The sequence below is a fragment of the Heteronotia binoei genome, chromosome 8, assembly GCF_032191835.1.
Source record: "Heteronotia binoei isolate CCM8104 ecotype False Entrance Well chromosome 8, APGP_CSIRO_Hbin_v1, whole genome shotgun sequence".
Lineage (NCBI taxonomy): Eukaryota > Metazoa > Chordata > Lepidosauria > Squamata > Gekkonidae > Heteronotia > Heteronotia binoei.
This window is the reverse complement of record NC_083230.1, coordinates 121,297,643-121,369,196: the sequence shown is the minus strand read 5'-3', so window position 1 is coordinate 121,369,196 and position 71,554 is coordinate 121,297,643.

The window sequence follows — 71,554 nt, the reverse complement described above, 5'->3', positions numbered from 1 at the left end:
ACTCTTTGGAGTGGAGGGCGGGATATAAATCCAATATCTTCATCTACCTCACAGGGTGTCTGTTGTTGGGGGGGGGGGAGGTAAAGGAGATTGTGAGCCGCTCTGAGACTCTTTGGAGTGGAGGGCGGGATATAAATCCAATATCTTCATCTACCTCACAGGGTGTCTGTTGTTGGGGGGGGGAGTAAAGGAGATTGTGAGCCGCTCTGAGACTCTTCAGAGTGGAGGGCGGGATATAAATCCAATATCTTCATCTACCTCACAGGTTGTCTGTTGGGGGGGGGGGAGGTAAAGGAGATTGTGAGCCGCTCTGAGACTCTTTGGAGTGGAGGGCGGGATATAAATCCAATATCTTCATCTACCTCACAGGGTGTCTGTTGTTGGGGGGGGAGGTAAAGGAGATTGTGAGCCGCTCTGAGACTCTTCAAAGTGGAGGGAGGGATATAAATCCAATATCTTCATCTACCTCACAGGGTGTCTGTTGTTGGGGGGGGAGGTAAAGGAGATTGTGAGCTGCTCTGAGGCTCTTCGGAGTGGAGGGCGGGATATAAATCCAATATCTTCATCTACCTCACAGGGTGTCTGTTGTGGGGGGGAGGTAAAGGAGATTGTGATCCACTCTGAGACTCTTCAAAGTGGAGGGCGGATATAAATCCAATATCTTCTTCTTCTTCATTATAGCCTGCAGTCACCAACCTCCATGGAGTGGCTGGAGATGTCCTGAAATTACAGCTGGTCTCTAGCTGACAGAGATCTGTTCTCCTGGAGAAAATGGCTACTCTGGAGGGTGGGCTCAATGACATTGTACCCTGCTGAGGTCCTTCATGAACCCCTCTCTCCTTAGCTGTACCCCCTAAATCTCCAGGTGTTTCTAGGGTTGCCAAGTCCGATTCAAGAAATATCTGGGGACTTTGGGATTGGGCCAGGAGCAAGGCTGTGACAAGCACTATAGAACTCCAAGGGAGTTCTGGCCATCACATTTCAAGGGACCACATGCCTTTTTAAACGCCTTCCCTCCTTTGGAAATCATGAAGGATAAGGGCACCTTCTTTGGGGGCTCATAGAATTGAACCAATCATAGATTGATCCAATCTTTTTGAAACGTGGAGGGCTTTTTGAGGAGAGGTGCCAAATGAAAGTTTGGTGCCTCTATCTCAAAAGACAGTCCCACCAGGGCCCCAGACACCTGCAGATCAATTCTCCATTATACCCTATAGGAATTGGTTTCCATGGAGAATAATGGAGTGCCCAGCAGACATTCCCCCCCCCCGCGCTTTTTGATGACCTGAAGTGAGGGAAGGGCCTCCAAACTGGGGGAAAGGCCACCGTATTTAGGACTGCTTTCCATTCCATCCTATTGTCTGATGAAGTGTGCTTCTAGCACATGAAAGAAGAAGAAGACATTGGATTTATATCCTGCCCTCCACTCCGAAGAGTCTCAGAGCGGCTCACAGTCTCCTTTACCTCCCTCCCCCACAACAGACATCCTGTGAGGTGGGTGGGGCTGGAGAGGGCTCTCCCAGCAGCTGCCCTTTCAAGGACAACCTCTGCCAGAGCTATGGCTGACGCAAGGCCATTCCAGCAGGTGCAAGTGGAGGAGTGGGGGAATCAAACCCGGTTCTCCCAGGTAAGAGTCCGCACACTTAACCACTACACCAAACCAAGCTTTGTTGTTCAGTCGCACAGTCGAGCCCGACTCTTTGCAACCCCATGGACCAAGTCACGCCAGGCCCTCCTGTCTTCCACTGTCCTCCGAAGTCTGCTCAAATTCATGTTAATTCCATCAGGAACGCTGTCCAGCCATCTCATCTTTTGCCGTCCCCTTTTTCTTTTGCCTTCTGTCTTTCCCAGCATCAGGATCTTCTCCAGGGAGTTCTCCCTTCTCATTGGGTGGCCAAAGTATTTGAGCTTTAGCTTCAGCATCTGACCTTCCAGGGAACAGTCTGGGTTGATCTCCCTTAGGACTGACTGATTGGATCTTCTTGCAGTCCAAGGGACTCTTAAGAAAGCTTACATTGTGAATAAAAGTTTGTTGGTCTTGAAGGTGGAACTTGACTCCCGCTTTCTTCCGCAGATCGCTCTTCACCCCAAGCCACCAAGCAAACAGTCCTTGCCTCGCCAGCTCAGGTAGAGAGAGAGATAACCCGGCCTGCAGGTTGCCATGGTTTAGAAAGTCCCGTTGGAAGAGACTCGTGCCGTTGCTCCGCTTCTCCGCCTCTCACCCAGTTGAACAGGCCTCTCTCGTACAAGGTCAGCAGCAATGGAAAGTTTTCTCCGAGCCACGAAAAATCATATTCTTTCCCCGTGACAAAGGCCCTGTTCCAAGGCCATCCCGAACGTCGCAGAAATCCGTTCTCTGCCAAGCCCTTCAGGGACACGAAAAACAACATGACTTTTCTTTCCCTTCTCCCCAAGGAACCGGGCCAGCTGCCCTGTCGGTGGTGGCTCTTAAGGAGTGAATGGAGAACCGGGCTCTCTGTGAAACATTCAGAAGTTCTATTGGGGTTCTCCCAAAGACGCCCACCCAGCTGAGATGGCTCCCCCCATGCCCAAGAGCACATGGCTTTCTTCCTTTTCTTCCTTTCCTTTCAATGGCTTTCTTCCTTTATTTTTTCCCCCTGAGATGGGTCTCCAAAATGCCAGAGAGTTTCCAGGGTAACATCTTCCAACTTCAGGTCCCAGTTAGATCATTCTTGAATTCTGACAGCCCCCCAGAGGAATTTGGCTATTTGTTTTCGAGATAAAAGCCACCAGCCTTCTTGCATTCTTCTCTAGTTTCTCCCTCCCGATCTGTCATCGCAAAAGTATGCTGGGGTATGCATGAGAAGCGGGAAGCTGCCCTTCGAAGCCGGGAGGAGGTGACCCCGTAGGGATGCCAACCTCCAGGAGAACTGCAAATGCTGTTTTTTTGTTGTTCTCGTGGCTCTCAAACATCTGGCATTCATGTCTTGTGACTCTCAAACATCTGCCGTTTATTCTTTGTGGCTCTCACATTGAGCAAGTTTGGCCACCCGTAGTCTTGAGCTTCCGCGGACGACGAGGAGCTGTCTTGTGAGCGTCTTCTGCTTGGGCAGCAGGGTTGTCAAGCCCCAGGTGGGGGCTGGAGACCTGCTATTACAACGGATCTTCAAGCGGCAGAGATTGGCTCACCCAGAGAAAATTAAAAAAAACTGCAAGAATAATCACCGGTAAAAATTGACATCTTCACACATACCGTGTGTGCATGCATTCTATTCAGTGCGGCGTGATAAAATAATGTAGTAATGTATGGCTGTGAGAGCTGGACCATAAGGAAGGCCGAGCACAGAAGAATAGATGCTTTTGAGTTGTGGTGCTGGAGAAGACTTTTGAGAGTCCTTTGGATTGCAAGAAGATCCAATCAGTCAGTCCTGAGGGAAATCAACCCAGACTATTCCCTGGAAGGTCAGATGCTGAAGCTGAAGCTCCAGTCCTTTGGCCACCCAATGAGAAGGGAGCACTCACTGGAGTAGAATCTTGAGAGTCCCTTGGACTGTAAGAAGATCCAATCAGTCAGTCCTAAGAGAAATCAACCCCGACTGTTCCCTGGAAGGTCAGATGCTGAAGCTGAAGCTCAAATACTTTGGCCACCAAATGAGAAGGGAGCACTCCCTGGAGTAGAATCTTGAGAGTCCCTTGGACTGCAAGAAGATCTAATCAGTCAGTCCTAAGGGAAATCAACCCAGACTGTTCCCTGGAAGGTCAGATGCTGAAGCTGAAGCTCAAATACTTTGGCCACCAAATGAGAAGGGAGCACTCCCTGGAGTAGAATCTTGAGAGTCCCTTGGACTGCAAGGAGATCCAATCAGTCAGTCCTAAGGGAAATCAACCCTGACTGTTCCCTGGAAGGTCAGATGCTGAAGCTGAAGCTCAAATACTTTGGCCACCAAAGGAGAAGGGAGCACTCACTGGAGAAGACTCTTGAGAGTCCCTTGGACTGCAAGGAGATCCAATCAGTCAGTCTTAAGGGAAATCAACCCCGACTGTTCCCTGGAAGGTCAGATGCTGAAGCTCAAATACTTTGGCCACCAAATGAGAAGGAAGCACTCCCTGGAGAAGACCCTGATGCTGGGAAAAACAGAAGGCAAAAGAAGACAGGGGACAGCAAAAGATGAGATGGCTGGACAGTGTTACTGATGTAACAAACACGAATTTGAGCAGACTTCGGAGGATGGTGGAAGACAGGAGGGCCTGGCGTGACTTGGTCCATGTGGTTGCAAAGAGACGGACTCGACTGTGCAACTGAACAACAACAAAAATAAAATATCCAACAAAAATATAATATTCAGCTCTTCCAACACAGGATGCTATTTTCTCCCCCAGACAATCACTACTCAAAGTTCTCTCAGGCAACTGCCTCTATTTGTTGTTGTTGTTGTTCAGTCACACAGTCGAGTCTGACTCTTTGTGACCCCATGGACAAAGTCATGCCAGGCCCTCCTGTCTTCCACCATCTTCCAAAGTCTGCTTAAATTCATGTTCATTACATCAGTACCACTGTCCAGCCATCTCATCTTTTGCCATCCCCTTCTTCTTTTGCCTTCTGTCTTTCCCAGCATCAGGGTCTTCTCCAGGGAGTGCTCCTTTCTCATTTGGTGACCAAAGTATTTTAGCTTCAGCTTCAGGATCTGACCTTCCGGGGAACAGCCAGGGTTGATATCCCTTAGGACTGGCTGATTTGATCTTCTTGCAGTCCAAGAGTGTAATTGACTAACTGCATCCTTATACTGTTCAAGCATTGGCTCCAGAATAATATTGTACGTGCGTGATCAGATGAAGGTCACTTCGAAACACGCAAAGATTTAACCCAGGAAACGTGTCACCATCTCCACGTTACAACTTAAAAACGCTATTATTCAGTACCTGCGTGAATCTTTGTTCTGCATGGATTCCATTTGTGCCTTTGTTACAAGCTGACGTTGCAGCAATCGCAACGCGAGAATATATCCAGTTTGATTTATTGGACTCTGTTAACAGCACTTCGTGCAGATAGTTTTAGTTTAGTTTAGTTTAGTTTATTTATAATTTATATCCCGCCCTTCCCACCAAGTGGCTCAGGGCGGCTCACAACATAAAATCCAACATAAAAATATTAAGTTTAAGCATTTAACACAGTTAAAACATTAAAACATTAGCGACAGCAGAAATCTTATAGGACTACACTTAGTTTCCTGTGCTGGTTAGTTATAAGCCAGCCGGAAGAGGGTTGTCTTATAGGCCCTGCGGAACTGAGCAAGGTCCCGCAGGGCCCTCACCTCTTCCCGCAGCTGATTCCACCAGGAAGGGGCCATAACAGAGAAGGCCCTGTCCCTAGTAGATTTGTTGCGGCCTTTGCAATTGGCTTGGTTGAGGATGTATTAAGTTCCCTTTCGTATGTCTGCCAAATCTTACTGGAGGACTTAACATTAGGAGTGTGAATAGGAGCTAACATAATTTAGTAAATGTGATATAATAAGTGAGTTTTGATGGTGGGTTCGTAATCGATATTGTAGAGCTGCCAAGCCCCCGGTCCGGATGGGGAATCCCCTGCCCAGGAGGCTCCCAACCCGCCAGCCCACATTGGGCCGGTGGGGGGAACGTCCCCCTGCATCGCTGGCACAATGACATCACCCAGAAGTGACATCATCAAAATGGCAGCGCCCATGCAGGGTTGCTCTAGGCGTTTCCAGGAAGACTCTATGGTTTTCCCGGACGCTCTAGCCGTTTGGGAGGTAAAACTCTACGGTACAATAGATGCCATAGAGTTTTAACCTCCCAAATGGCTAGAGTGTCCAGGAAAACCAGAGAGTTATCCCTGAAACGACTAGAGCGGCCCCGCACGGGCATCGCCATTTTGATGACGTCACTTCTGGGTGACATCTTTTCATCGCACGCACACACTTGGCAACCTATGATATTGTGACTGGTATTGTATACACGGCAGCTTCTCCCCGAATCTCCAGGTGGAGCCTGGGGATCCTCTGGAAACTCCTGAAGATTTGGGGATGGAGCCTGGGGAGGACAGGGACCTCTGTGGGATACAATGCCACAGCATCCACCCTCTTAAAACATCCATTTACTCCAGAACTGATCTGTATGCTCTGGAGATGAGCCAGGGCTTCTTTTGTAGCAGGAACTCCTTTGCATATTAGGCCACACCCCCCCCCCCCCCCCCGATGTAGCCAACCCTCCATGAGCTTAAAAGCTCTGCATAAACAGTTTATATTTTGACAGCGGCAAGAATACTTTTCGCTAAAAGCTGGAGACAAAAATACATCCCGCAAAGGGATGGTGTAGTTCAGAAGATACTTCAAGTAGCAGAATTGGACATTCTATCTAATTTACTTAAAGGGGTGCCAAAGATCGATGCTGTAAAAAAATGGGAAAATTTTTTATAATTGGTTGGAAAATAAGTGATTTCTGTTCTATATTATTATTTTATGTTTATGATATAATTATTTAATTTAAATAGGAAAAGGTTTTAAATTTGGTTTTGTTACCACAATCCATCTCTCTTAGTATAAAAAATAAGTCTGTATTTAGATGTATAGGATGTTATTAATCCTTTATGGTTTGTCTCTTTCTTTTTTCGTTATTGTGTATGATTAAAAATATGACTGAAAGAGCAATAAAATGAAAAACTTAAAAAAAAAAAAAAAAAGCTCTGCATACAGGGCCTACTGGAAGCTACAGGATGATTGGCTACATCAGGGGTGCATGGCATAGAAGCATAAGAGAAGCCATCTTGGATCAGGCCAATGGCCCATCCAGGCCAACACTCTGTGTCACATAAGAGAAGCCATGTTTGATCAGGCCAATGCCCCATCCAGACAAACTCTCTGTGTCACATAAGAACATAAGTGAGGCCATGTTGGATTAGGCCAGTGGTCCCTCCAGGCCAACACTCTGTGTCACATAAAAGAAGCTATGTTGGATTAGGCCAGTGGCCCATCCAGTCCAACACTCTGTGCCACAAAAGAACATAAGAGAATCCATGTTGGATTAGGCCAATGGTCCCTCCAGGCCAACACTCTGTGACACATAAGAGAAGCCATGTTTGATCAGGCCAATGGCCCATCCAGTCAAACACTCTGTGTCACATAAGAACATAAGAGAAGCTATGTTGGATTAGGCCAGTGGCCCATCCAGTCTGACACTCTGTGTCACATAAGAACATAAGAGAAGCCATGTTGGATTAGGCCAATGGTCCCTCCAGGCCAACACTCTGTGTCACATAAAAGAAGCCATCTTGGATTAGGCCAATGGCCCATCCAGTCCAACACTCTGTGTCACATAAGAACATAAGAGAAGCCATGTTGGATTAGGCCAATGGCCCATCCAGTCCGACACTCTGTGTCACATAAGAACATAAGAGAAGCCATGTTGGATTAGGCCAATGGCCCACCCTGCCCAACACTCTGTGTCACACAGTGGCCAAAAAAAAAAAAACCCAGGTGCCATCAGGAGGTCCACCAGCAGGGCCAGGACACTAGAAGCCCTCCCACTGTGCCCCCCAAGCACCAAGAATACAGAGTATCACTGCCCCAAGAGCATTTCTAAAGTAGAATAGAAGTGTGCGCTATGTACATACTCATAAGAATAGTACACAATACAGCAACAGGTTCACCACCCAACAGGTAAAGAGAAATAGTCTAAAAAAACGAAGTCCCAAGCTCTCCGAACTTATCATACAGTCCAGTGTCTCTCTCAGGTATGCAGGAGAAAATGCCACTTTGCAAATCAACAAAAAAGGAAAAGAAATCCATTCTAAGAGCATGGTCTGATGAGGAGCAAACTTTTGCCAGCATGGATGGAATGTTGAGAGTGGCTGAGGGTCAGTTAAGGACAAAGGCAGGGCGGAGCTGTGGAGTGATCCGTTTGCTCAAATCTCTGGGACCTGAGAGATTCCTAGAGGGGAAAGCTTTGGTGGGTGGTCCAGATTGTTCCTCCTTCCACAAAGACGCCTTGCTGTTTGCATCTCTTTATGTTCTGACACACAAGCTGAGCAGCATGGAGTAGGCAGAGGCCCAGAGTCTACACTAGTCTACAAAGCAACATCATTTCTTGCCTAATAATCATTGTACCAGCAGAGAGAAAGACGGAGACAGAGAGAGAGAGAGACAGACAGCTGCAAACACTGTGTTGGAAAATTCCTGGAGATCTGGGGGTGCTGGGGTTGCCAATCCCCAGCTGGGGGAAGGGGATCCCCTGGATTGGAGGCCCTCCCCCCACTTCAGGGTCATCAGAAAGTGGGGGCGGGGGAGGGGGAGGGAAATGTCTGCTGGGCACTCCATTATTCCCTATGGGGCCTGATTCCCATAGGGTATAATGGAGAATTGATCCATGGGAATCTGGGGCTCTGGGGGGTGCTGTTTTTTGAGAAAGAGGCACCAAAATTTCAGCATAGCATCCAAAGCCTCTCCCCAAAATACCCTCCAGGTTTCAAAATGATTGGACCAATTCTAGGAGCCCCCAAAGAAGCTGCCCCTATCCTTCATTATTTCCAATGGAGGGAAGGCATTGAAAAGGTGTGTGGTCCCTTTGAATGTGATGGCCAAGACATCCTTTGGAGTTCAATGATGCTCTGAGACTCTTCGGAGTGGAGGGCGGGATATAAATCCAATATCTACATCTACCTTACAGGGTGTCTGTTGTGGGATGGGGGGAAGGTAAAGAAGATTGTGACCACTCAGAGACTCTGAGATTCAGAGTATAGGGCGGGATATAAATCCAATACCTTCTTCTTCTTCTCCCCCACAACTACAGACACTCTGTGAAGTAGATGGGACTGAGAGAGCTCTTACAGCAGCTGCCCTTTCAAGGACAGAGTCTCAGAGCGGCTTACAATCTCCTTTCCCTTCCTCCCCCACAACAAACACCCTGTGAGGTAGGTGGGGCTGAGAGAGCTCTGACAGAAACTGCCCTTTCAAGGACAGAGTCTTAGAACAGCTTACAATCTCCTTTCCCTTCCTCCTCTACAACAGGCACCCTGTGAGATAGATGGGACTGAGAGAGCTCTTACAGCAGCTGCCCTTTCTCGGACAACTCCTGCGAGAGCTGTGGCTGACCCAAGGCCATTCCAGCAGGTGCAAGTGGAGGAGTGGGGAATCAAACCCGGTTCTCCCAGATAAGAATCCGCTAGGCTTCCCAACCTCCAGGTCCCAGCGGGGGATCCCCCGGTTTTACAGGCTTCCCCCCGCCCCCAGCCAGCTGGCCGGCAGGGGGAAGCCACGCCCCCACAGCCACCAGTACCTTTAGATCTCCCGCAGGTTAAGAAACCTGCAAACAGGTCCCGTTTTAAAATGCCTCTTTGTGTGTGTGTGCCCCTTTAAAGTTGAGCAGGAAGTGTTTCAGGGGCAAGGGTCAGAAGCAGAGCCTGCATTTGTTTTGCTTTCGTTTCACAACAAGTAGGAGTATGTGCCTGTGAGAGAGAGTGAGCAGTGTAGCCTCTGTAATTGTCAGATGTCGTTGTGGAGGAACCAGACCCAGTGAGAGAAAGAGAGAGAGAGAGAGAGAGAGAGCACTTTTCAGAAGTCTTTGTAGGAGTCGCAGTAATAATGTGTGTCTGTCTCTGTGCTTGTTTTACATTGTTTTCAGAGTCTTTGTATAGGAGCCTGTTTAGGGACAGAGGAAGACTCCACCTCTCTCTCTCTATTGTTTGCCTGTGTAAGGCTGAAGAACGGCAGTTCCTGTGAGTAAAGCCCCAGCGAGATCACAAAAATGTGAGCTTGCACACACTGTGCATTTGGGCTGCTTTTGGTGTGATTGCACTTTCATTTACTAGAATTGCAGCTATTGGGGGGATGAGGAATGACGAGAATTCAGGTGAACTGCGCCGCTGTATTTTTATGCATTTATTTTGGAAATGGGAAAGTCTGGCTCCACCCCAAAGTCTCCTGGCTCCACCCACAAAGTCCCCAGATATTTTCTGAATTAGACTACCCTACCCTAGAGTACCCTAGACTATCCTGAATTCGACTACCCTAGAGTCCGCCCACTTAACCACTACACCAAACTGGCCCTCTGAGCCCCAGAGCCGTACGAGCTCCAGAGAGCACTCCGATCAAGTTCACAAAATCTTCTCAGGAGCCCTTGGCCTGGCAAAGCAAGGTGTGATGCGGAAGGAACTGCCAGAGCCTTTTCGGAAAGAGCCAGAGCTTCCTTTGCCCAGTTCCCTAGATCGCACGGGAGAGATGCAAAGAAAGCGCCTTTAAGACCAACAAGTGCTAATGTTTGAAGCACGTTTTAAGCTTTTTTAAAAATATATATATATTTGTGTTTGTGTTCTTTATAACATTTATCTCTCTGCTACCTAACCTTAAATAGGTACACACATGGCCCAGCCCAACAAGGTCTCATTTATGTCAGATCCGGCCCTCATAACAAATGAGTTCGACACCCCTGGCTTAGAAGATCCTAGTAACACAGGAACAGGGCTGGTCTCAGCTGCAGGTTATCTGAAACAGCTGCCCAGGGCCCCTCCGACCACCCACAGTTCTGCCCCCCCAGAGAGGGGGAGAGAAGGAACCGGTTGCTGCGCTTTCCTCCACCCCGGGGCTCCAGCAGCAGCTGGCTGGGAACAAACACACCTGTCTCTTCGTGGCCTTGGCTGAGTTGGCACCTGCCCTTCCCCGGGGGCCCAGGCGGCGGCCGTCCACCACGCAGGTGTGCATCTCCCCTAAACGCTATATCATCCTCTTGATGGAACATGGGTTTCAATTTGTTCTCAGCTCTGGTGCAGACGACTTGGAACGCCTTTTGCCGTTCTGTTGCGAAATCTTTTTGCTTGTCTTCGTCGTCAGGCCGTCTCAGGTTCCCATCCTCCGGGGGCTTGTTCAAAAAGCAACCCCGGTGGTGCTAGGCGCGCAGTTAGAACTCGCGTCCTTGAACACAAGTCTTGTGTGAAGAACTTGTGTGGACCATTTCCGAGAATTAAAACACAACTCTAATTATTTAAGATTTTTTTTTGTTCTAGAGCAGGGGTGGCCAACGGTAGCTCTCCAGATGTTTTTTTGCCTGCAACCCCCATCAGCCCCAGCCATTAGCCATGCTGGCTGGGGCTGATGGGAGTTGTAGACAAAAAACATCTGGAGAGCTACCATTGGTCACCCCTGTTCTAGAGAAATTTCTGTTATGGCTTCAGGGGAAAATAGATATTAATAAATGGCTTTTAAGACAAGAAATGCGCTGGATCTTTAAATTTAACTCCATGACGCCGAATGGACTTAATAACGATTGCGACCTTTCTTGTTTTCTTTAGCATAGTTACTGTCACGGTATGTCACTGGGGATGTATTGTCTGCAACTTTTAAGGATCATAATAATGGTTAACGCCTGTGTATGCACATATAATTATACGATGCATCGTTGCGTAGTGCCGTTCCTTGTCTGCAGAATATTTGAGCTGTTTGCCATATGTGAATGATTTAAATTGCTTTGAAGGTATGTTATTCGTTTTAATACTGTTCCTCTCCGTTTTGTTATTAAGCATTACTGGGGGTTGTTGATATTGTATTTATGCAGCTTGAAGAAGCCTCGTGCGAAACAGGGCGATATGTGCACCCCTGTTGCGGCCTTGTGCCTTCCTGCCATTCTTCTCTACGCCGGCTACTGCTGAAAGAAATTGGAGCGTTGGACTCTATTCTCACGGCCTTTGCCACACCTCGGATCTACCACTTCAAGGAATAAGAACATTTGATGCAAATGGAAGGACTGTGTATTCGGGTGTGATATGCTTTGCACTTTTGTATAAGTCTTCCATGTTATAAATTTGTGAATTTTCACACTTGAGGCTGGTTTATCGTGGATGCCTTCGGGCTCTTTACCTGCTTCCTTTCCACGTAAGGAAAGAGCCAGCATGGTGTAGTGGTTAAGTGTGCGGACTCTTATCTGGGAGAACCAGGTTTGATTCCCCACTCCTCCACTTGCAGCTGCTGGAATGGCCTTGGGTCACCCATAGCTCTCTTATCTGGGAGAACCGGGTTTGATTCCCCACTCCTCCACTCGCAGCTGCTGGAATGGCCTTGGGTCAGCCAGAGCTCTGGCAGAGGTTGTCCTTGAAAGGGCAGCTGCTGTGAGAGCCCTCTCCAGCCCCACCCACTTCACAGGGTGTCTGTTGTGGGGGAGGAAGGTAAAGGAGATTGTGAGCCACTCTGAGACTCTTCAGAGTGGAGGGCAGGATATAAATCCAATGTCTTCATCTACCTCACAGGGTGTCTGTTGTGCAGGGGGAGGGGGAAGGTAAAGGAGATTGTGAGCCGCTCTGAGACTCTTTGGAGTGGAGGGCGGGATATAAATCCAATATCTTCATCTACCTCACAGGGTGTCTGTTGTGGGGGGGGGGAAGGTAAAGGAGATTGTGAGCCGCTCTGAGACTCTTCAGAGTGGAGGGCGGGATATAAATCCAATATCTTCATCTACCTCACAGGGTGTCTGTTGTGGGGGGGGGAGGGGGAAGGTAAAGGAGATTGTGAGCCGCTCTGAGACTCTTTGGAGTGGAGGGCGGGATATAAATCCAATATCTTCTTCTTCTTCTTCTCTTTTGGTTGCTAGATCCTCCAAGGGCTGTCTGGAGTCCTCCTGGAATTATAACTAACCTCCAGACAAGTGGTTAACAAATTGCTATTGATGACCAGGGTTACGCATATATTTTGATAAATGTAGGTTGCATCTACACTCTTTGTGTAAAAGTGTTATTGCTATTCCGGTGATTTTTGGCTTTAATTCAGGGGTGTCAGAGTCATTTGTTATGAGGGCCAGATCTGACATAAAGGAGACCTTGTCGGGCTGGGCCATGTTGGGTTGGGCCGAGCCATATCGAGCCAGGCCATGTGTGTACCTATTTAAGATTAGGTAGCAGAGATATAAATTTTATAAAGAGCACAGACAAACACAAATATATATATTTTTTAAAAACGTAAAACATGCTTAAAACGTTAGCACTCATTGGTCTTAAAGGTGCGTTCTTTGAATCTCTCCTATGGGATCCAGGGAACTGCGCAAAGGAAGCTCTGGCTCTTTCCTTCCTTCCGCAGGGGACCAGGAGCAGGAGGAGCCTCAGCCAATAGAAGGAAGAGAGGCTTGGCTCAGTAGCTCTGTTGTGCGATTGAGAGAGCCTGGCAAAGCAAGCTCACCCTCCTCCGCTCTCTTCCTCCCCAAGGGAGGAGCCTCAGCCAATGGAGAAAATAGAGGTTTTGCTCTGTAGCTCCTGTGCGATTGAGCAAGCCTTGAAAAGCAAGCTGTTATGCAGAAGGAAGCAAGATATAGGGAGAAGGAAGCAGATGACAGCCAGTTGCTCGGGGGCCTGATAGGAAACCTCCAGGGGCCTGATTGGACCCCCAAACTGCATGACCCCGGGGTCACTTACATTGGAACCTGTTGACATTTACCCCTGGAAAAGACGGCTGTTTTGGAGGGGGGACCGTATGGAATTTTACTCCACTGAGGCCTCTCCCTTCTGCAAGCCTTGCTCTCCCTGAGTTCTAGCTCCAAAATCTTCCCAATTTGGAAATCATAACTCTATTATATACTGGCTTTTGGGAGATTGTAAAACACAAACCTTGGTTTGTCTAAGACAGTAGTGCCTGAAGGACCTTAAAAAGGTAAAGGTAAAGGTAGTCCCCGGTGCAAGCACCGAGTCCTTACCAACTCATGGGGTGACATCACATCACGATGTTTTCATGGCAGACTTAGGCCAGTTGTTCTTTGGAGAGCCAGTTTGGTGTAGTAGTTAAGTGTGCGGACTCTTATCTGGGAGAACCAGGTTTGATTCCCCTCTCCTCCACTTGCAGCTGCTGGAATGGCCTTGGGTCAGCCATAGCTTTCGCAGAGCTGTCCTTGAAAGGGCAGCTTCTGTCAGAGCTCTCTCAGCCCCACCCACCTCGCAGGATGTCAGTTGTGAGGGGAGAAAGTAAAGGACAGAGTTGTCCTTGAAAGGGCAGCTTCCAGGAGAGCTCTCTCAGCCCCGCCTACCTCACAGGGTGTCTGTTGTGGGTGGGGGGAAGGTAAAGAAGATTGTGAGTTGCTCTGAGACTCTTAGATTCAGAGTGTAGGGTGGGGTATAAATCCAATATCTTCTTCGTCATCATCTTGCGCCATGGAGACCAGACATTCATCCTAGAGACTGGTGTCCCTAGTATGCCCCTGTGTTGATTCTCAGCTCTGTTGTGAGCCGTGAAGATCCATCTGTTTACGTTGCGGCGGGCACACCAATAATAAAATGAGCGATGCTATACACAACACAAAACCCCAGTTTTCTGGAATGCGTGAGCTTAACTGCTCTGTATTGCCTTTTGCACAAACCGGCGGGATTGGCTGAATTAAGAGCAGCACGGTGTACACGTAAAACACAGCTGTATTGTTGCTTCTTCTTCGCCGGGCTGCTCTCCGTTTACTGTCTGACCTCATATGCCGGGCTATGTACTTTAGGAGAGCGGGTCAGGGTTCAAGCGCGGCTGGGGCTGATTCCTGCAGGGATAGAATCCCCTGCCGTTAGGAGGACGATGGTGAGATCCAGCTGATGCCTTCAATGGAATCCGGGTGGAAAGTGGTTTCTGGACTGCACTGTACCAAGTGAAAAGTTGGAACAGGGTTGGCCAACGTTGCTTAATGCAAGAGCCACACAGAATAAACATCAGATGTTTGAGACCAGGAAGGAAGGAAGGAAGGAAGGAAGGAAGAAAGAAAGAAAGAAAGAAAGAAAGAAAGAAAGAAAGAAAGAAAGAAAGAAAGAAAGAAAGAAAGAAAGAAAGAAAGAAAGAAAGAAAGAAAGAAAGAAAGAAAGAAAGAGGGAAGGAAGGAAGGAGTGGAAAGAAAGCAACTTTAACTTTTAAATGGCTTATTCAAGCTGTCAGCTGGCTTGGCGTGAAGAAGTGATTCAAAAAGAGAAATGCCTTCTCCAAGATGGCCAGTGGGGCTATGGAGGCTTCAAGAGCCACATAATGTGTGTGGAAGAGCCACTGTTGTGATGTCTGGTCAATGTGTGTGTGTGTTTCCCCCCCAGTTGATCCATGGCTCATGAGACAGAATGGCTAGAGTTGTAGGTAGCAACTACCATGATCTTCAAGAGAACCTCCATGTTCAGAGGCAGTCACCCTCTGAATCCCAGTGCCAGGAGGTGACATCAGGGGAAGGCCTTGGCTGCTACGCCCTTTTGTTGGACCTCCAAAGGAACTGGTTGACCAGTATGTGAGGAGGCTGGACCAGATGGGCCACTAATCTCATCCAGCAGGGCTCTTCTCATGTTCTTATGAGGGCCTTGGCCTCTATGCCCTGTTGTTGGCCCTACGGAGGAACTGTTAGAGACAGGAGGCTGGACTAGATGGACCACTGATCTGATCCAGCAGGACTCTTCTTGTGTTCTTAGGATGCTGGACTAGATGGACAACTGGTCTGATTCAGCAGGGCTCTTCTGATGTTCTTAGGATGCTGGGCAAGATGGACCTCTGGTCTGATCCAGCAGGGCTCTTCTTATGTTCTTAGGATACTGGATTAGATGGACCACTGGTCTGATCCAGCAGGGCTCTTCTGATGTTCTTAGGATGCTGGATTAGATGGACCACTGGTCTGATCCAGCAGGGCTCTTCTGATCTTCTTAGGGTGCTGGACTAGATGGACTCCTTTTTTGATTTAGCAGGGCTCTTCTTATGTTCTTATGAAGATGTTTACCTCTCTGTCCTATTTTTGGCCCTCCAGAGGTAATGGTTGGCCAGTATGTAAGACGCTGGGCTACATAGAGCACTGCTGTGATCCAGCAGGGCCCTTCTTATGTTCTTATGTTCGCCTGGAGGTGTCCTAAGTAAGAACAGGTGCTAACACAATTGGGTTCAGCCTTTGGTCATAGGGTTTTTGACCTCTTGAGTCCCGAAATTCCTGGAGATATGAGGGAGAGCGTCTGGGAAGAGCTGGGTTTTCGGAGGGGAGGGGGGTCTCTTAGGTCAAGGAGCAAAAGCAAAATAAAATCCAGATGGGAGAATTCCTGAGGAAAGTCCAGCTCAAGGGAACAGTCTCACTGCAGGGATGCATTCTGTCGGCGTCCCTTTTTAAAGGCAACAATCGAGGGAAATTGCTGGAAAAAGGGAACGGGATTGGACCGGCTCCAGCGTTTGTGCCGGCCGAGGTCACCCCAGGGTGGGAAAAGCACCTGCCGACAATGCTTTCTGCTCTAGTCTCTGCTGTGAGGCGGAAATTCTCATTATGTCTCCATATCCTGTATACAGACAACTTAAGGACTGTTTTGAAGGGGCAGCTAGCAAAAAAATAAGAACAACCCCTGAAATGGGCCATCCAGCAATTCACCTGCTTAGCCGGCTCCCCTGATATTCATCATATTTTTACACAGCTCTTGAATTCAGCAGGACGTCACTCCTGAACCTTTCTGAGGGTTCCCCCTCCTCCTCCCCACCTACCTTGTCCACTGAATAGGAGGTGCAGCTGCATAACAATCCCTGGATTAGGAGAGCGGGCAGCCAGCCAGCCACCAGGGGCTTTGCCACGCCCCCAGCTGCCCTCATTAACCCCTGGAGAAGGCCACACCACCCTTTCTCCACTTCTTATGTGATTTTGGGCGGCGGGTGGCTTGCTGGCCTTTTGACTGTGGGGAAGGGGCAGCCAAGGAGAGCCCCAGCTGAGCGAGGCCTGCTTGGGCTGGCTGAATCTCTAGCCAGACCAAGCAGGCCTCGCTCGCCCAGGGCTCTCCTTTCTGGTGTTAGGTTGCTTTTGACTGGCGGAGGGAGTGGCATATGCTGATGAATTATGCTAATGAGCTCCACCACCTGTTTTTCTACAAAACGACCCCTCTTTTTATACATCCCAAGGATCTCAAAATGAACTCTTTCCTGCTTACAGTTACCAAGACAGCAAAGTTTAGTGGTGCCTTTAAGGCCCATTCAGTCCAACACTCCATGTCACACAGTGGCCAGAACCCAGGTGCCATCAGGAGTCCACCAGCAGGACCAAAAGAACATAAGAGAAGCCATGCTGGATCAGGCCAATGGCCCATTCAGTCCAACACTCCATGTCACACAGTGGCCAGAACCCAGGTGCCATCAGGAGGTCCACCAGCAGGGCCATAAGAACATAAGAGAAGCCACGTTGGATCAAGCCAATGGCCCATTCAGTCCAACACTCCATGTCACACAGCGGCCAGAACCCAGGTGCCATCAGGAGGTCCACCAGCAGGGCCATAAGAACATAAGAGAAGCCACGTTGGATCAAGCCAATGGCCCATTCAGTCCAACACTCCATGTCACACAGCGGCCAGAACCCAGGTGCCATCAGGAGGTCCACCAGCAGGGCCATAAGAACATAAGAGAAGCCACGTTGGATCAAGCCAATGGCCCATTCAGTCCAACACTCCATGTCACACAGCGGCCAGAACCCAGGTGCCATCAGGAGGTCCACCAGCAGGGCCATAAGAACATAAGAGAAGCCATGCTCGATCAGGCCAATGGTCCATCCAGTCCAACACTCTGCGTCACACAGTGGCCAAAAAACCCAAGTGCCATCAAGAGGACCACCAGTGGTCTAAAAGCCCTCCCATTGTGCCCCCCCAAGCACCAAGAATACAGAACATCACCGCCCCAGTTAGAGCTGGCCATCCTACTTAGAAAAAGCAGGTTACAGACTGGCTAATAATCGCCCAGAGGTCCTTACCTCCAAACTGGACTTCTTCTAAAGGTCCTGGGGATTGTGAGGAGAAATGCCTGGAGGTGGTTGTTGTTGTTGTTTTCTTTTTTTTGGGGGGGTGGAGCCTCAGGAAGATAGAGAGAGGCTGGTGAGGGATAGGGCTGTTGGAGTGAGTGACTCAGTACGCCTGGACATTAGGGGGCGCTACAACCTTTTTGGCACCAGGGACCAGTTTAATGGAAGACAATTTTTCCACAGACCTGTGAGGGGGGTGGGGTCGGCACAAGGGTTTTTGCCGCCCCAGGCTGTCCCCTGTGCCCCATCTCTGTCCCCCATGGGGGTCTTTAAATGAGGGAAGACTGGGGTTCCTTCTCTCTGCTAGGCAGCCAGGCAGCAGAAGCGGCCAATCTGCCTCCCTTTCCCATTTAAAGACCCCTGCCGATCAGAATAGGTGGGGTCTATAAATGAGGGGTAGGCGAAGGTCGCAGAGGCACTGCCCCTTCTGCCTGCCTGGGGCCCAGGCAGGTGAAAGGGGCAGCGGGGCTGCTCTGCCTCGCTCCAGGTAGCGCTGCTTCTTTCGTCCACCCGGGACCCAGCCAGCAGAGTCCATTCTGTCAGGTGAGCCTCTAACAGACCCACGATGTCCCCTTCATGTTTCCTAGAAGGGCGACATTCCCAGGTGAAAAGCAGAACACCCTTGAGTCAGTTTGGTGTAGCGGTGAAGCGTGCGGACTCTTGTCTGGGAGAACCGGGTTTGATTCCCCGCTCCTCCTATCTGGGAGAACCGGGTTTGATTCCCCACTCCTCCACTTGCAGCTGCCAGAATGGCCTTGGGTCAGCCAGAGCTCTCTTATCGGGGAGAACCGGGCTTGATTCCCCACTCCTCCACTTGCAGCTGCCAGAATGGCCTTGGGTCAGCCAGAGCTCTCTTATCTGGGAGAACCGGGTTGGATTCCCCACTCCTCCACTTGCAGCTGCCAGAATGGCCTTGGGTCAGCCAGAGCTCTCTTATCTGGGAGAACCGGGCTTGATTCCCCACTCCTCCACTTGCAGCTGCTGGAATGGCTTTGGGTCAGCCAGAGCTCTCTTATCTGGGAGAACCGGGTTTGATTCCCCACTCCTCCACTTGCAGCTGCTGGAATGGCCTTGGGTCAGCCAGAGCTCTCTTATCTGGGAGAACCGGGTTTGATTCCCCCCTCCTCCACTTGCAGCTTCTGGAATGGCCTTGGGTCAGCCAGAGCTCTCTTATCTGGCATAACCGGGTTTGATTCCCCACTCCTCCACTTGCACCTGCTGGAATGGCCTTGGGTCAGCCAGAGCTCTCTTATCTGGGAGAACCGGCTTTGATTCCCCGCTCCTCCGCTTGCACCTGCTGGAATGGCCTTGGGTCAGCCGTAGCTCTGGCAGGAGTTGTCCGTGAAAGGGCAGCTGCTGTAAGAGCTCTCTCAGCCCCACCCACCTTACAGGGCGTCTGTTGTGGGGGAGAAAGGGAAAGGAGATTGTAAGCTGTTCTGAGACTCTGTCCTTGAAAGGGCAGCTTCTGTCAGAGCTCTCTCAGCCCCACCTACCTCACAGGGTGTCTGTTGTAGGGGAGGAAGGGAAAGGAGATTGTAAGCTGTTCTAAGACTCTGTCCTTGAAAGGGCAGCTTCTGTCAGAGCTCTCTCAGCCCCACCTACCTCACAGGGTGTCTGTTGTGTGGGAGGAAGGGAAAGGCGATCGTAAGCCGCTCTGAGTCTGATTCAGAGAGAAGGGCAGGATCTAAATCTGCAGTCTTTTTCTTCTTCATCTTCTTTGTCTTTTTCTTCTTCTTCTTTACGCTCCCGTAATCCCACCAAGGGACTCTCATGCGCTCCTCTGCTATTACAAACTAAGGCGATCCGTTTGCTCTGGGTAGAGTTACCAATTTGGAACCCAAGTATTCCTGCCGTGGCTCAATCACCACACTGAGATGGATTTGATCTCCAGCTCCCTGGTCTGAATTCCTCTTCTGTTATAGGCACGGACAGGGGCCATTTCATAGAAAAAGAGGTACCGGAGCTCATTACCACAACTCATTTGCATATGCCACATGCCCCTAACATCTCCGGAAGGTGGACTAAATCGTGACAGCTCACATCTACCTTGAAATGCTTCTTGAATTAGAACTGCCATCAGGGGTGGGATTCTAGCAGGAGCTCCTTTGCATATTAGGCCACGCACCCCTGAGGTAGCCAGTCCTCCAAGAGCTTACAAGGCTCTTTTTTGTAAGCTCCTGGAGGCTACATCAAGGGGGGGTGGCCTAATATGCACAGGAGCTCCTGCTAGAATCCCACCCCTGATTGTCAGAACCAAACCTTACTCCCGTCATACTTTTTAAATTACTTTCTCCTTTGTTGCCACAGTGGCATGAGGGAGATTTCCATCAGTTGGCTTTATATCTTTTGGTTCTTTTTCCACTTTTTTGTCAGGGGAAATATTAGAAAGTTTGTCAGATCTTAAGAGTTCAGCAAAATTCTCCCAGGGTTTTGAACCATAGAGCCCAGAAGCAAGTGTTGTTGTTTTTTGTTTTTGTTTTTTTGGGGGGGAGGGGATAAGGAAAAAAAAAGTGCAATAACATTTAGAGGTTCCAGAGCTCTGCTCATAAGAACACAAGAGAAGCCATGTTGGATCAGGCCAATGGTCCATCCAGTCCAACACTCTGTGTCACATAAGAACAGAAGAGAAGCCATGTTGGATCAGGACAATGGTCCAGCCAGTCCAACACTCTGTGTCACATAAGAACATAAGAGAAGCCACGTTGGATCAGGCCAATGGCCCATCCAGTCCAACACTCTGTGTTACATAAGAACACAAGAGAAGCCATGTTGGATCAGGCCAATGGTCCATCCAGTCCAACACTCTGTGTCACATAAGAACATAAGAGAAGCCACGTTGGATCAGGCCAATGGCCCATCCAGTCCAACACTCTGTGTCGCATAAGAACATAAGAGAAGCCACGTTGGATCAGGCCAATGGCCCATCCAGTCCAACACTCTGTGTCACATAAGAACACAAGAGAAGCCATGTTGGATCAGGCCAATGGTCCATCCAGTCCAACACTCTGTGTCACATAAGAACACAAGAGAAGCCATGTTGGATCAGGCCAATGGTCCATCCAGTCCAACACTCTGTGTCACATAAGAACATAAGAGAAGCCATGTTGGGTCAGGCCAATGGCCCATCCAGTCCAACACTTTGTGTCATATAAGAACATAAGAGAAACCACATTGGATCCCTTGGGGGAGCCAGCTGCCTCAAGGCAACAGTTTCACCATCTCGCACCCATGTCTCTGTCACGCAAGCCAGGTCTACCGCCTGTTCCATCAGATAATAGCCACTGATGGACCTCTGGTCCATATGCTTATCCAATCCCCTTGAAGCTGTCTGTGACTGTAGCCGCCGCCACCACCTGTGGCAGTGAATTCCACTCCTGTGAGCTCCTGCCAAAAATGAGGCCAGGGCATGGGGTGGGGCAGGGCAGGGGGGAGGAGGTATCCGATTGAAAAGCTGGTGAGCTTAGCTTTGAGGAATTCTGTTCCTCTGTCATGTCCTGTCAGGCCCCGACTTTTGAAGCAGGAGGGGTCGGTAATCTGACTAGAACAGTGTTCTCTTTATGGTTGGTTTACTAACACAGTGGAAGGAAAGCAGGTGCATGACTTTGGAATGGGAGGGAACCAAAAGCAACGTAAGGACAGCATTTCCACAGGGACAGAAACGGGGAAAGAGGGATACATCAATAGAGAAGGCCTAGTCTGCATAGCCAGACTAGACTTCTCAGGTCATGGAAGCTAAGCAGGGTTGGCCGTTGGAGGGGAGACCAAGAAAGGCTCTGCAGAGGAAGGCAATGGACAGCCACCTCTGCTTCTTACTTGTCTCGAAAGCCCCTTGCTGAAGTTACCATAAGTTGGAAGCTGAGTAGGGTCAGTACTTGGATGGGAGACCACCAAGGAAGGCTCTGCAGAGGAAGGCACTGGCCAACCACCTCTGCTTCTCCCTTGCCTTGAAAGCTCCTTGCTGCGGTCACCATAAGGCTTGGATGGGAGACCACCAAGAAAGGCTCTGCGGAGGAAGGCAATGGCCAACCACCTCTGTTTCTCACTTGCCTTGAAAGACCCTTCCTAGGATCACCATACAGCTTGGATGGGAGACCACCAAGGAAGGCTCTGCAGAGGAAGGCAATGGCCAACCACCTCAGCTTCTCACTTGCCTGAAAAGCCCGTTGCTGGGGTCACCATACAATTTGGATGAGAGACCACCATGGAAGTCTATGCAGAGGAAGGCAATGGCCAACCACCTCTGCTTCTCCCTGACCCTTCCTGGTGTCACCATACAGCTTGGATGAGAGACCACCAAGGAAGGCTCTGCAGAGGAAGGCAATGGCCAGCCACCTCTGCTTGTCACTTGCCTTGAAAGACCCTTCCTGGGGTCACCATAAGGCTTGGATGAGAGACCACCAAGGAAGGCTCTGCAGAGGAAGGCAATGGCAAACTGCCTTTGCTACTCACTTGCCTTGAAAGCAAGTTAAGTGTGTGGTCTCTTATCTGGGAGAACTGGCTTTGATTCCCCACTCCTCCGCTTGCAGCTGCTGGAATGGCTTTGGGTCAGCCATAGCTCTCACAGAGTTGTCCTCGAAAGGGCAGTTCCTGTGAGAGCTCTCTCAGCCCCACCTACCTCACAGGGTGTCTGTTGTGGGGGAGGAAAATAAAGGAGATTGTAGGTTGCTCTGAGACTCTGAGATTCAGAATGAAGGGTGGGGTATAATTCCAATATCACCATAATCATCATCATCTTCTTCTTCTCCATCACAATCAGGAAGGTGTCCCATCCTCTTAAGCATTTTAGTTGCCCTTTTCTGCACTTTCCCCCCTTGCTATATCTTTTTTGAGGGGAGGGCTGGGTTATCTGCAGGACCTTTTTTGTACCAGGAACTCCTTTGCATATTAGGCCACACCCCCTGATGGAGCCAATCCTCCTGGAGCTCACAGACCTTATAAATGGAAACTTAATTGTGTGTAAAGCCTATAGAATCTTGCCATGGTCTGATAAGTTCAACAAGAAGCTAGTCAAAGCTTTATTGAAACGGGGGAAGACAAAGTACTACTTCGTTGCTGCGTTTGTGTGCTTTGGAATATTACATTGAAGATTCATCTTATGAAGTAACCCACATCTTCACTGGAGTTCCTCGGAAGCAAGACAGAGGATTCTTTGGAAATAGGACTTTTTTTTTTATTGATTCAGACTGTTTGTTGTGAGTATCTACTTAGGTCCTTCTGTTACACTTATGATTGGTGCTTTTGTATCAGGGTATGATGGTTAAAAGTTTATTTTATGTGAGAGTGTTTCTTAGTAAGTATTTAATTTTCTCAGTGCTGTTCCTTGTGTGATTACTGAGGCTGGCTTACACGGAACCCTTTGAGTTTTCTCTTGCTACCCACCTGGGGACTGGCAACCATAAGAACATAAGAGAAGCCATGTTGGATCAGGCCAATGGCCCATCCAGTCCAACACTCTGTGTCACATAAGAACAGAAGAGAAGCCATGCTGGATCAGGCCAATGGCCCATCCAGTCCAACACTCTGTGTGACATAAGAACATAAGGGAAGCCCTGTTGGATCAGGCCAATGGCCCATCCAGTCCAATACTCTGTGTTTCATAAGAACAGAAGAGAAGCCATGTTGGATCAGGCCAATGGCCCATCCAGTCCAACACTCTGTGTCACATAAGAACAGAAGAGAAGCCATGTTGGATCAGGCCAATGGCCCATCCAGTCCAACACTCTGTGTCACATAAGAACAGAAGAGAAGCCATGTTGGATCAGGCCAATGGCCCATCCAGTCCAATACTCTGTGTCACATAAGAGAAGCCATGCTGGATCAGGCCAGTGGCCCATCCAGTCCAACACTCTGTGTCACACAGTGGCCAATATATGTGTGTGTATACACACACACATGCATACATACATACATACACACACACACATATGTATATACTGTGGCTAATAGCCACTGATGGACCTCTGCTCCATATTTTTATCCAATCCCCTCTTAAAGCTGGCTATGCTTGTGGCTGCCACCACCACCTGTAGCAGGGAATTCCACATGTTAATCACCCTTTGGGTGAAGAAGGACTTCCTTTTATGCATTCTAACCCGACTGCTCAGCAATTTCATTGAATGCCCACGAGTTCTTGTATTGTGAGACCTATACAAAAACCCTATACAAAAAAACCTGGTTTATTTGCCAGGTAGACATCTGTCTGTCTTCTTCTGCTCCTTCTCCCCACCACCACCTCCACCTAAACCCAATTCAGTCATCTCGGCCTCACACACGGTCCACGCCTTCCATCCTTCGATGCGCTGCAAGGTAGCTAGCTGGAAAGCGTCTGGCCTCGTGATCATCTTCCGCTCTTAATCCCATGTTTGAATTCCAAACATTATTACTTTGGGCTCCGCTGCTCAAAGAGGGGAGGGCAGGACATTCAATAACACGGGTGGCTGGAAAGGCCGGACAGAGAGTCAAGTCAGCCGGGCCTGGATCGTGGCCAGTTGCGGGATTCAAACCGTCAAAAGGTTCCTTCTTTTTTTCCCTCCCTTTGACCTTTCTGGTGCAGCCCCAGATTCAAAAATGCAGAGAGCTCTTGGTGGGACGTTCCGAACTCTGTTATCTTTGCTGGCTCGCTCTTTCCTACTTTTCGCTTCAGAAGGTGTATCCAGAGGAGACGATCCTCAGGAACAGGATTTTAAACAAATTGCATTGGTATGCCCAGAAAGGTCAGTCTTTTTGTCAAATAAATTGCCCTGAATAATACCCAAAAAGGTAAAAAAAAAAAAAAAAAAAAGATGGTGTGGCCTCATTTTGAGTACTATGCACAATTCTGGTTGCCACGCCCCCCCCCCAAAGATATTAAAGCATTGGGGAAAGTCCAGAAAAGGGCAACAAGAATGATTAAAGGGTTGCAACACTTTCCCTAGGAAGAAAGGTTAAAACGCTTGGGGCTCTTTAGCGTGGAGAAACGTCAACTGCAGGGTGACAGGATAGAGGTTGACAAGATTCTGCATGGGATAGAGAAGGTAGAGAAAGAAGGACTTTTCTCCCTTTCTCACAATACGAGAACTCTTGGGCACTCAATGAAATTGCTGAGCAGTCAGGTTAGAGCAAATAAAAGGAAGTACTTTTTCACCAAAGGGTGATTAATGCATGGAATTCACTGCCACAGGAGGTGGTGGCAGCTACAAGCATAGACAACTTCAAGAGGGGATTGGATAAACATCTGGAGCAGAGGTCTGTCAGTGGCTATAAGCCACAGGGTATTGATGGAACTCTCTGTCTGGGGCAGTGGTGCTTCGTATACATGGTGCTTGAAAGGGGCAACAGTGGAAGGGCTTTTAGTGTGCTGGCCACACTGGTGGACCTCTTGATGGCTTAGGAAAAGGCATTTGTCTCTTTATATCTTTTCACTAAGCCAAGTCAGCTGGCAGCTTGGAGAATGAATTCAAAGTTAGAGTTGCTTTCTTTCTACCTCTCCCTCCATCCCCAATCTCTATTCCTTCCTTCCTTCTCTTGCAGCTCTCAAACATCTGATATTTATTCTATGTGACTCTTATATTAAACAAGTTATGTCACCCCTGATATACAGCTTGCCACATCCATTTGTCTGCTTTCCTTCCTTCCCTCCCTCCTTCCCTCCCACCCTCCCTCCTTCCTTCCTTTCCTCCCTCCCTCCCTCCCTCCTTCCTCCCATCCACTCTCCCTCCTTCCCTCCCTCCCGCCTTCCTTCTCTCCCTCCCACCTTCCTCCCTTCCGCTCTCCCTCCCTCCTTCCTTCCTTCCTTCCTCCCTTCCTCCCTTCTTCCTCCCTCCCTTCCTTCCTTCCCATCCTCCTTCCTCCCTTCCACTCTCCCTCCCTCCTTCCCTCCTTCCTCCCTCCCTCCTTCCTCCCTTCCACTCTCCCTCCTTCCTTCCTCCTTCCTTCCTTCCCACCCTCGTTCCTCCCTCCCTCCTTCCTTCCTTCCTTCCTTCCTTTCTTCCTCCCTTCTGCTCTCCCTCCTTCCTTCCTCCCTTCCTCCTTCCTTCCCACCCTCCTTCCTCCCATCCACTCTCCCTCCCTCCCTCCTTCCCTCCTTCCTTCCCTCCCTCCTTCCTCCCTTCCGCTCTCCTTCCTTCCTTCCTCCCTCCCTCCTTCCTCCCTTCTACTCTCCCTCCCTCCTTCCCTCCTTCCTTCCCACCCTCCTTCCTCCCATCCACTCTCCCTCCCTCCCTCCTTCCCTCCTTCCTTCCCTCCCTCCTTCCTCCCTTCCGCTCTCCTTCCTTCCTTCCTCCCTCCCTCCTTCCTCCCTTCTACTCTCCCTCCCTCCTTCCCTCCTTCCTTCCCTCCCTCCTTCCTCCCTTCCGCTTTCCCTCCTTCCTTCCTTCCTTCCTTCCTTCCTTCCTTCCTTCCTCTCTCCCTCCTTCCTTCCTCCCTCCCTCCCTCCTTCCTCCATTCTACTCTCCCTTCTTCCTTCCTTCCTAATTTCAAACATCTGGCATTCATGTCTTGCAGCTCTCAAACATCTGACATTTACTCTATGTGGCGCTTATGTTAAGCAAGTTAGTGTGCCAGGTTAGTGTGTCAGGAGGGAACCAGATTTTAAACCCCCAGCCCTGAAGCTCACAGGGTTCCCTTGGACCTGTCACTATCTTTCTCTGTCTTTGAACCTGACCTACTTTGCGGGGTTATTGGGTGGACAGAAAGGGAAGCGGGAGAACAAGCTATACTGCTTTGAGCTGTTTTGTAGAAAGAGCTGGATAAGACTGGTCAGAAGAGCCAGTTTGGTGTAGTGGTTAGGAGCGTGGACTCTTATCTGGGAGAACCAGGTTTGATTCCCCCCTCCTTCACATGCACCTGCTGATGTGACCTTGAGTCAGTAAGAAGTTCTTTCAGAACTGTTTTCTCAAGAGCTGTTCTCTCACTCAACCCCACCTACCTCATAGGTGTCTGTTGTGGGAAGAGGAAGGGAAGGAGATTGTAAACCGCTCTGGGACTCTGAGTAAAAAGTGGGGTATAAATCCAATCTCCTTCTCCTCCTCTTCTTCTCCTCCTCCTTCTCTCCCAGTAGTTTCCTGCACAGGAGACAAAATGGAATCTTAAGACACCCCAGAGGAAAAATTCCATGGGGTGGAATAACATTTCCACAATGTCGGACATATCTGATAATGTCTCCAGTCCCCAATAGCAGCCAGAGCTACATTTTAAGGGTATTGAAAGCTACCGAAGAGACAAGGAGCATCCAGAAGGTCCCATTCCACTGTATGTCTCCAAGGCTAGTTCATCCACCAGGATCATGAAGATCTCAAATGGCCTTTTTGAAAGACGTGTTCAATGTTTCCTGGACCATCCCATCCAAGCCAAACTGAGCAAGGATTAAATTAACATGGTTGGCTGGAGTTCTCCAAGGATTTTATCTGCCTCCTTCTGACATCCATTCGAGAACACATGACCGATACAAGCCAAGGAACCGTCCAGTGGCCGGTGTTTACTAAGAAAAATGTTTCCCAGTTTCTTCTCCAGAGGAACGAACCTGTCAGCTTGAGCCACCACGGATCTGAAGGGTTTGACGGATGAGTCATTTTGTCTTCTTCTCTTTTTTAATGGCAGTTCCCAAAGCAATTCTTGATGTCTGCCGGCAGATGTCAACAGGCCTCAGGGCTCTGGTGGTAAACAAATGCGGCTCACGTTCAACACATTTGTTTGAGAAGCAACGTGTCAACTCTTTTCACGGTGAAAAGGGCAAGAATGTTATGAAGTGGTATCAAAAGGTAATCATTTGCCTCCCAGCTTGCTCATGAAGGATTAGCTTTCGGCGTTTTGGCACCTGAGGAGAAATATCAAAATGGCTTCCACCTCAGCTCCGTCTGACACGTGCGTGAGATTCTAACAGTGGTTCCTCAGTTAACCAGAGGATGTAATGATGGTGTGGCGGAACCGGCCCGATTCTGCCTTCAGGCCCGGTCCCGTCAGCTCCCTATGGAGTCGCCAACTCCTGGAGGGAGCTATTTCTCCTCCTGCCCCTTGGGCTCGCTGCCACCACCTGCTCAGTCCCGGGGTTCAGATTGAGAGGAACAGGACTCCCAATCCCCCTCTCCAGCTGTGAGGCTAGGCCTCCAGGTCCTCTGCCACCCTGCACTTGGGTTTCACAGAGACCTCAGCGCGTCTTTGGGGCACCCCTGGAGGATTGGCACCTTATCCAACTGCATGCCTTCCCCCTTCCCCGGGGCCCCCTTCTCAAAAACAGCGTGGTCTAAAGCGGTCTGGGGATCTATGTGGTACAGAGATTGACTGCCAGCATTTCAAACAGAAAAAAACATTTATTTAAAAGAGAAAAATATAGAAAAAGAAAAACAAAACAAAAACAGTTGCATCTACAAAATTAGCACAGCACAGCACACAGCGTAACAAAGAAAAGTTGATTATAAACGCATCCTGCTGGCCCTGATCTAAACTTGCCCTGTCTTGTGAATTACTTACTTAGTCCGCCTGCCTGGGGGCCTCCCCGGCAGGAGCCTCCATTGCTCACCACATGCTCGCTCGAGCCCCAGTTCAAATCTGCCTTCTCTTCCTGCCTACACATGCAAGGAACAACAGCACTTCCTGCCTCTCTAGGAGATTTTCCCCCTAGCGTTGTTGGTTTGGCTCTGGAAGGGAGGGGGGGAGTGAGGGGAAGGCTACAACACCTGCTGAGGGATTTACTGACCCCTGCCAAATGAAGCACCACCACTGACTAAAATGGCGTTTCTCCACAGATGGCCACAGGCAGGGCTTTTCTTGTAGCAGAAACTCCTTTGCATTTTAGGCCACACACCCCTGATGTAGCCAATCCTCCTGGAGCTTACAGTAGGCCCTGTACTAAGAGGATTGGCTACATCGAGTATGTGTGGCCTAATTTACAAAGGAGTTCCTGCTACAAAAAAACCTCTGGTCACAGGCATAGACAGCTTTAAGAGGGAATTAGAGTCATGTGGGAGAGGTCTATCAATGGCTACTGGTCATGGTGACTAAAGGGAACCTCCACAGTCAGAAGCAGTCAATCTGTGTTCCAAGAGGCAACATCAAAGAAGGGATTGTGCCTCTATGCTTTGTTGCTGGGTCTCCAGAGAAACTAGTCGGACTTTCAGAGGCACTGATTGGCCACTGTATGAGACAGAATCCTGGACTAAATGGACCACCGGTCTGATCCAGGAGGACTCTTCTGATGTTCTTGGAATGTCAGACTAGATGGACCACTGGTCTGATCTAGCAGGGTACTTATGTTCTTAAAATGCTGGACTAGATGGACCCTCACTGGTTTAATCCAGCAGGGCTCTTCTGTTGTTCTTATGATGGCCTCGGCTTCTCTGCACTGTTGCTGGCTGGTCACTGTGACAGGAGGCTAGACTAGATGGACCCTCGCTAGTCTAATCCAGCAGAGCTCTTCTTATGTTCCTAGGACGCTGGACTAGATGGACCACTGGTCTGATCCAGCAGGGCTCATGTTATGTTCTTAGGATGCTGGACTAGATGGACCACTGGTCTTATACAACATGGTTCTTCTTATGTTCTTAGGATACTGGACAAGATGGACCTCTGGTCTGATCCAGCAGGGCTCTTCTTATTTTCTTAGGATACTGGGCTAGATGGACCACTGGTCTGATCCAGCAGGGCTCATGTTATGTTCTTAGGATGCTGGACTAGATGGACCACTGGTCTTATACAACACGGTTCTTCTTATGTTCTTAGGATACTGGACAAGATGGACCTCTGGTCTGATCCAGCAGGGCTCTTCTTATTTTCTTAGGATACTGGGCTAGATGGACCGCTGGTCTGACTCAGCAGGGCTCTTCTGATGTTCTGAGGATGCTGGAATAGATGGACCACTGGTTTGATCCAGCAGGGCTCTTCTGATGTTCTGAGGATGCTGGACTAGAGGGACCACTGGTCTGATCCAGCAGGGCTCTTCTGATGTTCTTAGGATGCTGGACTAGATGGACCACTGGTCTGATCCAGCAGGGCTCTTCTGATGTTCTGAGGATGCTGGACTAGAGGGACCACTGGTCTGATCCAGCAGGGCTCTTCTGATGTTCTTAGGATGCTGGACTAGATGGACCACTGGTCTGATCCAGCAGGGCTCTTCTGATGTTCTTAGGATGCTGGACTAGATGGACCACTGGTCTGTTCCAGCAGGGCTCTTCTGATGTTCTTAGGATGCTGGACTAGATGGACCACTGGTCTGATCCAGCTGGGCTCTTCTGATGTTCTTAGGATGCTGGACTAGATGGACCACTGTTCTGATCCAGCAGGGCTCTTCTGATGTTCTTAGGATGCTGAACCAGATGGACCACTGGTCTGACCCAGCAGGGCTCTTCTGATGTTCTTAGGATGCTTGACAAGATGGACCCCTGGTCTGATCCAGCAGGGCTCTTCTGATGTTCTTAGGATGCTGGACTAGATGGACCACTGGTCTGTTCCAGCAGGGCTCTTCTGATGTTCTTAGGATGCTGGACTAGATGGACCACTGGTCTGATCCAGCTGGGCTCTTCTGATGTTCTTAGGATGCTGGACTAGATGGACCACTGTTCTGATCCAGCAGGGCTCTTCTGATGTTCTTAGGATGCTGAACCAGATGGACCACTGGTCTGATTCAGCAGGGCTGTTCTGATGTTCTTAGGATGCTTGACAAGATGGACCCCTGGTCTGATCTAGCAGGGCTCTTATTTTGTTCTTATGCCACCCATCATTATATATCAAACAGTCCAAATTAACTCAACCTTGCCACTTAGCCAGCCATTTCTAGTACAGATATTATTTTATGCTTCGGGCAAATGTACAACATGCACCAGTTCACTCCACATATTTATATGATCCGTGTGGCTTAAATATGGCTGCCTGGCGGAGTCCTGTGCAGGGTCATGTTGCAGTCATGGGGAGGAATAGAGGGGGGGGGGAGGCAAAGTCTTCAAGGAAAGGGCCTGATAAGAGCATCTAATCAAATGAAGCTGGTGCCTGTTTGGGCTCAGCCAGATGCAGGTCATAGCGAACACCCTCTTCCAACAACCTAAAAGGCGACTCTACACGTGGATATCACCTGATGGGCAACATAGAAATCAGATTGATTATATACTCTGCAGTCAAAGATGGAGAAGCTCCGTACAGTCAGCAAAAACATTTCTGGGATCCAAGATCACTGCAGATGGTGACTGTAGTCATGAAATTAAAAGAGAGCTCATTTCAGAGAGATCTGAGAGAGAGCAGATAAGAAGCGCTATAAGGGTGAGGTTTGGCTTTCTAAACAGCTGGGGAAGTTGCTGAGAATTTCTGAGTTTGTGTGACTGTGTGATTGCTGAAAATTCTGAGTTTGTGGTTATTGGGGAACTGCTGTTTGTTTGGTTTTAGTTGACTGAAGGTGATTGTTGCTGATTGATTAGGAGTGGCTGTGTTCTTGGGACAGAATGAGGCCCCACTCTTTTTGCATTATTATGCTGCATCTTGCCAGATGCACAAGCCTTTAGCGCGAGCCAAAGGGTGAGAGCTAAAGGGCTCTTGGCCTGGGGGCTGTGTAAGGACCAGGAACCCAGATCCCTATTTTCCTTGTGTTCCCAATAAGGTAAGTAGACCCTCCAGAAGGAGAGCCACATAAACAAACAGGATTTAAAAGGGGACTGTATATTTTTAAAAGCTATGATGAAGGAAGAATGCCAGCAGGGGGGTGGGGGCTTTCCAGTGTTTTCATTGCTTGTCACATGTATGACTATCTCTCAGGGACGTATTAGATGAGAAGACTCTCACGGATGAATTAGATGAGCGCCACTCTGAACGTGGCAGCCCCATTGCTGCCAGGGAGCATGAGGATCGAGAGGGAACAGGGCACCATGCTGAGGATAAGGGGAATGCGCCCTCAGAAGGGACCTCTTCTTCAGTTGGTGAGCTGGTATCCTTTCGCACCAAGGAACCATCTCTGGGCAGGGAGAGACGGGGGGTCTTGGTAGTTGGTGATTCGATCCTTAGGCAAGTAGACAGCTGGGTGGCAAAACCACGTACTGACCGTATGGTGACTTGCCTGCCTGGTGCAAAGGTAGTGGACATTACGCGTGTAGTAGATAGACAGACAGTGCTGGGGAAGAGCCAGTGGTCGTGGTGCATGTTGGCACCAACCATGTGGGGAAATGCAGTTGTGAGGTCCTGGAGGAAAAATTTAGGCTGCTAGACAGGAGACTTAAGGCCAGGACCTCCAAGGTAGCCTTATCAGAAGTGCTACCTGTTCCACATGCAGGGTTGGAGAGACAGGCACAAATTAGAAGTCTCAATGTGTGGATGAGACGATGGTGTAGGAAGGAAGGGTTTAAGTTTGTTAGGCACTGGGATGCTTTCTGGAACAAGCGGGAGCTGTACAAAAGAGACGGTCTCCACTTGTCCCCAGATGGAACCAGGCTGCTGGCGCTTAAAATCAAAAAGGTGGCAGAGCAGTTTTTAAACTAAATCTTGGGGGAAAGACGACAGGAGATGAAATGTCTCTTGTTCGGGAGGACTCATCTCAAAGAGATGAAGGGTTAGCTGTTACTTTTCTACTGGGTAATGGATCAGAGTTGTCTACTGAAATGGTGACAAACAGTATGGACTGTCTGTCAAAGTCTCGAGGCAGCAGGAGGAAGCTTGCCAGCCTAACTTGCCTGGGAAATTATAGATGTTTGTATACAAATGCTAGAAGTGTTCGAAGTAAAATTGGGAAGCTGGAATGTTTAGTGTTGGGGGAAAACATAGATGTGGGAATTTCAGAAACTTGGTGGAATGAGGAGAATCAGTGGGACACAGTGATTCCTAGATATAAGTTATATCGGAAGGATAGGGAGGGAAGGGTTGGAGGTGGGGTGGCTCTGTATGTCAGAGAGGGTATACAGTCTAGTAAGACTGTCAGAGAATTAGATTCCCTTCTAGAAATGCTTTGGGTCTAAATAGAGGGCCCAAAAGGAAATTTAACTATGGGAGTTTGTTATCACCCACCAAATCAAAAGATAGAGGATGATTATAATATGATGGAAGAATTAAAGATAGTGGCTAAACATAAAAACTGTGTCGTAATAGGTGATTTTAACTACCCACAGATTGATTGGGTCAATATGTGTTCAGGTTGAGAGAAAGAGATTGAATTTCTAGACGCTCTCAATGACTGTGCTATGGAGCACATGGTCTCAGATGGGGTGGGGCGATCCTGGATTTGGTCCTAAGTAATGCCCAAGACTTTGTGAGAAATGTAAAAATGATTGCACCGCTTTGGAGCAGTGACCATAACGTTATTGATTTCACCATTTGTATAAATAGGGAGTTGCCCCAAAAGACCAGCACAACCACGTTTAACTTTAAAAGGGGTAAATTCTCTGAGATGCGGAGGCATGTGAAGAGGCTGTGAGAGCTTGACCATAAGGAAGGCCGAGTGCAGAAGAATAGATGCTTTTGAGATGTGGTGCTGGAGAAGAGTCTTGAGAGCCCCTTGTACTACAAGAAGATCAAATCAATCAGTCCTAAGGGAAATCAACCCTGACTGTTCCCTGGAAGGTCAGATGCTGAAGCTCAAATACTTTGGCCACCCAATGAGAAGGGAGCACTCCCTGGAGAAGATCCTAATGCTGGGAAAGACAGAAGGCCAAAGAAGAAGGGAAAGGCAAAAGATGAGATGGCTGGACAGCGTTACTGATGTAACCAACACGAATTTGAGCAGACTTCAGAGGATGGTGGGAGACAGGAGGGCCTGGCGTGACTTGGTCCATGAGGTCGCAAAGCGTTGGACTTGACTGTGCGACTGAACAACAACAAAAAGATGCAGGTTACAGGACCATGGACAGCTCTGGGTCAGAGACGTGGCTCCAATGATAGCCAGCGCCAGACTGAGTTTCCATGTGTCGGCACAGGTCTTGAGGTCGAAGCCACACATTCCTTGAACATGGCTCTCACGCTTGCCCTCGGAGTGGGCATGCTGGCAGCACTCATGGAGCTCTTGGTGGGCACTTTGGCATCTTTGATAAATTACATTGGTTGGCCATGGCCTGCATGGTGTTGGTGGGGCAATTGTTCAGGAGGCTTCAGTTATCTGCTCAGGTGGATTGAGCTGCTGGCTCTGATATCTGTGCTTGGTAGTACTCCTCTCCCCATACAGTCACCAGTCCCACCGGCCTTGCTCAAATGGGGGCCTGTAAACATCTGTCCTAAACCTTTCAGTTACAAAGAAGAAGAGGAAGAGGAAGAATTGCAGAGACTCTGAGTCTCTGAGTTCAAGGAGAAGGGTGGGGTATCTATCTGCAGTCTTCGTCTCCTTCTCCTGCAGTATTGTAGATTTATACCCCGCTCTTCTCTCTGAGAGCCCCGTGCCGCAGAGTGTTAAAGCTGCAATACTGCAGTCCTAGACTCTGCTCACGACCTGAGTTCGATCCCCGGTGGAAGCCGGATTTTCAGGTAACGGGCTCAAGGTTGACTCAGCCTTCCATCCTTCCGAGGTCGGTCAAATGAGTCCCCAGCTTGCTGGGGGGAAAGCGTAGAGGACTAGGGGAAGGCAATGGCAAACCACCCCGTAAAAAGTCTGCTGTGAAAACGTTGTGAAAGCAACGTCACCCCAGAGTCGGAAACGACTGGTGCTTGCACAGGGGACCTTTCCTTCTCTCTGAATCAGAGACTCAGAGCGGATTGCAAACTTCTTTATCTCTTTCCCCCACAACAGACACCCTGTGAGGTGGGTGGGGCTGAGAGAGCTCTCACAGCAGCTGCCGTTTCAAGGACAACTCCTACAAGAGCTATGGCTGACCCAAGGCCATTCCAGCAGGTGCTGGAGGAGGAGTGGGGGATCAAACCCAGTTCTCCCAGATAAGAGTCCAGGCACTTAACCACTACACCAAACTGGCTCAAACAATGGACCTGATTCACAGTCACTGGTTTGCACTCCAGCCAGCTCTCCTTGACATCAGGCAGTAAATCAACAAGACCGCTAAGGATAATCACCAGTTGCAAATTCCATCAGTTAATGACTTTTGTTTTGTTTTGTCTGCCCTAAATCTACTGCCCGTTAGCTTCACAAAGTAAATTCCTTGGTGTTATGTGTGTGGGAGGGGATCTCCATATCTGCTCCCTCTCCTCCCCAGGGCTGGCAGCTGTGTGCAGAATAAATGTCCCTTTTAATTGTGTTTTCTAATGATGTGTTACGTGCTAGGCGATATTATTTCTCTCAAAGCCATGAAATGCACCAACTGCCCATTTCTACCCGTTAAGCTTCTATGAAAAGGAAAACGACATTTTCCTCCAGGCCTGCTGGCAACCTTGCGCTTGCGGGGGGGGCAACAGTGGGAGGGCTCCTAGTGTCCTGGCCCCACTGATGGACCTCCTGATGGCACCTGGGTTTTGACCACTGGGTGACACGGAGTGTTGGACTGGATGGGCCATTGGCCTGATCCAACATGGCTTCTCTTGTATTCTTATGGCCCTGCTGGTGGACCTCCTGGGTTCTGGCCACTGTGTGACATGGAGTGTTGGACTGAATGGGCCATTGGCCTGATCCAACATGGCTTCTCTTATGTTCTTATTGCCCTGCTGGTGGACCTCCTGATGGCCCCTGGGTTTGGGCCACTATGTGACTCAGAGTGTTGGACTGGATGGGCCATTGACCTGATCCAACATGGCTTCTCTTATGTTCTTATTGCCCTGCTAGTGGAGCTCCTAATGGCACCTGGGGCTTTTTTTATCACTGTGTAACAACAGAATGTTGGACTAGGACTAGATGGGCCATTGGCCTGACGTTCTTATGTTTTCTTGTGTTCATATGTTCTTATCCACCATCACTTTATAAACCTCTTCCATTAATTGTGCCACCATCACCTTTTCTCTAAACTAAAATGTCCTTCCTCCCCCCTTTCTGCTGCTTTCCCCCATGTTGACCTTTTGATTGAGTCCTGACCTTGCTGGTGGACCTCCTGATGGCACCTGGGGTTTGGCCACTGTGTGACACAGAGTGTTGGACTGGATGGGCCACTGGTCTGATCCAACATGTCTTCCCATATTCTTATGACCCCACTGGTGGGCCTCCTGATGGCACCAGGGTTTTGACCCCTGTGTGACATAGAGTGGACTGGGTTGGCCATTGGACTGACCAACATGGCTTCTCTTATGTTTTTGTCTGGGGAAGTGATGCTCTGTCTTCTTGGTGCTGGAGAGCCACAGTGGATGGGGCTTCTGGGTCTCTGGCCCTGCTGGTGGACCTCCTGATGGCACCTGGGTATTGGCCACTGTGTGACAGAGTGTCGGATTGGGCCACTAGCCTTGATCCAACATGGCTTCTCTTATGTTCTTATAGATAGCACACTCTGTCCGGGACAGTGATGCTCTGTATTCTTGGTGCTTGGGGGGCAACAGGGGCAGGACTTCTGAAGTTGTGGCTCTACCAGTGGACCTCCTGAGAGCACCCGGGTTTGGGCCACTGTGTGACACAGACTAGGTGGGCCATTGACCTCATCCAACATGGTTTCTCTTATATTTGGGACAATGATGCTCTATTTTCTTTGTGCTTTGGGGGGCAACAGTGGGGAGGGCTTCTGCAGTTCTGGCCCTGCTAGTGGACCTCCTGATGGCCCCAGTGTGTGACACACATTGCCGGACTGGACTGGCCACTAGCCTGATCCAATATGGCTTCTCTTATGTTCTTATAGATGGAACAATCTGTCTGGGGCAGTGATGCTCTGTATTCTTTGTGCTTTGGGGGGCAACAGTTGGGAGAGCTTCTGGAGTTCTGGCCCTGCTAGTGGACCTCCTGAGGACACCTGTTTCTTGGCCACTGTGTGACACACATTGCTGGACTGGACTGGCCACTAGCCTGATCCAGCATGGTTTCTCTTATGTTCTTATTGTAAGCTTCCTGGGAAAGAGGCTGTTCTTTTTCTCCTCGATGAACTGCTGTGCCTTATTAATAACCACAACTCACTTTCAAGTGGGAGCCCTGGGCCAATAGACTTTAGAAACGCCAAACAGAAATGATCGATGGGGTTTCCCACGTCTTTAATGCTTGGATACCCTTGATATATGTTCGACTTCCAAGTCTCATTCTTGCACTAGAGGGAGATTGATTGACTGAATAAGAGGGATCGTGATGATCATTCAGCCCCATTTGAATACATTTGCATGCCACTCAAAGCTCCCTGGCCCTGCACTGCTCGGAGGTGGAATGGGGAAAGCATCAGAATAGCTCGCAGGTGAAGAAACAAAAAAGGGTTTCCATTGTTAGAAGGGATGGCCCTCCTCCAAGTGATGGTGGTGGTCTTTCAGTCACAGCCGACTGACAGCTAGGAGTGTCGAGGCAAGAGGCTTTCAGAGGTGGTTGGCCATTGCCTGCCTCTGCATAGTGACCCTGGGCTTCCTTGATGGGCTCCCATCCAAATCCTGACCAAAGCCGATCCTGCGTAGCTTCCAAGATCAGGTTTCTCTGGGCTATCCAGGTCAATTAAGTGTCAGCAAGTCACAGCATCTTATAGAGACCCATCCATCCAGTCCAGCCTCCTGTCTCACACAGTGGTCAACCAGTTCTTCTGGAGATCCAACAACAGGGCATAAAGGCTGAGGCCTTCATAAGAACATCAGAAGATCCCTGCTGGATCAGACCAGTGGTCTATCTAGTCCAGCCTCCTGTCTCACACAGGGTCAACCAGTTCTTCTGGAGGTCCAACAACAGGGCATAAAGGCTGAGGCCTTCATAAGAACATCAGAAGATCCCTGCTGGATCAGACCAGTGGTCTATCTAGTCCAGCCTCCTGTCTCACACAGGGTCAACCAGTTCTTCTGGAGATCCAACAACAGGGCATAAAGGCTGAGGCCTTCATAAGAACATCAGAAGATCCCTGCTGGATCAGACCAGTGGTCTATCTAGTCCAGCCTCCTGTCTCACACAGGGTCAACCAGTTCTTCTGGAGATCCAACAACAGGGCATAAAGGCTGAGGCCTTCATAAGAACATCAGAAGAGCCCTGCTGGATCAGACCAGTGGTCCATCTAGTCCAGCCTCCTGTCTCACACAGTGGCCAACCAGTTCTTCTGGAGGTCCAACAACAGGGCAGAGAGGCTTTTGTGTGAACATCAGAGGAGCCCTGCCGGATCAGACCAATGGTTCAGCTAGAACAGCCTCCTTTCTCACACAGTGGCCAACCGGGTGGGCAGCCGTTTTGGTCTGAAGTGGTAGAACAAAATTTCAGTCCCGTTGCACCTTGAAGACCAACAAAGTTATTTTTCAAGGTGTGAGCTTTCATGTGCAGTCACACTGCCTCAGATACCAAACAGTTCTTCTGGAGGACCAACAACAGAGCATGAGGCTGAGGTCTTCCCCTGATATTATCTCCTGGGCTGGCTCTAAGATCCAGAGGATTCGTGCCTCTGAACATGTTGGTTTCCCTCAGTCACTGTAGCTGGTAGCCATTGAAAGATTGATCCTCACTTTAGAAACATATAAGCTGATTTCTAGATGGTACCTAACCCGTGCTCAACTCTCGCACTCAATCCCTGACTTGCCCCCACATTGTTGGAAAGGTTGTGGTTCCAGGGCAACCTTTTTCCACGCTTGATGGTCTTGCCCTGTGATTACCATTTTTTGGAAACAGGTGATTAAGGAAATTTTCAAGATCACAGGTGTTAAGATTCCATTTTCTCCAAGTCTGACTCTTCTCAATCTATGGGAATCTGGTTCTGCCTCAAAACGAGATAGAGAGCTTATAATGACTTTACTTACAGCAGCCTAAAGCCGTCGTCGCTTGTAAATGGAAGAAGAAGAAGAAGATATTGGATTTATATCCTGCCCTCCACTCTGAAGAGTCTCAGAGCGGCTCACAAACTCCTTTATCTCCCTCCCCCACAACAGACACCCTGTGAGGTGGGAGGGGCTGGAGAGGGCTCTCACAGCAGCTGCCCTTTCAAGGACAGCCTCTCCCAGAGCTCTGGCTGACCCAAGGCCATTCCAGCAGCTGCAAGTGGAGGAGGGGGGAATCAAACCCGGTTCTCCCAGATAAGAGAGCTCTGGCTGACCCAAGACCATTCCAGCAGCTGCAAGTGGAGGAGGGGGGAATCAAACCTGGTTCTCCCAGATAAGAGAGCTCTGGCTGACCCAAGGCCATTCCAGCAGGTGCAAGTGGAGGAGTGGGGAATCAAACCCGGTTCTCCCAGATAAGAGTCCGCACACTTAACCACTACACCAAACTGGCTCTCCGTAGAAAGATGTGCAGTCTTCCAATATTCAGACTTGGTATTTCAAGGTTTGGGATTATTTCACTATTGATGAGATCACTGAGGGGCAGTCACGTGCTATAACACCTCCGTTTATATAAGTCTTTAATGGAAAAGCGGTCGCCTTTTTTAAGAACTCGTTTTGCTAATTATTTAACTTAGATTTTTTTTGTGTGTTATTCTCTACGTGTGGAATTTAAGTTGTGTCATATTTGGAAGCGTTACAATTTTACGGAAGCTGCTTGAATATTCAATAAAGAAAATTTTGAAATGAAAACAGAAAAGATCGATCCTCCATGAATCTATCTTATCCCCTTTGAAAGCTGCTTATTTCTGTGGCCATCACCACAGCCTCTGGCGACGAGTTCCACATTTTCATCACTCTCTGTGTAAAGACGTTGTCTCCTTTTGCCCATCCTGAACCTATAATAATAATAATAACTTTTTATTTCTATCCCGCCCTCCCCGCCAGGGCAGGCTCAGGGCGGCTCACAACATAAAATACATTATACATCAATTTACTTATAAAATCACAGTTAAAACAATTTACAAATTATTAAAATTAACAATAACAATATCAACTGCCCATCAGCTTTACCTACTGCCCATCAGCTTCATTGGGTGCCCTCGAGTTCCAGTCTTTGGGGCGAGGGAGAAATATTTATCTTGGTCAACACCCTCCACCCCGTGCACAGCTTTATAAACCTCTGTTGTGCCCAGTGTTTCCTCTAAGCCAGGGGTGGCTAAACTGTGGCTCGGGAGCCACATGTGGCTCTTTCATTTATATTGTGTGGCTCTCCAAGTCCCCTCTGCCCTGTTGGTTGGCTTGGAGAATGTATTTAAAGTTAAAGTTGCTTTCTTTCCACCTCTCCCTCCTCCATTCCCTCCAGCTATTTTCCTTCCTTCCTCCCTTCCTTTCTTCCTTTCCTCCTTCCCTCCCTCCCTTCCTTACTTCCTTCCTCCTTCCCTCCCTCCTTCCTTCCTTCCTTCCTCCTTCCCTCCCTCCTTCCTTCCTTCCTTCCTTCCTTCCTTCCTTCCTTCCTTCCTTCCTTCCTTCCTTGTCTTGTGGCTCTCAAACATCCGATGTTCATGCCTTGTCTTGTGGCTCTCAAACATCTGACATTTATTCATATGTGGCTCTTCCGTTAAGCAAGTTTGGCCACCCCTGCTTTAAGCTGAGTGAGCGTGAGCTAGCTCACAGTTTTTTAGCCTCCAGCTCACACATTTTTTGCCTTAGCTCAGGAAGGATGACCCCAGTGCACAACAATTGATGCAGCAGCTCACAACTTTCATGCCTGTCGCTCACAAAGCCGAATTGTTGCTCGCAAGACTCCACCACTTAGAGGCAACATTGATTATGTCCCTCCCGCCCTTAGTCATCTAAGGATTTCAGGAATGAAAACTGAGCACGCTTATAAAACTCCAATTCTTATTCCTGGCATCACTGTTGCAACCTTCATCCCCCAATTAGCTACACGGAGGGCTCTGGCTTCCATTCCATCTGTGCCTGCCTTCTACTGAACTAAGAGGTCTTTTGGTAAAAAAAATAGACCAGAAGGGATATCGTTGTCCTGTTGCAGGTACTTGAAAATGTATCCCAGACTCTGCAGTGTGCAAATTGGCAGTCTGAGCACTCCAGGGTGCCTCAGTGTTCAGTCGCATGCACTGACATTAGAGACGATGCGTCTGCTTCTGAGATTTTGTTTCTCCAGACTCTGGGGACAGAGCTGATGCATGGACACGCACTGCTAGCAACCCAGACTGTGAATTTCAACAAAGCATAGCCAAAAACAGAGAGAGAGAGAGAGAGAGAGAGAGAGAGAGAGAGAATGGAACCTGCCTCTATTCAACAGGAACAACTGACAGTATGAAGTGGTTAATAGTAGTTAGCAGGGCTTTTTTTGTAGCAGGAACTCCTTTTGGTGTAGTGGTTAAGTGTGGGGACTCTTATCTGGGAGAACCGGGTTTGATTCGCAGAGTTGTCCTTGAAAGGGCAGTCGCTTTAAGAGCTCTCTCAGCCCCACTTATCTCACAGGATGTCTGTTGTGGTGGGGGGGGGGGGCGGGCGTAAAAGAGATTGTGAGCTGCTCTGAGATTCTGAGATTCAGAGTTGAGGGTGAGATATAAATCCAATATCTTCTTTCTTCTTTGCATATTAAGATACACCCCCCTGATGTAGCCAATCCTCCAAGAGCTTACAGGGCTCTTAGTGCAGGGTCTTCTGTAAACTCCCGGAGGACTGGCTACATCGGGATGTGTGGCCTAATATGCAAAGGAGTTCCTGCTACAAAAAAAGCCCTGGTGGTTAGTAGTGGCTGGAACTGGAATTAATAGTGGCTGGAATGGAAAGGAAAAGTCCCCTGTGCAAGCACCAGCCGTTTCCAACTCTTGGGTGATGTTACTTTCACAACGTTTTCACGGCAGACTTTTTACGGGGTGGTTTGCCCTTGCCTTCCCCAGTCAGCTACGCTTTCCCCCCTGCAAGCTGGGGACTCATTTTACCACCTCGGAAGGATGGAAGGCTGAGTCAACCTGGAGCTGGCTACCTGAAAACCCAGCTTCCGCCGGGGATCAAACTCAGGTCATGAGTAGAGCTTAGGACTGCAGTACTGCAGCTTTAACACTCTGCGCCACGGGGCTCTTTCAGTGGCTGGAATAGGTGGTTAATAAAACGTTTTAATTGTATTTGATTGTTTTATCATATGTTGTACTCCGCCCTGAGTCCCACGGGGAATGGGCGGAATAGAAACATACTGCAATTAATTAATTAAAAGCGTCTGGAATTGCTTGGCAGGGCCTGGACAGGTTGGGATATTAGTGCCAGAAGAAGATCTAGGTGGGCAGCCATGTTGGTGTGAAGCTAAGGTGGCTAAACTCGCTTAACATAAGCGCCACTATAATATAGTGGGTTCCACGCGTGGAAGAGGCGAGGGGGAAGTGAAACATCAGCTCTTTATTAGGTGCAGCATCAGGGAGGCTGCACTTCAAGACTGAGGAACTTGGTCAAAGGGGCCAACTACATACAACTCACGGTTCCTGTGCAAGCACGTGATTGGATCATTCAAACCAGCAGGGGGCCCGTGATTGGTGCAGGGCAGCTGGGATTTGGATTCTGCTGCCCATCGTTCCCAAGGCCCCAAGCTCTGTCCGTTCTCACTGGAGTCCACATACACAACAGTCACATGGAAGAAACGTCAGATGTTTGAGAGCCGCAAGATATGAACGTCAGATGTTTGAGAGAAGGAAGGAGGGAAGGAAGGAGGGAGGGAAGGAAGGAAGGAGGGAAGGAAGGAGGGAGGGAGAGAAGGAAGGAAGAAAGGAAGGAGGGAGGGAAGGAAGGAAGGAGGGAAGGAAGGAGGGAGGATGGGAGGGTGGAAGGAAGGAAAGGGAGGGAAGGTAGGAAGGAGGGAGGGAGGGAAGGATTAAAGGAGGGAAGGAAGGAGGGAGGGAGGAAGGAAGAAAGGAAGGAAGGAAAGGAGGGAGGGAGAAAGGAGGGAAGGAAGGCGGGAGGGAAGGAAGGAGGGAAGAAAGGAATAAAGAAAGGAGGGAAGGAAGAAAGGAGGGAAGGAATGAGGGAGGGAGGGAAGGAAGGAAGAAAGGAGGGAAGGAAGAAAGGAGGGAAGGAATGAGGGAGGGAAGGAAGGAAGGAAGAAAGGAGGGAAGGAATGAGGGAGGGAAGGAAGGAAGGAAGAAAGGAGGGAAGGAATGAGGGAGGGAGGGAAGGAAGGAAGGAAGGAAGGAAGAAAGGAGGGAAGGAAGGAAGGAAGAAAGGAGGGAAGGAATGAGGGAGGGAGGGAAGGAAGGAAGGAAGGAAGAAAGGAGGGAAGGAATGAGGGAGGGAGGGAAGGAAGGAAGAAAGGAGGGAAGGAAGGAAGGAAGAAAGGAGGGAAGGAATGAGGGAGGGAAGGAAGGAAGGAAGAAAGGAGGGAAGGAATGAGGGAGGGAGGGAAGGAAGGAAGGAAGGAAGAAAGGAGGGAAGGAAGGAAGAAAGGAGGGAAGGAATGAGGGAGGGAGGGAAGGAAGGAAGGAAGGAAGAAAGGAGGGAAGGAAGGAAGAAAGGAGGGAAGGAATGAGGGAGGGAGGGAAGGAAGGAAGGAAGAAAGGAGGGAAGGAATGAGGGAGGGAGGGAAGGAAGGAAGGAAGAAAGGAGGGAAGGAATGAGGGAAGGAAGGAAGGAATGAGGGAGGGAGGGAGGGAGGGAGGAAGGAAGAAAGGAGGGAAGGAATGAGGGAGGGAGGGAAGGAAGGAAGGAAGGAAGGAAAGGAAGGACTCTACAATAGTCCCCAGAACAAGCACCCACATAGGGTTGCCACAACTTGCCAACTTCCAGGTGGGACCTGGAGATCTCCCAGTAGGACAACCGACCCCCTTCTGACTATCTGGATCAGGGCCCCTGGAGAATATAATATAAACAGACAAAGCTTTTTTTGAGCAGGTGGCTGGTGTCGGGCTGTGTGGCCTAATATGCAAATAAGTTCTTGCTGGGCTTTTTCTACAAAAAAAAAGCCCTGCGGAACAATGGTGACGTCAGGGGATGTGGCCTGGTATGCAAATGAGTTCCTGCTGTGCTTTTTCTACCCCCAAAGCAGAGTCCAGAAATCACATGAATCCCCCGGCCGGGCGTTGGCATCGCTCTGAGCGCAGAGCCTTCCAAAGCTGCGCTCGGCTCCAGAGGGGCAAGGGTGGGAGCTCGGAGAGGCGGGAATGCAGGAGACGGGCAGTCGCCTCGCCCAATCGGGGCCGGAGAGCGGGGCCAGCCAGTCTGGGGAGCCGGCGCCGGAGGCGAGGGCCAATGGGGCTGCAGCGTCCCCCCCTCCTCTCCCCTCGGGTTTCGCCTGGTCGCTGGCCAGCGGCTGGCCAGGCTTCATTCGAAGGCAGCGGCGGGCGCAGCAGCACCCATGAACAAAGGCGGCGGCGGGCAGCAGTCTGCGGGAAGAAGCCGGGCGAGGAGGAGCTTTGCCGCCGCAGCAGCAACAGCATCTCGGCGGCGGCCTGGATTTGCAGCGGAGGCGCGGAGCGGCTGAGCTTCCCCGGGAGAAGGCGTCGTCGGGGGTGGCCCAAGGACGTCGGGAGGGCGGCTGGACGGCTCGGGCTTGCCTCGGAGGAAGGCAGAGGGCTCCCCGAGGCGCCCGGCTGCGGAGCGCTTCTGCGCTAAGGAGGAGGAGAGGAGAAGGGCTCTCGCCGGCGGCCGGCCATGCGCTCGGCGCGGCTGCTGCTGCTGCTGGCGGGGCTGCTCGGCGGGCTCTGCGGCAGAGGTGAGTGAGTGAGCCGGCGGCCCCGGGCTGAGAAGGACGGGAGGGGAGAAGCGGCCCCGGGGGAAATTCTCCGCTCCGCACAAGCCTGCAAAGGACCGGAGGGTCCCCAAACCTGCTGCCGGATGTGTCCGGGGTGGTGTTGCCAACCTCCCGGTGGGACCTGGAGATCTCCCCGAGTTACGGCGAGAAAGAGGTCCCCACGCGTCGCGTTGGGTTGCCAACCTCCCAGGGTCACCTGGAGATCTCCCCGAGTTACAGCGGGAAGTGGGTCCCCTCCCGGAGAGCGTTGCATAGGGTTGCCAACCTCCCGGTGTGACCTGGAGATCTTCCAGAATTGCTGCAGTCGGGTCCCCCCGTGATATTGTGCAGTTGCCAATCTCCAGGGGGGACCTGGAGATCTCCCCAGGCTTACAACAGAAATTAGGTTTCCCACTCCCCCTGGAAACCTCCTGGTGGCAACCTCCCAGTAAGAGCTGGAGGTCTCCCTGTATTGCAACCAATCTCTGGGCTGCAGAGATCAGGTCCCCTGGGGGCTGTTGTGCAGAGTTGCCAACCTCCAGGTGGGACCTGGAGATCTCCCCTGGTTCACAACAGAAATCAGTTTTCCTGCTCCCCCAGAGCGTGTTGTGTAGGGTTTTCAACCTCCCAGTGAGAGCTGGGACTTTCCCAGTGTTGCAGCCGATCTCTGGGCTACAGAGGTCAGGTCCCCGGGAGAATATTGGGTCAAGTTGCCAATCTCCAGGTGGGAGTTGGAGATCTCCCAGGATTACAGCTGTCATCCATATGACAGAGATCAGTTCCCTTGGGGAGACATCGCGCAGGGTTGCCAATTGCCAGGTGGAGAGCCCACCACCTCCATGGAACAGGCTTCCTCAGGAGGTGGTGGGCTCTCTTGCCTTGGAGGTTTTTCAACAGAGGCTAGACGGCCCTCTGACAGCAATGAAGATCCTGTGAATTTAGGAGGAGGTATTTGTGAGTTTCCAGCATTGTGCAGGGGGTTGGACTAGATGACCCAGAGGTCCCTTCCAAGTCTATGATTCTATGAAAGAAGGCTCTCATTCCTTGGAGGTTTTTCAACAGAGGCTAGATGGCCCTCTGACTGCAATGAAGATCCTGTGAATTTAGGGGGAGGTGTTTGTCAGTTTCCTGCATTGTGTAGGGGGTTCCTCGGGAGGTGGCGGGCTCTCCTTCCTTGGAGGTTTTTCAACAGAGGCTAGATGGCCACCTGACAGCAATGAAGATCCTGTGAATTTGGGGGAGGTCTTTGTGAGGTTCCTGCATTGTGCACGGGGTTGGACTAGATGACCCTGGAGGCCCCTTCCAGTGTATGATCTCCCAGGATTATGGCTGATCTCAAGACAACAGAGACCAGTTCTCCTGGAGAACAGAAGGGAGGGAGCTGAAGAGGCTCAGTGGCAGAGCATCTGCTTAGCATGCAGAAGGCTCCAGATCAGCTCCCCCAGCGGACATCACAGAGGGTTGCCAATCTCCAGGAGGGAGCTAGAGATCGCCTGAGGCCACAACTGATCTCCAGACTACAGAAATCAATTTATTCTAGAGCAGGCGTGGCCAAACTGTGGCTCTTTTACACATATTGTGTGGCTGTTGAAGCCCCCCCCCCCCCAACCCTCCGGCTTGGAGAAGGCATTTCTCTCTTTATATCACTTCTCCAAGCCAAACCAGCTCATTGCTAGGAGAATGCATTTAAAGTTAAAGTTGCTTTTTTCCACCTCTCCTTTCCTCTCTCCTCCATCTATTCCCTCCCTCCCTCCCTTCTTTCCTTCCTTGCGGCTCTCAAACATCTGATATTTATTCTGTGTGGCTCTTACGTTAAGCAAGATTGGGCACCCCCGTTCTAGAGAAAGTGATTGCTTTGAAGGGGAGGGCAGGTTACGCCCCTCTGAGGTCCCTTCTTTTCTCATATTTTGTCTCTCCCAGCTTTTACCCCCAAATCTCCAGGAAATTCCCAACCTGACATTGGCAACCCTAAATTACAGCCCCGGCCTCCTTTGACTGACAGGTGCCCCTGGTGGGGGGGGGAGACTGTGCAAGCAGTGGGGGGGGGATTCATTCCTGCATCCTGGATTGGTGCCGAAGACCTGGCAAAGGGGGGGGGGGATCGAGACCGTTTTTTAAAAGTAGTAGGGATTGTTGGCCTTTGAGTTCTGGGTTCAAATTCCCACGCTGGTCGCAAACGGCAGTTTTCTCAAAAGATCTCCTCGCCAGGGTGAGTTAGCACTGAGCTCGTGGATTCGAGAATGTGGATGTGGTTTGATTCCTTGCTTCATTTGATGCTGCTCTTTCCGAATGGAACACCTTAAGGGGTCGGAATGGGGTTTTTTTTGCGTGCGTAGCTCAGCAACGGGCTACCGAAAGGCAGTAAGAAGAGTGCCTCTGAGGACGTACCGAGTACTTCTTGTATCTCTGAATAAATCCAACCCGCTTCGGCATATCTTAGGCAAGGTTTTAGATGCCCCGGGAAGTGGGAATTAGCCAACAAATCTTTTCTTTTCAATGGCACTCAAACGGGGGGGGGGGGGGGGGTCGGATTCCACACAGGCTCCTCATCGACATGTCCGCCTTCGGTTTGATGTCAAAAAGTTGGATGACGTTTCCATTTACCCACTCTCATGATCTGTTGGGATCAAAATAAGCCGTGTGACTTTAAAAACCGTCGAACGGGATTAACTGATAGTCAAATGAAAAACTTTCCAGGGGCTCTTGAGGAGCTCTGTCAAAAGATTTGCAAACTTCCAACGTGTGAGAGAATCCGCTCTCGCTTGCTCTCCCAGTGACGCGGAATCCACCAGATGATATGGCTCGGGGTTTGCGGATACCGGTTAAGAGAGGGGCCGTGACTCAGTGGCAGAGCATCTGCTTGGCATGCAGAAGGTCCCAGGTTCCATCCCCGGCATCTCCAGTTAAAAATGGAACCAGGCAATGAGTCTTCTGACTGAGACTACGGAGAGCAGCTACCTGGGGAGGGGAAGGTAAAGGAGATTGTGACCGCTCTGAGACTCAGAGTATAGGGTGGGATATAAATCCAATATCTTCTTCTTTTTCTTCTCCCCCACAACAACAGACATCCTGTGAGGTAGACGGGACTGAGAAAGCTCTTGCAGCAGCTGCCCTTTCAGGGACAACTCCTACAAGAGCTCTGGCTGACCCAAGGCCATTCCAGCAGCTGCAAGTGGAGGAGTGGGGAATCAAACCCGGTTCTCCCAGATAAGAGAGCTCTGGCTGACCCAAGGCCGTCCCGGCAGCTGCAAGTGGAGGAGTGGGGAATCGAACCCAGTCCTCCCAGATAAGAGTCTGTGGACTTCACCACTACATGGAAAAGGGTCGTGACTCAGTGGAAGAATCTCTGCTGTAAATGCAGAGGGTCCCAGGTTCGATCCCTGCCTTCTCCAGTTAAACCGATCCGGCTGGAGGTGACGAGAAAGATCTCAGCCTGAGAGCCTCTGCCCGTTGGAATAGCCTGAATTTGATGGACCGACGGCCCACTTTAGTATAAAGCAGGGGTGGCCAAATCATGGCGCAGGAGCCGCGTGTGGCTCTTCCACATGTTCTGTGTGGCTCTTGAAGCCTCCACCACCCCATTGGCCGACTTGGAGAAGGCATTTGTCTCTTTAAATCACTGCTGCCAACCAAGCCAGCTGACAGTTGGGAGTACACCTTTAAAGTTAAAGCTGCTTTCTTTCCCCCCCTCTCTCCTCAAACGTCTGATGGTCATGTCTTGCGGCTCTCAAACATCTGACTTTTGTTCTGTGTGGCTCTTACATTAAGCAAGTTTGGCCACCTCTGGTATAAAGCATTTTGTGTGTTCAGTGGAGCCTTCAGTTACCGCTCTGCAGTTATCCGAGGACCTTCTTTCTCCCGCGGTCTGGATTGTGCGGCTCCGTGGCCTTTTGTAGCCCTTTAAGATGACTGTGAATTAGCAAATGAAATGGCACTGTTGGGCATACTTAAATGATTTTGTTTTCTACGAACAAGATTGTGAGTATATCCAAAGGGGTGGGGATGGGGGATGGAATTATCGTCAGACCTTAGAAGCTAAGCGGGGTTGGGACTCGGCTGGGAGACCACCAAGGAAGACTCTGTAGAGGACGGCAATGGCAAACCACCTGTACTTTTCACTTGTCTTGAAAGCACCTTGCTGGGGTTGCCATAAGACAATCACAATTTGTTGGCACTCACATATTGGGAGGGGGAAGGAGAGATAGCATACTACTAGCTGCAAAGCCCTATGCTACCAAAACACATATCTTCGCCCACTTATATTAAGAATTGCTGCTTGCCCTTCCCATCTTGAATAGAAGAGAAGAAGAATTGCAGATTTATACCCCGCCCTTCTCCCTGAATCAGAGACTCAGAGCGGCTTACAATCTCCTATGTCTTCCCCCCCCCTGCAACAGACACCCTGTGAGGTGGGTGGGGCTGAGAGAGCTCTCCCAGAAGCTGCCCTTTCAAGGACAACTCCTGCGAGAGCTATGACTAACCCAAGGCCATTCCAGCAGGTACATGTGGAGAAGTGGGGAATCAAACCCGGTTCTCCCAGATAAGAGTTCGCACGCTTAACCACCACACCAAACCGGCTCTCTTTTGTCTGATGAAGTCTGCTTAAGAGCATACGAAAGCTGACGTTCTGAATAAAACTTCGGTCTTAAAGGTGCACTTGTCTTCTACGGCTTTGTTCTGTTGCCTCAGACCAACACGGCTGCCTACTGGGATCTTCTAGCCCTTCTGTTTGCTGTAGGATGAGATCGCGAACCTCCAGCGACTCTGCATGTTACGGGACACGGCGGGACCCCAAAATTGCTAGATGCAAACCGCACGCCAGTTGTGCCAGAGATGCGACTAGCATTCGGCCTTGTTTAACGGCAGGCAGTGGCTTAAGGGATTTGTGGCTGGCGCTAGAGGGCTGGCTGTGTGCCCGCTCTCTTTCAAGCCTGGCGTCCCAAGAGACGAACGGAGGTGGTTGGCCGTCAGAGTTCCCTCTAAGCTGAGTTAGTGAGAGCTAGCTCACAATTTTTTAGCTTCCAGCTCACCCATTTTTGTCTCAGCTCGGGAAAAATGGCCCTAGACCCAACTAATGTATGCAGGAGCTCACAACTTGAATGCCAGTCGCTCACGACTTGAATGGCAATAGCTCCCAAAGTAGAATTTCTGCTCCACAGGTTAGAGGGAACGTTGTTTGGGAAGAGAAGGGCATTTATCAGTGCTTGGTATTTCAGGATTTTGTTTCAAGCAGAGACGAACCGGGGACTTTCTGCGTGCGAGGCAATGAGCTCTTCCACTGAGCTACAGCCTCTCCCTGGATGTTTATAAGCACCCGCTCCTCCAAGAACGATTGGAGGAAACCTGGGGTTTCAGTCGACAACAAAAGAGCTTTTCATTCCCTGAGCAAACTTCATTGCCACCAAAATTTCTCAATAAGGATGTGAGGAGAGATAGACCAGTGGCTCGTTGCAGAGAGTTTTTGTTCTTTCTTCCTTGGTCCTGGGTGACCTTGGATGGGTGGACTTATTTTTCCGATGAGTTCCAGCATGCTTGGTTGCCAGGGCTTTCTTTGTAGCAGGAACTCCTTTGCATATTAGGCCACACACCCCTGATGTAGCCAATCCTCCTGGAGCTTACAGTAGGCCCTGTACGAAGAGCCCTGTAAGCTCTTGGAGGATTGGTTACATCAGGAGAGGTGTGGCCTAATATGCAAATGAGTCCCTGCTAAAAAAAAAGCCCTGTTGGTAACTATGGAGGAATAGGTGGGGGGATATATAAGAGATCTGGTCTCAGTCTAGCGAGATCTGTGTGTAAAGATGAAGAGCCAGTGGTGAAGTGTGCGGACTCTTATCTGGGAGAACCGGGTTTGATTCCCCACTCCTCCACTTGCACCTGCTGGCATGGCCTTTGGTTAGCCATAGCTCTGGAAGAAGTTGTCCTTGAAAGGGCAGCTGCTGTGAGAGCCCTCTCCAGCCCCACCCACCTCACAGGGTGTCTGTTGTGGGGGGGGGGAGGTAAAGGAGATTGTGAGCCGCTCTGAGACTCTTCGAAGTGGAGGGCGGGATATAAATCCAATATCTTCTTCTAAAGAAGGGATGAAAATAAGTAAGTGTTCCTGTGTGTGTAAAGTAATGTCATGTCACAGGTGATTGATGGTGATTCCCTAAGGTTTTCAAGGCGCGTGAGAAACAGTGGTATGCTTGTCTCTGCATAGCGACCTTGGACTTCCTTGGTGGTCTCTCATCCAAGTACCCAGCAGGGCTGATCTTGGTTAGCTTCTGAGATATAACGAGCTCAGGCTAGCTTGAGCTATCCAAGTTATATTACTTACTAGCAGTACTTCCGGAAGTCGGAATTAAGATTGCCAGGGAAAACAACAACACCCTCAGATATGCAGATGACACCACTCTAATGGCAGAAAGTGAGGAGGACCTAAAGAACCTCTTGTTGAGGGTGAAAGAGGAGAGCACAAAAGTAGGCTTGAAACTCAACCTCAAAAAAAACTAAGATCATGGCATCCGGCCCCGTCACATCATGGCAAATAGAAGGGGAAAACATGGAAGACTTCACATTTCTGGGATCCAAGATCACTGCAGATGGTGACTGTTGCCATGAAATTAAAAGACGTTTGCTCCTTGGGAGGACAGCTATGGCGAACCTGGGCAGAATGATAAAAAGTAGAGGCATCACCCTGCCAACAAAAGTCCGCATAGTCAAAGCGATGGTATTCCCAGTAGTAATGTATGGCTGTGAGAGCTGGACCATAAGGAAGGCCGAGCGCAGAAGAATAGATGCTTTTGAGCTGTGGTGCTGGAGAAGACTCTTGAGAGTCTCTTGGACTGCAAGAAGATCAAATCAGTCAGTCCTAAGGGAAATCAACCCAGACTGTTCCCTGGAAGGTCAGATGCTGAAGCTCAAATACTTTGGCCACCTAATGAGAAGGGAGCACTCGCTGGAGAAGACCCTGATGCTACGAAAGACCATAAGGAAGGCCAAGCGTTTGGGAGAAATTTCAAAACTATCTTGAAAAACAATGGAAAGTAAGGGGACACTTAGTGATTTTTGATAAAAGCTGAAGGAGGTGGAACAATGGACTAGAATTTATAAAGGGAAAATCTTCTTATTGAAAAATGAAGCTGAACTTATAGAGTAAACTTTTCTTATTTTATATTTTTATTTCTTCCGTATTGATATAAGATTCTAAAATGGGGATTCTTGATTTGTTACGTTACCTTGTTTCTTTTTTCTTTAATTTTAAAACACCGGCGGGGGTCAAGAAAAAGGGAGGGAGGAGAAGGGGGGGGGAAGCCGATGTATTGTTTTTATTTTGTATTATTCTAAAATTTCTTATAGATTTCTATAACAATATATTGCTAACTAATAAAATGGTTTAAAACAAAAAAAAAAGGAAGGCCGAGCGCAGAAGAATAGATGCTTTTAAGATGTGGTGCTGGAGAAGAGTTTTGAGAGTCCCTTGGACTGCAAGAAGATCCAGTCAGTCAGTCCTAAGGGAAATCAACCCAGACTGTTCCCTGGAAGGTCAGATGCTGAGGCTGAAGCTCTAATACTTTGGCCACCCAATGAGAAGGGAGCACTCACTGGAGAAGAATCTTGAGTGTCCCTTGGACTGCAAGAAGATCCAATCAGTCAGTCCTAAGGGAAATCAACCCAGACTGTTCCCTGGAAGGTCAGATGCTGAAGCTCAAATACTTTGGCCACCAAATGAGAAGGGAGCACTCACTGGAAAAGACCCTGATGCTGGGAAAGACAGAAGGCAAAAGAAGAAGGGGACGGCAAAAGATGAGATGGCTGGACAGTGTTACTGATGTAACAAGCACGAATTTGAGCAGACTTCAGAGGATGGTGGAAGATAGGAGGACCTGGCGTGACTTTGTCCAGGGGGTCACAAAGAGTCGGACTCGACTGTGCGACTGAACAACAAAACGGTACTTCCTCTAAGCTGCAGAGTTTTGTGAGCAAAAAGTCTCCTTCGTGAGCTGCCGGCATTAAAGTTGTGAGTGACTGCATCAATTAGCTTGCTAAGAGCTAAGACAAAAATGTGTGAGATGGAGGCGGAGAAACTGTGAGCTAGCTCACGCTATCTCAGCTTAGAGGGAACGCTGCATCCTAGTACTATCTCTCAGGTGTCTGAAAGAAGATTTTTTTTGGCGGGGGGGGAAGTGTTTACTGCTTTGAACATTTTCTTACCAGTACTCTCAACAGTTCCACTTTTATCCCTGCTTTAAAGATGAGCCAGGAGGGGGAGGAGCCTCAGCCAATAGAAGGAAGAGGGGCTTGGCTCAGTAGCTCCGCTGTGCAACTGAGAGAGCCTGGATTGCAAGGGGGAGATAGAAAGAAAGCAGCTTTGAGATTCAAGAAGTGCTAACGTTTTAAGCATGCTTTAAGTTTTTAAAAAATCTTTGTGTTTGGCATTGCATTTTAGGACACACATGGCCCGGTCCAACAAAGTCTCATTTATGTCGGATCTGGCCCTCATAACAAATGAGTTTGACACAGCTAAAAAAACTGTGTGTTAGCTCACACTAATTCAGCTTAGAGCGAACACTGGGAGACACACGTCTTGGCAGGTGTCTTCTGTAGAGACAACCGTTTAACGTGTCATGTTGATAGTTCTGGCTTCAGTTTTGGTTTTAGAGTTTGGTTGGTTCTATAACCCTAATTCCTGCTGCATTGTTACATGAATATCCCATCCTGTTGATTGTATTTGACGCACACTTGCACAATCCGCCTTGAATACCAGTGGGAAAGGCAGACTATAAATGCTAATGAATAGAAATAGTAATCTGATTCTTTTATGGCTTTAAAAAATGTTTTCTGCTCTCGTGAGGCTGAGAAAAGGCAAAATAAAAAAATTATTTTGAAGGGGCATGATTTTCAGACAGTACACTGACCCAGTTCTCTGTTTTCTAGAACTTCGTGATTATTATGCTTCATAATGTGTGCAGTTTAGGAGTGCTGGTTTAGGAGCTGGAAGGCCCGGGTTCAAATTCCTCTGCAGCCATGAAACAACCTAGATCAGGGGCTTGGGGAAGGGATGGTGGCTCAGTGGTAGAGCATCTGTTTGGGAAGCAGAAGGTCCCAGGTTCAATCCCCGGCATCTCCAACTAAAAAAAAAAAAGGGTCCAGGCAAGTAGGCATGAAAAACCTCCGCTTGAGACCCTGGAGAGGAGGGGAGGGACGGTGGCTCAGTGGTAGAGCATCTGCTTGGTAAGCAGAAGGTCCCAGGTTCAATCCCCGGCATCTCCAGCTCAAAAGGGTCCAGGCAGGTAGGCGTGGAAAACCTCAGCTTGAGACCCTGGAGAGCAGGGGAGGGACGGTGGCTCAGTGGTAGAGCATCTGCTGGGTAAGCAGAAGGTCCCAGGTTCAATCCCCGGCATCTCCAACTGAAAAAGGTCCAGCCAAGTAAGTGTGAAAAACCTCAGCTTAAGACCCTGGACAGCCACTGTCAGTCAGGGGAGGGACGGTGGCTCAGTGGTAGAGCATCTGCTTGGTAAGCAGAAGGTCCCAGGTTCAATCCCCGGCATCTCCAACTCAAAAGGGTCCAGGCAGGTAGGCGTGAAAAACCTCAGCTTGAGACCCTGGAGAGCCGCTGCCAGTCTGAGTAGATAATACTGACTTTGATGGATTGAGGGTCTGATTCCGTATAAGGCAGCTTCATATGTTCATGTTCGGGGGTGTTGAAATCATTTGTTACGAGGGCTGGATCTGACATAAATGAAAGCTAAGAAGGGCTGGCTCTGGTGAGTACTTGGATAGGAGACCACCAAGGAAGTCCAAGGTTGCTACGCAGAGGCAGGAAGTAGTTAGTACATATGAACATACGAAACTGCCGTCTACTGAATCAGACCCTCAGTCCATCAAAGTCTGTCTTGTCTACTCAGTCCGGCAGTGGCTCTCCAGGGTCTCAAGCTGAGGTTTTTCACACCTATTTGCCTGGACCCTTTTGAGTTGGAGATGCCGGGGATTGAACCTGAGACCTTCTGCTTACCAAGCAGATGCTCTACCACTGAGCCACCATCCCTCCTCTGACTGGCAGCGGCTCTCCAGGGTCTCAAGCTAAGGTTTTTCACACCTATTTGCCTGGACCCTTTTTAGTTGGAAATGCCAGGGATTGAACCAGTTTGGCCGGGGATCCCAGAGCTGGTTGTTTTTTGCCATCTTCTGGGCATGGAGCAGAGGTTGCTGGTGGCGTATGGGGGAAGGTAGTTGTGAGCGTCCCGCATTCTGTCAGGGGTTGGACTGGATGACCCTAGAGGTCCCTTCCAACTCTATGATTCTGTGATTCAAGGCGAGAAAACCTAAGCACACTTAGAGTGATGTAGCGCCCCCCCCCCCCCCCCCCCCAGTGTCCAGGAGTGCGGAGTCACTCACTCCAACAGTAAGATGGTGGCTGGGATAAAGCGGGGAGAGCTCCGTGGATTGTTCGACAAATGGGTGCAATTATCAATTACGAATTAATCAAAGGACCTCTGTGGCTTTTTCTAAGTTGCCGGCGGAGTTGGACCATTTCTTTTTCGTGTTACGTTTCTAGTCCGCATGGTTAGGCGAAAGGGTCGCCAATCCCCAGGTGGGGGCAGGGGATCCCCCGGTTTGGTCCCCCCCCCCGCTTCAGGGTCATCAGAAGGAGGGGGAGAGGGAAATGTCTGCCTGGAACTCTATTATTCCCTATGGAGACCGATTCCCATAGGGTATAATGGAGAATTGATCCGTGGGTATCTGGGGCTCAGGTTGATTTTTTTGAGGTAGATTGCACCAAATCTGCAGCATAGCATCTGGTGCCTTTTCTCAAAACATCCTCCTAGTCCAAAAGATTGGACCGGTGGGTTCCGATTCTATGAGCCCCCAAAGAAGGTGCCTCTATGCTTCGTTATTTCCAATGGAAGGAAGGCATTTAAAAGGCGCGCAGCCCCTTTCAACGTGATGGCCAGAACTCCCTTTGGAGCTCAATTATGCTTGTCACACCCTTGCTCCTGGCTCCACCCCCAAAGTCTCCTGGCTCCACCCCCAAAGTCCCCAGATATTTCTCGAATTGGACTTCACAACCCTATTAGACAGTACCTTCGGAAAGTGTTTGACCTTGGTAAAAAGAAAAAAAAGGGAAGGTCAAAGCCATGAAGTAGATCTTGGGCTGTTCTTTTACTCCCCCTCCCCGCCCCCGCAAAGCTCCATTTCCCCTGAAATATGGGTTGGGGTGGGGGGAGATGGCAGGGGAACATTTAGAACATTTGCGCAACAGGCAGAAATCCAACTGGTGTCCCTTTTTGCCGCATGCTGGATGGTCTATTTTTTCTGCACAGCTTTCCAGGGAGGGGGGGGGATTCTAGGGACACCCTGTGCCTTTTGTTTCTGGAGGGGCAAAGAAGACAACTCCACCCCCCCCCCCTTGCTTGTTTTCACAAAGCAGGGCCATCTGTTGACGCAGGCTGAATCGGCTGCTGCCGAGAGAGAAGCCGTGAGTGGAAGCGCTGCAGCCAGCCAGACAGATTAATGCAGATTGTCGTGTGTGTGCATAGCGGCTGTTTACATGGATGTGGCTCGTTCCAGGCCTTGGGGAGACCTGCAGGCCTTTACTCTACAGCAAGGGATGGGTCAGAGGTTGAACGTGAACATATGAAGCTGCCTTATACTGAATCAGACCCTGGGTCCATCAAAGTCAGTCTTGTCTACTCAGACTGGCAGCGGCTCTCCAGGGTCTCAAGCTGAGGTTTTTCACACCTATTTGCCTGGACCCTTTTTTTGGAGATGCCAGGGATTGAACCTGGGACCTTCTTCTTACCAAGCAGATGTTCTACCACTGAGCCACCGTCCCTCCCCTAGGGAAACCTCCACTCTCTCCTCTCCCCACCCCCCAAAAAACTGGGTGCTCATTTGACGGGCCTCGGAAGGAAGGAAGGCTGAGTCAACCTCGAGCCGGCTACCTGAACCCAGCTTCCGCCGGGATCGGACTCAGATCATGAGCAGAGAGCTCGGACTGCAGTACTGCAGCTTTACCGTTCTGTGCCACGAGGCTGCTCTAGCCAGGGTTTTAAAAGTGGGGGGTGGGAGGCTTTTAAAAAGCTGGGGGGGGGACCCTTTCTCATCCGCTGTGCGGTTTGCCACTTCTCAGAAGCTTTCTGGGGTAGGGGCAAAAGCAGGAAGCTCTGAAAGCAGTCAAGTCAAGGCAGCCAACCCTAAAGCTTTGGAGTCGAGGAGGGACTGCGCCTTGCGTTTCCTTCCATCTCGTCTCCCCCAGTCCCTTTCACGTGGTTTCCTCCACCTCCAGACTGAGGATTGAAGGACTGAGCCATTGGGGAGTTTGTATTGGGGTGTATGTGCATGGTCTTTTTCCAAGACTGATCATTGGAACTGAGCCTTTTGGAAATTGATACTGGAATATATGTGAATGGCATATATCAGGGGTGTCATACATGTGGCCTGGGGGCCGAATCAGGCCCCCAAGCAGTTGGCTGTCATCTGCTTCCTCTCTCTTGCTCCCTTCTGCATCACAGCTTGCTTTGCAAGGTTGGCTCAATCGCGCAGGAGCTACAGAGCAAAACCTCATTTTTTCCATTGGCTGAGGCTCCTCCCTTGGGGTGGGAGGGGGGAGGGGGAGCTTGCTTTGCCAGGCTTTCTCAATCGCACAGCGGAACTACTGAGCCAAGCCTCTCTTCCTTCTATTGGCTGAGGCTCCTCCCCTCCAGTCCCCTGGGGAAGGAAGGAAAGAGCCAGAGCTTCCTTTGCCCAGTTCCCCGGATCCCAGGGGAGAGATACCAAGAAAGCACCTTTAAGACCAACGACTGCTCATGTTATAAGCATGTTTTGTTTTAAGTTTTTACAATATATATTTCATTGTGTTTGTCTGTGTCCTTTATAAAGTTTATGTCTCTGCTACGCAATCTTGAATAGGTACACACATGGCCCGGCCCAACATGGCTCAGCCCAACAAGGCCTCATTGATGTCAGATAACAAATGAGTTCGACACCCCTGGCATATATCATTTCTGTTGCTTCAAGTATAGTATGATGGAATACGAAATAAGCAGTACGATTAGCAGCAAAGTGTATTTGTAGTGTGAAAGTGCTATTAGCCAGGGTTCCTCTGTGTTACCCAATCCTCAGGTGGGGGCAGGGGATTCCCCGGTTTGGAGGCCCTCCCCCCACTTCGGGGTCATCAGAAAGCGGAGAGGGGGAGGGAGATATCTGCTGGGCACTCCATTATGCCCTATGGAGACCAGTTTCCATATGGTATAATGGAGACTCGATCTGTGGGTATCTGGGGCTCTGGGTGGCTGTTTTTGAAGGTAGAGGCACCATATTTGCAGCATAGCATCCGGTGCCGCTCCTCAAAACACCCTCCAAGTTTCAGAAAGATTGGACCAGGGGGTTCAATTCTATCAGCCCCCAAAGAAGGTGTCCCTATCCTTCACTATTTCCATTTAAAAGAAGAAGAATTGCAGATTTATACCCCGCCCTTTTCCCTGAATCAGAGATTCAGAGCGGCTTACAATCTCGCATATCTTCTCCCCCCACAACAGACACCCTGTGAGGTGGGTGGGGCTGACAGGGCTCTCACAGCAGCTGTCCTTTCAAGGACAGAGTCTCAGAACAGCCTACAATCTCCTTTACCTTCCTCCCCACAACAGACACCCTGTGAGGTGGGTGGGGCTGAGAGGGCTCTCACAGCAGCTGCCCTTTCAAGGACAACCTCTGCCAGAGCTATGGCTGACCCAAGGCCATTCAGCAGGTCAAGTGGAGGAGTGGGGAATTGAACCCGGTTCTCCCAAATAAGAGTCCACCCACTTAACCACTACACCAAACTGGCGCCAATTCGATGAGCCTCAAATAAGGTGCCCCTAACCTTCATTATTGCCAATGGAGGGAAGGCATTTAAAAGGTGTGCTGTCCCTTTAAATGTGATGGCCAGAACTCCCTTTGGAGTTCAGTTATGCTTGTCACACCCTTGCTCCTGACTCCACCCCCAAAGTCCCCAAATATTTCTTGAATTGGACCTGGCAACCCAATTCCACGCACACAACTACAAAGCACAGACTGGAAGCCAGGTCCTCTGATTTTTTTCGTTGCCAGTTTGGTTTAGTGGTTAAGTGTGCGGACTCTTTTCTGGGAGAAACAGGTTTGATTCCCCACTCCTCCACTTTCAGCTGCTGGAATGGCCTTGGGTCACCCATAGCTCTCTTATCTGGGAGAACCGGGTTTGATTCCCTACTTCTCCACTTGCACCTGCTAGCATGGCCTTGGGTCAGCCAGAGCTCTCGCAGGAGTTGTCCTTGAAAGGGCACCTTCTGGGAGAGCTCTCTCAGCCCCACCCATCTCACAGGGTGTCTGTTGTGGGGGAGGTAAAAGAGATTGTGACCGCTCTGAGTTTCTGAGTGTAGGGTGGGATATACAGCCAATATCTTCTTCTTCTTCTTTAATACCTTAATTTGCCTTTATATCTTAGTTAAGGCCTACAGCTCATCCGTGCTATAAGATGCTATCCAGCAGGGCTGTTGGAAAGTTTAATCAATTGATTGTTCCTCAGCCAATGGGAGGTCTCTGAAAGCACACCAAAATGGCAATTTTAATGAAGAACAGTAGCTGGAGCATAAAGGTGAATTTTTTAATTGAATGTTCTTAGGACTCCAGCAGATGGGTGGCCCTCTGTTAAAAGCAAGCCACTGAATTTGGATTGGGGAGTGGCGGGGAAGAGAGAGAGGTTTAACCCTTCAGCTCCTGTTCAGTTTTGCTGATCAAAAAGGGGACTTCCTCGGAAGTCAGTGGTTTAAGGGAGGGGGAGAAAATATCTAAGCCAGTGTGTGGAGGCACGTGGAATTGTAATTTTTGCGTGCTTTCTGCGCGTAAAGGAAAGGAAAGGTCCCCTGTGCAAGCACCAGTCGTTTCCGACTCTGGAGTGACATTGCTTTCACAACGTTTTCACAGCAGACTTTTTACGGGGTGGTTTGCCCTTGCCTTCCCCAGTCCTCTATGCTTTCCACCCCCAGCAAGCTGGGGACTCATTTGACCAACCTCGGAAGGATGAGTCAACCTGGAGCCGGCTATCTGAATCCAGCTTCCGCCGGGATCGAACTCAGGTCCATGAGCAGAGCTTAGGACTGCAGTACTGCAGCTTTACCACTCTGCGCATAAAGCCCCTTTGCAAATAGAAATTTTCCTGACAAAGGACAAGAGTTCTTTCTTTCAATGCAGGGAGTGAGTTCGAAATCTCATCCGCTTTGTTGGTCTTAAAGCTGCTACGGACCCCGGCTGCTTCGGACTCCTACTTTGTCTTTATCCTCGGAATGTAAAGTTAGCGCAACCCCAGAAAGGCTCGCCTGCTTTGGCAGCTGAGTTTCTCCCCCGATGGCTGAGTTTGGACGTCCGGCTTCTGGCCTTGCATCGTGCAACCAGCCACCATCCGTCTCTTCTGTCGCGGAACGGTGTCGCCTGCCAGCCCCCGTCTTGTGGCGGGGGGGGGGGGGGAGAAGCTACTGCAGCTGCAAGCCAAACATGTTTTGCGCCCTTTGCGGAGAGCTTGAGAGGGAGTTCTCAAAGAGACGCAGCTGTGGCAGCAGAGAAACAGCTGTGGCGGGAGAGGGAATTGAAAACAAATCAGCCAGTATCATGATCCCCCTGTACAAATCGATGGGGCGGCCTCATTTGGAATACTGTGTACAATTCTGGTCGCCGCACCTCAAAAAGAATCTCATAGCATTGGGGAAAGGTGCAGAAAAGGGCAACTAGAATGATTCAAGGGATGGAACGCTTTCCCTGTGAAGAAAGGTTGAAACGCTTGGGGCTCTTTAGCTTGGACTGCAGGGTGACATGACAGAGGTTTACAAGATTCTGCATGGGAGAGAGAAGGCAGAGAAAGAAGTCCTTTTCTTCCTTTCTCAGAATGCAGGAACTTGTGGGCACTCAGTGAAATCGCTGAGCAGTCGGGCAAGAACTGATAAAAGGAAGTCCTTCTTCACCCAAAAGGTGATTAACACCTGGGATTCACTGCCACAGGAGGTGGTGGCAGCTACAAGCATAGCCACAAGAGGGGATTGGATAAGCCTATGGAGCAGAGGCCCATCAGTGGCTATTAGCCACAGCCTGTGGTTGGAACTCCCTGTCTGGGGCAGTGATGCTCTGCATTCTTGGTGCTTGGGGGGGGGGGGCACAGTGGGAGGGCTTTTAGTCCCACTGGTGGACTTCCTGATGGCACTTGGGGTTTTTTGGCCACTGTGTGACACAGAGTGTTAGACTGGATGGGCCACTGGCCTGATCCAACATGGCTTCTCTTATGTGACACAGAGTGTTGGACTGAATGGGCCACTGGCCTGATCCAACATGGCTTCTCTTATGTTCTTATGTGACACAGAGTGTTGGACTGGGTGGGCCACTGGCCTGATCCAACATGGTTTCTCTTATGTGACACAGAGTGTTGGACTGAATGGGCCACTGGCCTGATCCAACATGGCTTCTCTTATGTTCTTCTGTGACACAAAGTGTTGGACTGGATGGGCCACTGGCCTGATCCAACATGGCTTCTCTTATGTTCTTATGTGACACAGAGTGTTGGACTGGATGGGCCATTGGCCTGATCCAACATGGCTTTTCTTATGTTCTTCTGTGACACAAAGTGTTGGACTGGATGGGCCACTGGCCTGATCCAACATGGCTTCTCTTATGTTCTTCTGTGACACAAAGTGTTGGACTGGATGGGCCACTGGCCTGATCCAACATGGCTTCTCTTATGTTCTTCTGTGACACAAAGTGTTGGACTGGATGGGCCACTGGCCTGATCCAACATGGCTTCTCTTATGTTCTTATGTGACACAGAGTGTTGGACTGGATGGGCCACTGGCCTGATCCAACATGGCTTCTCTTATGTTCTTATGTGACACAGAGTGTTGGACTGGGTGGGCCACTGGCTTGATCCAACATGGTTTCTCTTATGTGACACAGAGTGTTGGACTGAATGGGCCACTGGCCTGATCCAACATGGCTTCTCTTATGTTCTTCTGTGACACAAAGTGTTGGACTGGATGGGCCACTGGCCTGATCCAACATGGCTTCTCTTATGTTCTTATGTGACACAGAGTGTTGGACTGGATGGGCCACTGGCCTGATCCAACATGGCTTTTCTTATGTTCTTCTGTGACACAAAGTGTTGAACTGGATGGGCCACTGGCCTGATCCAACATGGCTTCTCTTATGTTCTTCTGTGACACAGAGTGTTGGACTGGATGGGCCATTGGCCTGATCCAACATGGCTTCTCTTATGTTCTTCTGTGACACAAAGTGTTGGACTGGATGGGCCACTGGCCTGATCCAACATGGCTTCTCTTATGTTCTTCTGTGACACAGAGTGTTGGACTGGAAGGGCCATTGGCCTGATCCAACATGGCTTCTCTTATGTTCTTATGTCCTTAAATCTCTGCATCCTCTTTTGATTTGTGGGATAGTGAAACATGGAAAATCCAAAGATGTACGCTCGTTATTGCCTAAACCTGGCATCTGTTTCTGCCGTATCGATAACACTAGAACAGGGGTGTCAAGCTCATTTGTTATGAGGACCGGATCTGACATAAATGAGACCTCGTCGGGCTGGACCAGGCTATATCGGGCCGTGCCATGTGTGTACCTTTTTAAGATTAGGTAGCAGAGATACAAACTTTATAAAGGACACAAACACAATTAATTAAAAAAAATAAATAAAAATAAAACATGCTTAAAAAGATTAGCACTTTTTGGTTTTAAAGGTGCTTTCTTTGTATTTCTCCCATGGGATCCAGGAAACTGGGCAAAGGAAGCTCTGGCTCTTTCCTTCCTTCCCCAGGGAACCAGGAGGGGGAGGAGCCTCAGCCAATGGAAGGAAGAGAGTCTTGGCTCAGTAGCTCTGCTGTGTGATGGAGAAAGCCTGACAAAGCAAGCTGTCCCTCCCCCTCCCCTTCCTCTGTAGCTTCTGTGCGATTGAGCAAACCTGGCGAAGCAAGCTGTGATGCAGAAGGAAGCCAGAGAGAGGGAGAAGGAAGCAGAGGACAGCCGGTTGCTCGGGGGCCTGGTTTGGCCCCCGGACTGCATGTTTGACACTCCTGCAGTAGAATGATAGGACAGGGTGGGCAGGCTAGAGTGACGTGCATCTTTTGCATGATGTAGTGCTCTATAAAATTGGTCCTGGGCAGACCTCATTTTGGGCAGGAGTTCACAGGAGTGAAGCTCCGGAACCTCTCAATCAGGGGTGTCAAACATGTGGCCTGGTGGCCCAACCAAGCCCTTGGAGGGCTCCTATCAGGCCCCCAAGCAACTGGCTGTCCTCTGCTTCCTTCTCCATCTCTCTTGCTTCCTTCTGCATCACAGCTTACTTTGCCAGGCTTGCTCAATCGCACAGGAGCTACAGAGCAAAGCCTCTGTAGGTCCATCAGTGGCTATTAGCCACAGGCTATTGTTGAAACTCTCAGTCTGGGACAGTGATGCTCTGTATTCTTGGTGCTTGGGAGGGGGCACAGTGGGAGAGCTTCTAGCCCCACTGGTGGACATCCTGATTTCACTTGGTTGTTTTGGCCACTGTGTGACACAGAGTGTTGGACTGGATGGGCCATTGGCCTTATCCAGCATGGCTTCTCTTATGTTCCCTATTTTCTTCAGTGGCTGAGGCTCCTCCCTTAGGAAGGAAGTGGGGAGAAATAGCTTGCTTTGCCAGGTTCTCTGAATTGCACAGCAGAGCTACTGAGCCAAGCCTCTCTTCCTTCTCGTGGCCGAGGCTCCTCCCCATCCTGGTCCCCCGAGGAAGGAAGGAAAGAGCCAGAGCTCCTTTGCCCAGTTCCATGGATCTCACGGGAGAGATACAAAGAAAGCACCTTTAAGACCAACGAGTGCTGATGTTTTAAGCAAGTTTTATTTTACACCTTTTAAACATCTTTGTGTTTGTCTGGGTCCTTTAAAAAGTTTATATCTCTGCTACCCGGCATTACATTTTATGACATCCATGGCTCGGCCTGAGAAGGTCTCATTTATGTCCGATCCGGCCCGCATGAGTTTGACACCCCTGCTCTAAATTTGATCGTGCTCTTACTTTCTTAACCCTCCCCCTCCAAAAAAATTTTTGCTTCCGGGCTCCCTCCTGTGAGAATTTTACTGAACTGTTCAAGTTTTGATAAACTTTCTAATATTTTCCCTCGCAAAAATTGAGAAACCAACCAAAACATATCAAGCGGACAGATGGAAATCTTCCTCATGCCACTGTGACCACATAGAACAGGGGTGGCCAATGGTAGCTGTCCAGATGTTTTTTGCCTACAGCTCCCATCTGCCCCAGACAGCATGGCCAATGGCTGGGGCTGATGGGAGTTGTAGGCAAAAAAAACATCTGGAGAGCTACCGTTGGCCACCCCTGAGTAGGAGAAAGTAATTTGGAAAGTATGATGGGAGTGAGGTTTGATGATGACAGTTGCAATTCGAGAAGCGTTTTAAGGTGGCTGCTGAGCTGATATAATTTAGCCCACCTTCCGGTGATGTCAGGGGGTTAGGGTTAGGGTTAGTGGCATACGCTAATGAGTTGTGCTAATGAGCTCCGGCACCTCTTTTTTCTATGCAATGACCTGTTGTGCAAACCAGAGATTAGAGATCAGAAGCCAATGTGATGAAGCGGTTAGAGGATTTGGGGGACCCAGATTCGAATTCCCGCTGTGCTAGGGAAGTTGAGTGGGCAACCTTGGACCGGTCACATAACTCTCACTGACCTACCTCACAAGAGTGTTATGGGGATAAAACAAATCCTTCTGCTCGATCACTCGGCAGCGAAATTCATTTTTTTTCCATTGCAGAAGCTGTTCTACAAGATCACAAGGATGGGATTTTTCTAAATGTTGTGATACGCGGGGCTTGTTTTGTAGGGGGGGGGGACCCAGCAGGAACTCATTTGCGTATCAGACCACACACCCTGTTGTCACCATTGTTTCACACAGAGCATTTGTGTGAGAAAAGCCCAGCAGGAACTCATTTGCATATTAGGCCACACCCCTTGATACCAGCCGGAACTGCGTTCCTGCTCAAAAAAAAGCCCTGATGATGCGGGATCACAGCATTAGTTGTGATATGTGCAATGTGTATGGACCATTTGTATTTTTATCAGTTGTAAAATACAGTAGCCATAAATTAGTGATTGCTTGTTATGCTTTTACACTGTGTGATCCCGGTTTGTTTTTTTATACTGAATCAGACCCTTGGCCCATAAAGGTCACGCAGGGCTTTTTTTTGTAGCCGGAACTCCTTCGCATATTAGGCCACACACCCCTGATGCAGCCAATCCTACCGGAGTTTACAGGAGACCTTGTACTAAGAGCCCTGTAAGCTCTTGGAGGACTGGCTACATCAGGGGGTGTGGCCTAATATGAGGGGGGGGTCTTGCAGGACCTCCTTTGCATATTAGGCCACACACCCCTGATGCAGCCAATCTTCCTGGAGCTTCCAGCAGGCCCTGCACGAAAAGCCCTGTAAGCTCTTGGAGGACTGGCTACATCAGGGGGTGTGGCCTAATATCAGGGGCGGAAGTCTTGCAGGGTGTGGCGGAACCGGCCCGATTCTGCCTTCAGACCCGGTCCCGTCAGCTCCCTATGGAGTCGCCAACTCCTGGAGGGAGCTATTTCTCCTCCTGCCCCTTGGGCTCGCTGCCACCACCTGCTCAGTCCCGGGGTTCAGTTTGAGAGGAACAGGACTCCCAATCCCCCTCTCCAGCTGTGAGGCCAGGCCTCAAGGTCCTCTGCCACCCTGCACTTGGGTTTCACAGAGACCTCAGCGCTTCTTTGGGGCACCCCTGGAGGATTGGCACCTTATCCAACTGCATGCCTTCCCCCCTTCACCTGGGGCCCCCTTCTTAACACAGCGTGGTCTAAAGCGGTCTGGGGATCTATGTGGTACAGAGATTGACTGCCAGTATTTAAAACAGAAAAAACATTTATTTAAAAGAGACAAAGATAGGGAAAGAAAAACAAAACAAAAACAGTTGCCTTTAAAAAGTTAGCACAGCACAGCACACGCACAGCAAACAGCATAACAAAATAAAGGTGGTTTTTAAACGCATCGTATTGTCCCTGGTCTACACTTGCCCTGTCTATGAGAATGACTTACTTGGTCAGACTGCCTGGGGCCTCCCAGGCAGGAGCCTCCATTGCTCACCACATGCTCGCTCGAGCGCTGGCTTCCAACTCTGGCCTCTCTTCCTGCCTAACACATGCAAAGAACACAAGCACTTCCTGCCTCTCTAGGAGATTTTCCCCCTAGCGTTGTTGGTTTGGCTCTGGAAGGGAGGGGGGGAGTGAGGGGAAGGCTACAAAGCCTGCTGAGGGATTTACTGACCCCTGCCAAATGAAGCACCACCACTGACTAAAATGGCGTTTCTCCACACAGGGCCTCCTTTGCATATTAGGCCACACACCCCTGATGCAGCCAATCCTCCTGGAGCTTACAGGAGGCCCTATGCGAAGAGCCCTGCAAGCTCTTGGAGGATTGGCTACATTAGGGGGTGTGGCCTAATATCAGAGGCGGAAGTCTTGCAGGACCTCCTTTGCATATTAGGCCACACACCCCTGATGCAGCCAATCCTCCTGGAGCTTGCAGTAAGCCTTGTACTAACAGCCCTGTAAGCTCTTGGAGGATTGAAGAAGTATCACAAATAAACCGCACCATGGAGGGCTTTTTTTTGGTAGCAGGAACTCCTTTACATATTAGGCCACACACCTCCTGATGTAGCCAATCTTCTTGGAGCTGACAGTAGGCCCTATAAGCTCTTGGAGGATTGGCTACATAAGGGGTGTGTGGCCTAATATGCAAAGGAGCTCCTGCTACAAAAAAAGCACCAGAGGTTGGTATTGGCTACTCAGACTGGCAGCAGCTCTCCAGAGTCTCGGGCGGAGGTCTTTCCCATCACCTCCTGCCTCATTTCACCGGGGAAGCCGGGGGTTGAACCTGGGACCTTCTGCGTGCCGAGCAGATGCTTTCCCACCGAGCCACGAAAGTCCAGCAGCCTCTTTGCCTTGACCGTCTCTTTTGTCCCTTCTGTCCCGACAGGTTGCGAAACCGTCTCTGTTTGCTCTATTCTTAGGCTGATGGTGGCAGCTCTGATAAATGACGTCTCTTCTCTTTGGTAGGCCTGCTGGGTTGCTTCTGACCTTGCTGTCTCCAGCTCTTCCGCGCGGCATCCTTGCAGGATTAAGCCCTCTGTCTTTCCTTTGTCTTTGTGCATGTGTGCGTACGTGTGTGTGTGCATATGCATCATGTTTTTTTTTTAAAAATCACGCGCCAAAATGGCTCTGTGAAGAACAACTCTGATGGACATATGAAGCTGCCTTCTACTGAATCAGACCTCCGGTCCATCAAAGTCAGTCTTGTCTACTCAGACTGGCAGCGGCTCTCCAGGATCTCAAGCTGAGGTTTTTCACACCTACTTGCCTGGACCCTTTAGTTGGAGATGCCAGGGATTGAACTTGGGACCTTCTGCTTACCAAGCAGATGCTCTACCACTGAGCCACCATCCCTCCCCTGACTGGCAGTGGCTCTCCAGGGTCTCAAGCAGAGGTTTTTCACTCCTACTTGCCCAGACCCTTTTTAGTAAGAGATGCCGGGGATTGAGCCTGGGACCTTCTGCTTACCAAGCAGATGCTCTGCCACTGAGCCACCGCCCCTCCCTCATTTGTAGGCGTCACACCGGTGCCGTGGCCGAAGAGCTGTCCTAAACACTCCCCGATAGGGCTTTTTTTTTTTAGCAGGAACTCCTTTGCGTATTAGGCTACACACCCCTGATGTAGCCAATCCTCCTGGAGCTTACAGGAGGCCCTGTACGAAGAGCCCTGTAAGGAATTCTAGCAGGAACTCCTTTGCGTATTAGGCCACACACCCCTGATGCAGCCAATCCTCCTGGAGCTTACAGCAGGCCCTGGAGGAAGAGCCCTGTAAGGAATTCTAGCAGGAACTCCTTTGCGTATTAGGCCACACACACCCCTGATGTAGCCAATCCTCCTGGAGCTTACAAGGCTCTTCTTACAGGGCCTACTGTAAGCTCTTGGAGGATTGGCTACATCAAGGGGGTGTGGCGTAATATGCAAAGGAGGTCCTTCTACAAAAAAAAGCCCTGTTTGCTACAATTGTCAGTGAAAAGGTTTGCCTTTCCAGCAGGACTATCTTTTTGTACACGCCCAGGGAAATGTTGATTGCCACTTCGGGGTCAGAAAGCCATTTTTCTCCAGTTGATCAGGGAATCCTGGAGAGCCCTCTCAGCCCCACCCACCTCACAGGGTGTCTGTTCTGGGAAAAGATAAAGGAGATTGTGAGCCACTCTGAGTCTCTGATTCAGGGAGAAGGGTGGGGTATAGATCTGCAATTCTGGGAGAACCGGGTTTGATTCCCCAGTCCTCCACTTGCAGCTGCTGGAATGGCCTTGGGTCAGCCATAGCTCTCTTGCAGAGTTGTCCTTGAAAGGGCAGTTTCTAGGAGAGCTCTCTCAGCCCCACCCACCTCACAGGTTGTCTGTTGCGGGGGGAGAAGATATAAGAGATTGTGAGCTGCTCTAAAATAAAGGATACAATTAAACGTCAACTACCATGGCAAGATAGTCACTTAATACTAAACTTTTTTCCGAAAGAATGGAAATTAAAGAAGGGGCAAAAATTATGGTTAGGAAGGGCTCTGTTGATAGCAAAACGCCAAATTCTTAAACACTGGAAACAAAATGATGTAATTCCAATTCTTCTTTGGGAAGATGACTTATTGAAACTTGCAGCTTTTGAAAAAATATCGTTTTCTGGTCGTAGACAAATGTGTCGTTTTAATGAGATTTGGAGTCCATTTTTGCAAATGATGAATGTTTAGCTGATTTGATTTGATATCGTTGTAAACTGTATCGCTTTACTTTTCTTGTATTCACTATATGAAAGTTAGGTTGATGTTCTTCTTTCTGATATCTATTAATGTTTAACTTGAGTAACTATTGTAATTTTATGCACTGGGGTTTCACATGTGGGGTTTTTAAAACAACAATAAAATAAAAAAAAAAAGAGAGATTGTGAGCTGCTCTGAGTCTCTGATTCAGGGAGAAGGGCGGGGTATAAATCTGCAATTCTTCTTTATCTGGGAGAACCGGGCTGGATTCCCCAGTCCTCCACTTGCAGCTGCTGGAATGGCCTTGGGTCAGCCATAGCTCTCTTGCAGAGTTGTCCTTGAAAGGGCAGATGCTGTGAGAGCCCTCTCAGCCCCACCTACCTCACAGGGTGTCTGTTGTGGGGGAGAAGATATAAGAGATTGTGTGCCGCTCTGAGTCTCTGCTTCAGGGAGAAGGGCGGGATATAAATCTGCAATTCTTCTCCTCCACTTGCACCTGCTGGAATGGCCTTGGATCAGCCATAGCTCTCTTGCAGGGGTTGTCCTTGAAAGGGCAGCTGCTATGAGAGCCCTCTCAGCTCCACCCACCTCACAGGGTGTCTGTTGTGGGAGGAGAAGATATAGGAAATTGTAAGCCGTTCTGAGTCTCTGATTCAGAGAGAAGGGCAGGGTCTAAATCTGCAATTCTTCTTCTTTTTGCCATCTTCTGGGCATGGAACAAGGGTCACTGGGGGTGTGTAAGGGGGGGGGGGAAGGTATTTGTGAATTTCCTGCATTGTGGAGAGGGAGTTCCTGCTACAAAAATTGCCCTGGATAATTCTAATCCCACACTTTACAGGGTTGTTGTAGGGAGAATCGAGATCTGTGAAGCACTTCCTGAGCATGATAGAAAGTATGGGCTTGACAATCTTGGGTGATCCAGATGGATCAGATCCTCAGTTCTCAATATTTCCAGCTGAGAAACGAGACAACTAAGGGCGGGTGGATTATAGAGGTTTAGAAGATTCTGCACGGGATGGAAAGAGTTGAGAAATACTTTTTTCTTCTTCTCCCAAAATGCTAGAACTCGAGGGCATTCAATGAAGCTGATGGGCGGGAGGTTCGGGACGGATAAAAAGAAATATTTATTTACGCACAGAGTGATTAAAATGTGGACTAGGATGCCAGAGGATGTGGTGATGGCCACAGAAATAAACAGCTTCAAATGGGGATTAGATATATTTCATGGAGGATATGTCTGTTAGTGGCTACCAGCCATGGTGACTGAGGGAAACGCCACATTCAGGGGCACTAATCGTCTGAATCCCAGAACCAGGAGACACCCTCAGGGAAAGCCTTGACCTCTCTGCTCTGTTGTTGGCCCTCCAGAGGAACTGGTTGGCCATTTTGTAAGACAGAATGCTGGACTAGATGGACTCCTGGTCTGATCCAGCAGGGCTGTTCTGATGTTCTTAGGATGCTGGACTAGATGGACCACTGGTCTGATCCAGCAGGGCTCTTCTGATGTTCTTAGGATGCTGGACTAGATGGACCACTGGTCTGATCCAGCAGGGCTCTTCTGATGTTCTTAGGATGCTGGACTAGATGGACCACTGGTCTGATCCAGCAGGGTTCTTTTGATGTTCTTAGGATGCTGGACTAGATGGACTACTGGTCTGATCCAGCAGGGCTCTTCTGATGTTCTTAGGATGCTGGACTAGATGAACCACTGGTCTGATCCAGCAGGGCTGTTCTGATGTTCTTAGGATGCTGGACTAGATGGACCACTTTTCTGATCCAGCAGGGCTTTTCTTATGTTCTTAGGAGGCTGGACTAGATGGACCACTGGTCTGACCCAGCAGGGTTCTTCTGATGTTCTTAGGATGCTGGACTAGATAGACCACTGGTCTGATCCAGCAGGGCTCTTCTGATGTTCTTAGGATGTTGGACTAGATGGACCACTGGTCTGATCCAGCAGGGCTCTTCTGATGTTCTTATGAAGGCTTTGGCCTCTCTCCCCTGTTGTTGGCTGCCCAGAGGTATTGGCTGGCCAATGTGTGAGGCAGGAGGCTGGACTAGATGGACCTCTGGTCTGAGACAGTCAGCTGTTGTTATGTTCTTAGGATGCTAGACTAGATGGATAACTGGTCTGATCCAGCAGGGCTGTCCTGATGTTCTAAGGATGCTGGAGCAGATGGACTACTGCTCTGATCCAGCAAGGCTCTTGTTATGTTCTTAGGATTCTAGACTAGATGGACCACTGGTCTGATCCAGCAGGGCTCTGTATATTCTTAGGATGCTGGACTAGATGGACCACTGGTCTGCTCTAGCAGGGCTCTTCTTATGTTCTTAGAGTGCTGGGGTAGATGGACCACTGGTCAGATCCAGCAGGACTCTTTTTATGTTCTCAGGATGCCGGACTAGATAGACCTCTGGTCTGCTCTAGCAGGGCTCTTCTTATGTTCTTAGGCTGCTGGACTAGATGGACCACTGATCTGATCCAGCAGGGGTCTTGCTGTGCTCTTATCTACTTGCTTTGCAGTTTCTTCCAGAAAGCATCCTATTTCTTTAGAGGAGGGTAGAGATCCTGAGCTGCCTGCCCTTTTCTCTAGAAAAGAGGTTGCCGTCCGTAACGCACATTTTAAAAAAAAAAATGTACGCTCACACAAATCACCAACCCCTTGTGAATTCTGCACACCATGCTGAATCTTCCACTTAATCTCCGGTTTTCTCTGAGAAGGATGACCTAGTTTCTTCCTTGGGCCTTATTGAATTGCTGAGATCCTGGAATACCCCACAGTTTGGATTTCTTCCTTGCTCACTTCGAGTCTTCTGCATGATTATATAAGAACACACAGCACGGTTGCAAAGACGGTACCTTGAAGCTGTGTTTTGCTCATGCTGAGTGAACATACGAAGCTGCCTTCTACTGAATCAGACCCTCGGTCTATCAAAGTCAGTATTGTCTACTCAGACTGGCAGCGGCTCTCCAAGGTCTCAAGGAGTGGCGTTTGTTCAGATCGGGTGTTGAAAAGCAGGAGGCTGCCCCAGGAACAGAGGCAGGAAGCTAGAAGGGGGCATTTCCGACGACAGGAAGAAATTGTCTTGATATGCACGTCGATGATGTATGATGAATAAGCCAGCAGTGATTCACAAAAGTTCGTACTCTGCTAAAAATTTTATTGGTCTTTAACATAGTGACAGACTTCACATTTCTGGGATCCAGGATCACTGCAGATGGTGACTGTAACCATGCAACTAAAAGATGTTTGCTCCTTGGGAGGACAGCTATGGCGAACCTGGGCAGTATGATAAAAAGTAGAGACATCACCCTGCCAACAAAAGTCCGTATAGTCAAAGCGATGGTATTCCCAATAGTAATGTAGGGCTGTGAGAGCTGGACCATAAGGAAGGCCGAGTGCAGAAGAATAGATGCTTTTGAGCTGTGATGTTGGAGAAGACTCTTGAGAGTCCCTTGGACTGCAAGAAGATCCAATCAGTCAGTCCTTAGGGAAATCAACCCAGACTGTTCCCTGGAAGGTCAGATGCTGAAGCTGAAGCTCAAATCCTTTGGCCACC